Source organism: Triticum urartu, chromosome 6A, assembly GCF_056163025.1.
Source record: "Triticum urartu cultivar PI428250 chromosome 6A, HENAU_Tu73, whole genome shotgun sequence".
Taxonomy (NCBI): Eukaryota; Viridiplantae; Streptophyta; class Magnoliopsida; order Poales; family Poaceae; genus Triticum; species Triticum urartu.
Window position 1 is genome coordinate 55,917,349 of NC_141878.1, and position 72,089 is coordinate 55,989,437.

A 72,089-nucleotide genomic window follows, 5' to 3' on the forward strand; every position below is an offset into this window, starting at 1 on the left:
ACTGGAAGCGGAACTGCCCCAAGTATTTGGCGGATAAGAAGGATGGAAAGGTGAACAAAGGTATATGTGATATACATGTTATTGATGTGTACCTTACTAATGCTCGCAGTAGCACCTGGGTATTTGATACTGGTTGCTAATATTTGCAACTCGAAACAGGGGCTAAAGATTAAGCGAAGATTGGCTAAGGACGAGGTGACGATGCGTGTGGGAAACGGTTCCAAAGTCGATGTGATCACGGTCGGCACGCTACCTCTACACCTACCTTCGGGATTAATATTAGACCTAAATAATTGTTATTTGGTGCCAGCGTTGAGCATGAACATTATATCTGGATCTTGTTTAATGCGAGACGGTTATTCATTTAAATCAGAGAATAATGGTTGTTCTATTTATATGAGTAATATCTTTTATGGTCATGCACCCTTGCGGAGTGGTCTATTCTTATTGAATCTCGATAGTAGTAATACACATATTCATAGTGTTGAAGCCAAAAGATGCAGAGTTGATAATGATAGTGCAACTTATTTGTGGCACTGCCGTTTAGGTCATATCGGTGTAAAACGCATGAAGAAACTCCATACTGATGGGCTTATGGAACCACTTGATTGTGAATCACTTGGTACTTGCGAACCGTGCCTCATGGGCAAGATGACTAAAACACCGTTCTCCGGTAATATGGAGAGAGCAACAGATTTGTTGGAAATCATACATACAGATGTATGTGGTCCGATGAATATTGAGGCTCGTGGCGGATATCGTTATTTTCTCACCTTCACAGATGATTTAAGCAGATACGGGTATATCTACTTAATGAAACATAAGTCTGAAACATTTGAAAAGTTCAAAGAATTTCAGAGTGAAGTTGAAAATCATCGTAACAAGAAAATAAAGTTTCTACGATCTGATCGTGGAGGAGAATATTTGAGTTACGAGTTTGGTGTACATTTGAAAAATTGTGGAATAGTTTCGCAACTCACGCCACCCGGAACACCACAGCGTAATGGTGTGTCCGAACGTCGTAATCGTACTTTACTAGATATGGTGCGATCTATGATGTCTCTTACTGATTTACCGCTATCGTTTTGGGGATACGCTCTAGAGACGACCGCATTCACGTTAAATAGGGCACCATCAAAATCCGTTGAGACGATGCCTTATGAACTGTGGTTTGGCAAGAAACCAAAGTTGTCGTTTCTGAAAGTTTGGGGCTGCGATGCTTATGTGAAAAAGCTTCAACCTGATAAGCTTGAACCCAAATCGGAGAAATGTGTCTTCATAGGATATCCAAAGGAAACTATTGGATACACCTTCTATCACAGATCCGAAGGCAAGACTTTTGTTGCTAAATTCGGAAACTTTCTAGAGAAGGAGTTTCTCTCGAAAGAAGTGAGTGGGAGGAAAGTAGAACTTGACGAGGTAACTGTACCTGCTCCCTTATTGGAAAGTAGTACATCACAGAAAACTGTTTCAGTGACACATACACCAGTCAGTGAGGAAGCTAATGATGATGATCATGAAACTTCAGATCAAGATACTACTGAACCTCGTAGATCAACCAGAGTGAGATCCGCGCCAGAGTGGTACGGTAATCCAGTTCTGGAAGTCATGCTACTAGATCATGATGAACCTACGAACTATGAAGAAGCGATGGTGAGCCCAGATTCCGCAAAATGGCTTGAAGCCATGAAATCTGAGATGGGATCCATGTATGAGAACAAAGTATGGACTTTGGTTGACTTGCCCGATGATCGGCAAGCAATTGAGAATAAATGGATCTTCAAGAAGAAGACTGACGCTGACGGTAATATTACTGTCTACAAAGCTCGACTTGTCGCAAAAGGTTTTCGACAAGTTCAAGGGGTTGACTACGATGAGACCTTCTCACCCGTAGCGATGCTTAAGTCAGTCCGAATCATGTTAGCAATTGCCGCATTTTATGATTATGAAATTTGGCAAATGGATGTCAAAACTGCATTCCTGAATGGATTTCTGGAAGAAGAGTTGTATATGATGCAACCGGAAGGTTTTGTCGATCCAAAGGGACCTAACAAAGTGTGCAAGATCCAGCGATCCATTTATGGACTGGTGCAAGCCTCTCGGAGTTGGAATAAACGTTTTGATAGTGTGATCAAAGCATTTGGTTTTATACAGACTTTCGGAGAAGCCTGTATTTACAAGAAAGTGAGTGGGAGCTCTGTAGCATTTCTGATATTATATGTGGATGACATATTACTGATTGGAAATGATATAGAATATCTGGATAGCATAAAGGGATACTTGAATAAGAGTTTTTCAATGAAAGACCTCGGTGAAGCTGCTTACATATTAGGCATAAAGATCTATAGAGATAGATCAAGACGCTTAATTGGATTTTCACAAAGCACATACCTTGACAAAATTTTGAAAAAGTTCAAAATGGATCAAGCAAAGAAAGGGTTCTTGCCTGTGTTACAAGGTGTGAAGTTGAGTCAGACTCAATGCCCGACCACTGCAGAAGATAGAGAGAAAATGAAAGATGTTCCCTATGCTTCAGCCATAGGCTCTATCATGTATGCAATGTTGTGTACCAGACCTGATGTGTGCCTTGCTATAAGTTTAGCAGGGAGGTACCAAAGTAATCCAGGAGTGGATCACTGGACAGCGGTCAATAACATCCTGAAGTACCTGAAAAGGACTAAGGATATGTTTCTCGTATATGGAGGTGACAAAGAGCTCATTGTAAACGGTTACGTTGATGCAAGCTTTGACACTGATCCGGACGATTCTAAATCGCAAACCGGATACGTGTTTACATTAAACGGTGGAGCTGTCAGTTGGTGCAGTTCTAAACAAAGCGTCGTAGAGGGATCTACATGTGAAGCGGAGTACATAGATGCTTCGGAAGCAGCAAATGAAGGAGTCTGGATGAAGGAGTTCATATCCGATCTAGGTGTCATACCTAGTGCATTGGGTCCAATGAAAATCTTTTGTGACAATACTGGTGCAATTGCCTTGGCAAAGGAATCCAGATTTCACAAGAGAACCAAGCACATCAAGAGACGCTTCAATTCTATCCGGGATCTAGTCCAGGTGGGAGACATAGAGATTTGCAAGATACATACGGATCTGAATGTTGCAGACCCGTTGACTAAGCCTCTTCCACGAGCAAAACATGATCAGCACCAAGACTCCATGGGTGTTAGAATCATTACTGTGTAATCTAGATTATTGACTCTAGTGCAAGTGGGAGACTGAAGGAAATATGCCCTAGAGGCAATAATAAAGTCATTATTTATTTCCTTATATCATGATAAATGTTTATTATTCATGCTAGAATTGTATTAACCGGAAACATAATACATGTGTGAATACATAGACAAATAGAGTGTCACTAGTATGCCTCTACTTGACTAGCTCGTTAATCAAAGATGGTTATGTTTCCTAACCATGAACAAAGAGTTGTTATTTGATTAACGAGGTCACATCATTAGTTGAATGATCTGATTGACATGACCCATTCCATTAGCTTAGCACCCGATCGTTTAGTATGTTGCTATTGCTTTCTTCATGACTTATACATGTTCCTATGACTATGAGATTATGCAACTCCCGTTTGCCGGAGGAACACTTTGTGTGCTACCAAACGTCACAACGTAAATGGGTGATTATAAAGGAGCTCTACAGGTGTCTCCAAAGGTAGATGTTGGGTTGGCGTATTTCGAGATTAGGATTTGTCACTCCGATCGTCGGAGAGGTATCTCTGGGCCCTCTCGGTAATGCACATCACATAAGCCTTGCAAGCATTACAACTAAAATGTTAGTTGTGAGATGATGTATTACGGAACGAGTAAAGAGACTTGCCGGTAACGAGATTGAACTAGGTATTGGATACCGACGATCGAATCTCGGGCAAGTAACATACCGATGACAAAGGGAACAACGTATGTTGTTATGCGGTCTGACCGATAAAGATCTTCGTAGAATATGTAGGAGCCAATATGGGCATCCAGGTCCCGATATTGGTTATTGACCGGAGATTTGTCTCAGTCATGTCTACATTGTTCTCGAACCGTAGGGTCCGCACGCTTAACGTTACGATGACAGTTATTATGAGTTTATGCATGTTGATGTACCGAAGTTAGTTCGGAGTCCCGGATGTGATCACGGACATGACGAGGAGTCTCGAAATGGTCGAGACATAAAGATTGATATATTGGAAGCCTATGTTTGGATATCGGAAGTGTTCCGGTTGAAATCGGGATTTTACCGGAGTACCGGGAGGTTACCAGAACCCCCCGGGAGCTATATGGGCCTTAGTGGGCTTTAGTGGAAAGGAGAAAGGGGCAGCCCAAGGTGGGCCGCGTGCCTCCCCCCTCCCCTAGTCCTATTAGGACAAGGAGAGGTGGCCGGCCCCCTCTCTCTCTTCCCCCCTCAAGGAATCCTATTCCAACTAGGATTGGGGGGGGAGTCCTACTCCCGGTAGTTGTAGGACTCCTCCTGCGCCCACCTCCTGGCCGGCCGCACCCCTCCCCTTGGCTCCTTTATATACGGAGGCAGGGGGCACCCTAGAACACACAAGTTGATCCTCGTGATCGTTCCTTAGCCGTGTGCGGTGCCCCCTGCCACCATATTCCACCTCGATCATATCGTTGTAGTGCTTAGGCGAAGCCCTGCGTCGGTAGAACATCATCATCGTCATCACGCCGTCGTGCTGACGGACTCATCCCCGAAGCTTTGCTGGATCGGAGCCCGGGGAGCGTCATCGAGTTGTACGTGTGCTAAGAACTCAGAGGTGCCGGAGTAACGGTGCTTGGATCGGTCGGATCGGGAAGAAGACATACGACTACTTCCTCTACGTTGTGTCAATGCTTCCATTGCGATCTACAAGGGTACGTAGATCATACTCTCCCCTCTCGTTGCTATGCATCACCATGATCTTGCGTGTGCGTAGGAATTTTTTTGAAATTACTACGAAACCCAACACGAACTGCCCTGGTGAAGGTGCCTCTAGATTTGGCGTAGGCGGGGAGAACATCATCAAGAACTTTCTTAACATTTGTGTAGTCTATCTTGGAGTTACGGTTCGGGTCTAAATACGTGGCCATGGAATATTTCGGGCTTAAGAGGATGAGTGTGCAATGTGTGTCACTGCACAGAACACGGAATGTTAGAAAAAAAAGAACGATCGAAATCTAAGAAATCATATGTTACGGGGCGGTTAAGGGATGACTTACTCAGGAAAGTAAGCCACAAGGAAGTTATCCTTATCTGGGTTTGCCAGAATGACGCCTTCGAGGTGTGAACTCGCAACTTGGCGGTCCCCAGCGCTACTCAAGTGCTTGGCACGCATGTAGAAGGGGTCGACTATCACGATGTCCGGGGTCTTGTCTCTAATGATCCGCATCTCCATACTCAGCGAAAACAGCCGAACGAAGGTGTAGTGCAGCGGATGAAGGTTAAACATAGCAAATATGTCATCAAACCGCAGGACGATCGTACCCCCGATGTCGCCATCCACAAAGCCCTTGCCCTCTGGCACCTTGTCCACGAAAACCGGGTATGCCACATCCTTCTCTCTGAGACGCCGCTTCTCCAAATAAAGAACAGTGTCGTGCAGACTCCGCATAGCACCGGTTGCAGCATTCAGCATATTTGGCGGTAGCATCGCCCTACCCGCCACATGCACCCTCCTCGAGATATCCTTAGGTGAAGGTGGCCCGTCCTGAGCACGGATCGAACTCGGTGCCGGCTGGCTCGCACCGGCGCCCTTGTTAGTCTTTCGTTTCCGTCCCTTCTTCTTGATCTCCTGTAATGGGACCGAGTTCTACTCACAGACCGCCTTCTTGAGCGTGTTGGGGCTGATAATATTTCGCACCTTAGCTATCTGAGGCTCGGTGAAGGCGGGAGCTGGAGGCGTGTCTTGAGAACTGAACGCCAGACGACGCCTGTTGCAATTGGATTTCTCCACCGTACCAGCTAGATCGCGGTCGTCTTGGTTGGGTTCTTGAGAAAGAGGCCCGCAGAACTCGTCGGCGTACCCATGTTCGGCAAAGTACTTATCAACTTTGGTAAATGTACCGTCGTCGTTGTCGTCGCCGTCCGGATCCTGTGCCATAGGGCTGTCCGGATTCTGTGCCATAGGGATGTCCGGCAGGTCCGGTAGCGTTGTGGCGTTCTTGCCATGGCTTGGTGCCGGCACGACTGGCAGTCTTGTCTGTGGGGTGGTGTCCCCCGCCCCCAAACGAATCTGGCTCTTCGTCCAAAGCAGGGGCTAGTTTACGCAGGTGCTGAGGGTCATCTCATCTTCTTCGTCGGCCCCAGCGGGTCGAATCGGAGGTAACAGCTCGTCGCAGCCTGGCAGCACCTGAACCACTTCAACCCTATACATTGTGGATGGCATCGGATTACCATGGAACATGGGGTTGCCCGGTTGAACGATTCTTCCCTTGGCGACATCGACCAACTTGGCGCCCACGAAGTGCAGAAGAGTGCAAGGAACATCGGCGGTGCCCTGCGAAAACATGTACAGGGCGTCAGGGATGCCCAGTCAAAGGCAAGGAGATGAAGTCATCGGCCGAGAGGCTTAGTTACCGTGATGCCGTCGAGCTCGGCTAATGTCGAGGCACCGCCAACGGCGGGCGTGCAACTGACGGAGGGGGTGCTTGCTGGCGAGGTGCCGGCCGGCGTACACCCGGGTGCATTAAGCTCCAATGCCCGTGCCGGCGCCGGAGACACGAATACCGCCTCCGCCGGAGACACCAATGGCGCCGCCGCCGGAGACACCAATGGAGCCGCCTACGCACTGTGCGAGTTGCTGGCCGTGAAGCTGGGAACCGGGGGAGGCCCCTGTTGGCTGCCCGCAATCCACGTCATCAGCCCATGAATCAACGTAGGCACCATGGCGTTGAGCGTCGTTCCAAGTTGTTGTTGCACTTGCTCTTGGACAAGCTCCGGAATCCGTGCCACTTGTGCCTTGAGTTCTTCAACCTCGCGCATCTGGCTTTCCGAGCTGGTCTTTTTCTCCTTCCGCACACCAGCGGTATAGTATGACCCCCATTTTGTGGACAAGCCTTTGCCGGCCACACGACCAACTGACGTCGGCTTAGTGAGCTTATCCTTGTTTTTCATTACGTTCAATGCCCTATTTAAAGGGGTGTCGAAAGGGGAGCTCTTAGACGACCCGGCGCTACTGCTTTCAGTGTCCCGCGAAAGGAACGTGAACCATTTAGAAATATTGGGGATTAATTAGAGTGCAACCATATGGAGCTAATTACGCGGGGGTGTATTCCTTACCAGAAGAAGCTCAAGCGCCCTGGTCTTCGGATCCGTGGTAAGCTCCTTTGTTATCGGGTCCTCCTTGTACCGGGCCCTGACATAGTTCCTAGTCTGCTTGTCACCGCTGTATTTCTCGAAGCGGGGCGGTAGGCCTTGCTCGGCATGCTCCGCGTCCTCCTTGTCCCATATAGGCTCTGCCACTCTGTAACCGCCGGGACCGAGTTTGTGTTCCCCTAAGTTCAACTCCCGCATTTCTTTCCCCCACTGACTTGATTCAGAGGTTGCACTGCTCTCGCACTTGATCTTGAACTCCTTGTACTCATCTTCGCTCATCAAAGGATATTTCGCCTTGATCTTCTCATAACTATCACCTTTATCAATCATTCTCTTCACCGCGCTTTTCCAAGTAGACAGGGTCGTGCTCATCTTCGTGAGGGCGGCACTGTTCACTTTATTCCCTGAGAGGCATGTGTTTTCAAATTCGGCAGGGAACTTGTATCGTTCGTGCAGCTTCGTGAAGAGGAGGTTGCACAAATTCCCTCGGTCCTTATGCCTAAGGTTCTCGGTGTTGATCGAGACGGTGCTCCGGAGAATGCACCCGAGATGAACCGAGTACCCCTTGACTATATGTTTGGGCTCCGTTGGATTCCCGTCGGAGTCCACTTGAGTGAATTCCTCCTTGACGGTGCGGAGCGCATTCGGGCGCCGGTCCTTCCTTTGCTTCTTCGGTTGGCTGCCATCTGTGTGTGCGCCGCCATCATCAGTGGTGGCATCCTCAGCGGCACCATCAGTGGTGTCATCCCCGACGCCACTAGGGGTTGTGTAATCAGGATCGGTGTCTTCCGCGGCATCCTCATAGCTGTGAGGTTGTTCCTCCATCTCCTGGGACAGCTCCCAGAATTGCTTGCCGCCTGAACCACCGGCCTCATCGTTGTGGACCATGTTTCGCTCTAAATAGGAAAAAAGTTTGGTCAAAAAGTTGGTTATTGTCAAGGAACAAGATCATGGTCTCATCATTTAGGGTTTGTCGACACCGAGGCATCCTAAAAGCCTAAGCTTTCATCATTTAGGGTTTGTCGATGCCGAGGCACCCTAAAAGCCTAAGCATACATCATTTAGGTTCTCATCGACACCGAGGCATCCGGGGCAGCCAAGTTAAGTTTTCATCATTTAGGGTTTATCGATGCCGAGGCACCCTAGGTTGGGCCTAATCACTTGGCTCTGTTGCCACCTATGGTTTAATACAACAAGAATAAAGGGGCAGTTGATCCTACTTAATTAAGTACTAAGATACCCCGGCCCATGCATTAGTAGCATGTACCTCATATGTCCGATTTTTAGCAAAGTCATGCTAAAATTCACAGAAAATTTCAGCATGACCTTTGCTGAAAATAGGACATATGGAGTACCCGAATTTGCCGGAACGGAAGTTAATCGACATTCCGGCAAACTCAAGGGCCTCTCGGCGTACCTGCAAAATCATCACGACACGAAGGGCCTCTCAAGGGCCTCAAGCAGCAGCGGCCCTTCACGAGCGAACTCAATGAGTGTGAACCAACAGAGTGTGGGTCACCACAGATTCTGTAGTCAAAAACCTTCAGGACAGAGTGAAAATAGTTACAATATGCTTGCAAGTAATTTTTCTGTAACTAAGGCACAATATGCTTGCAAGTAAATCACAATATGCTTGCAAGTAATTTTTCTGTAACAGTCTTGCCCCTATTTGAAGGACAAGCAAATAGATACAATGGGTAGCTTTGGCACAATCCTAAGGCACAATCCTCTGACTAATTCATCACTGTAGGCCGGCATGAAACACACTCCTCCAAAAAAGCCTAAAATTCCAATATTATTGCATGTAAAAAAGCCTAAAATCCACTAGTATTGCCTCTAAGAAAGCCTTAAAAGTCCACTATTATTGACAATCAAAATATGATCTGAACTGTAAGGAGTTAACTGAAAAATGAGTGTTAACTGCAGTTTTCCAGTACAGATCATAACTGAAGTTATTCATAGAATATAGTGACATCAAATGCAGTTAATTAGTCTTAATTGAATCTTAGTAAGGTTCATTCTGAAGTCAAAAGTCCCCAAACAGCGAAAGGGAACAAACAAAAAAATGTTCGGGAAATTCCAAAAGAGTCTAAAGGTATGGGTTGGTTTTTGGTTCCAATTTGAAAACCCAAAATTTCATCAACACATTAATTATAATTTGTTTATGCAAATACTTCTCTCAGGCAGCCACACACATCTTTCTTCATCCAATTTTTTCCTACAGCATAATTGAACATCTGAAACTTACCAGCTCAACTTGAGAAAAAAATGGATAGGAAGGGACATTTGTGCTTTTTGCCATCTAATCTAATCTACCTCTGCTTGATTAACTATTGTTTTGGTTTTCACTTTGTGCCAGCCCATTAGATTAGTTGGTAAAGTACATGCTTCATCTTACATTCCCTACCTGTGTGTACATGCATTTGCAGGCTTTCAGGCCCTGACTAATTAACTACATTGCTGATCAGAGACCCTGCTGTTTACTGGGAGGTGGCAGTACTACTGTGCTAGTGTGCTAGTACTGGTTTTTATTCTTTGGAACCTTCTACTTATGAAGCTCTCTCAAGTAAAGATTTTCAACTAGTAGTACATTTTTGTATGGTGCAAAAGTCCAGCAGCACTAGAACTAAACTGATTGATCTATACATGTTGTAGGAGGAGCTATATCATTTTCTCCATGGGGAATTTTGTGTAGGTACTTAGACAGCCACACACATCACCAAATTTCAACAGGAGGCGGATACAGACTTACTAACCAGAATTTAGCTAGCAGTGCAGTAACTTGCAAGTGTTAATAGCTATAAACACTGAAATATGCATTTCTATCCATAAGCTGTCAAATATCATCAGAAGATAACAGACACGGTCGAGGGGAGGGAGGGATGGAATGGGGAGGAAGGGTGGAGAGGGAGGAAGGAGGAAGGAGGAGAGGTACCTGGGCGGGCGCGGCCGGTCGCCGGAGGGGTTGGGGTTGGTGGCGGCGGCGTCGAAGGGATGGCTCGATTGGTCGTCGGGGAGGCCTCCTGGGCGCCTCGGTTGGTCGTGGGGAGGTCGGCGGCCGCGGTCGTCGTCCTGCACCCCGTGCCCGGACTGAGGTAGAGGCGGCGCAGGGCAGGGGCCGACGCGGGGAGGCTGTCAGTGACGGCGAGGTCGCGGAGGCGTCGGCTATGGCAGAGCTGCAGTGGTGGGGGGCGCGGGGGCGGCGACAACGTGGGGCGGGGCAGCGCGCGGGGGGGGGGGGGACTTGATCTGGCGAGAGGGAGGGACGAAGGGGTCAGGTTAGGTAGAGCTAGGGGGGAAGATTACTAATGGCGCACCCCCAAGCGGTGCGCCATTAGAATGTTTTTTCTAGATAGCAATGGCGCATCCCAGAGCGGTGCGCCATTAGAATGTTTTTTTATATAGTAATGGCGCACCCCCGAGCGGTGCGCCATTAGATTGTTTTTTTAGATAGCAATGGCGCACTACACGAGCGGTGCGCCATTACTATGTTTATTATTATTATTTTTTGTTGCTATTTTTAAATATTTTTTTATAAAAACAGTAATAATTTTTTTTATGAATATGAAAAAATATCATCAAATGGGGTTGCTCGGCGGCGGTGGAGCGGGCCGGGGAGGGTGCGGTGGGTCGGTGGCGACGGTGGAGCGGGGAAGGGTGCGGTGGGTCGTCGGCGGTGGTGGAGCTAGCGGGGGAGGGTGCGAGGGGTGTTTGGCGGCGGTGGAGCGGGCCGGGGAGGGTGCGGTGGGTCGGCGGCGGCGGTGGAGCGGAGGAGGGTGCGGTGGGTCGTCGGCGGCGGTGGAGCTAGTGGGGGAGGGTGCGGGGGGGATCGAGATCGAGATGAAGGGGGGTAGCGATCGAGATTTAAAAATATTCATCAAATTTGAAAAAATATTCATGAATTCGAAAAGTGCCCATGAAATTTAAAAATATTCATGAGTTCAAAAAATGCCCATGTAATACAATCGAGAAATGAAGACTACGATTTAAATACAATCGATCTTAGTTAGCTAGCTATCTGTTCACAATCTTCTTGCCCTTCTTTTTTGCAAATGGAGTTCTTCTGTGGAACGGACATCCTTTAGGTAGGGTGGTCCTGCTTCTTCTTGTGGTGTATGCTGCTACTTCATCGTCGTCGTCATGTTCGATCTTCGGGTCGCCGTACTTGTCGAAGTCTTGCTCATTGGCTACTCCATCCATTCCGATGATCTTCCTTTTGCCTCTCCTCATGACAACACGACTAGACTTTGACGGGTCGGTAATGAAGAAGCATTGGTCCACTTGGGAAGCCAGTACCCATGGCTCATTTTTCGCGGTGACGTTTGCGCCCGCGGTCTTGGATTTGGCTTCGGGTATAACCATGGTGGTGAAATACCGGTCTTCTTTTAGGACGCTCTTGGCCCATCTGACACGGAACATCGGGACCTTCTCTCCAGTGTAGCTCAGCTCCCAGATCTCCTCGATCCTTCCGTAGTATCTGTCCTTGTCGTTACCGGTGTAGGATTCCATCGTTACCCCAGAGTTCTGATAACCATCGCTCTTCATGTCCTTGTCCTCGGTGTAGAATGTGTAGCCGTTGATATCGTACGCCTCATAGGTCATCAGGTTGTACTCGGCGCCCTGTGACAAGGCGAATATGAGTTGTTCTTCCGCCGAAGAATCTTCATGTAAAGGGTACGACAGAAGCTTCTGCTTGAACCAACGCGTGAAACATGAGTTGTGCTCTTTGAGTATATCTCCGTCTGTCCTCTGTTGGCCTCGGTCATTGTACGTCTTCTCAATAAAGGTTTTGTGCTCTACCACCCAAGGATCGACCACGTCTATGTGTTGTAGCGCGACTAGGTTTGCTCTTTCAAAGTCGGCGAGTCGACCCTCGAAGTCGACATGCATTTCGCGGCGACCCTCACGGTGACCCCATCCAGCGAGCCTGCCGAGGTGCCTGTTGACGGGCAGACCAACGGGGTTCTCGATGCCTAGATAATTCGTGCAGTAGGAGATGCACTCTTCGGTCAGAAAGCCCCTGGCTATACTTCCCTCTGGACGTGACATGTTGCGAACGTATCCTTTGATGACACCATTCATCCTTTTGAACGGCATCATGCTGTGCAGGAATGTCGGCCCGAGTTGGATGATATCCTCCACGATATGGACCAGCAGATGCACCATAAAGTCGAAGAATGCGGGCGGGAAGTACATCTCAAGCTCGCATAGTATCACCACGATCTCTTCCTGTAGCCTTCTGAGTTGCCTCACGCCAATCGACTTCCGAGAGATGACGTCGAAAAAGTTGCATAGGCCAAATAGCGTTTCACGGACGTGCGCGTCCATGATCCCACGGATTGCAACTGGAAGTATCTGCGTCATCAGCACGTGACAGTCGTGAGACTTCATCCCGCTGAACTTCTGCTTCGCTGGGTCTAGGTATCTGCTTATCTTCCCCGCGTAACCATAAGGAAGTTTTACTCCTAGGAGGCAGGTGAAAAACTGCTCGATCTCCTCCTGACTTAGAGTGAAGCACGCGGGAGGGTAGTCATTTCCGGTCTTCTTGGCCTTTTTGCCTTTGCGACGACTTTCTGTGTCCTGCTTCGCCTCATCATCATCATCATCATCATCATTAGCATGAAGCTCCTGCCTTATGCCCATTGATTTCAAGTCTGCCCTTGCTTTCGGCCCATCTTTGGTCCTCTCTGGCATGTTGAGCAGGGTACCAAGCAGACTCTCGCACACGTTCTTCGTGATATGCATGACATCAAGGCTGTGAGGCACACGGTGGATCTTCCAGTACGGCAAGTCCCAGAAAACAGACCTCATTTTCCATACCTACAGCAGTGGCTCTGGCGCCTTTCGCTTCTTTCCCGGCTCTAGCGCCTTTTGCTTCTTTCCCGGCAGTGGGCAGTCTTTCCAATTTTTCAACAGCTCATCTATTTCCTCGCCGCTCCTCGTACACGGGCGTTTTCGGGGTTCGGTTTCACCATCGAACAGATCCTTGCGTTTCCTCCACGGGTCATCGTCGCGAAGCCACCTTCGATGTCCCATGAACATGGTTTTCGAAGACCCGGGATCTCTATCTAGCTGGCGATACATTGTGTCATCCATGCACCTTACGCATCCAGAAAATCCTTGGACTACCTGCCCCGCGAGATATCCGTGACCGAGATAGTCGTGCACCGTCGTGAGCAGTGCGGCTCTCATAGGGAAATATTCTTTCTCTGCGGCGTCCCACGTATTGGCTGGCGTTTTCCACAACGTGTCTAGCTCCTCCTTCAGCAGCCCCAGATACAGATTGATGTCGTTCCCTGGTTGTTTCGACCCTTCAATTAGCATACTCATGTGAATGTACTTCCTCTTCATGCACAACCAGGGGGGAAGGTTGTACATCCACACAAACACAGGCCAGGTGCTATGTGTGCTTCTCTGGCTGCCAAACGGATTGACTCCATCGGTGCTCGTGCCCAGCACGATGTTCCTTGGATCCTTCCCAAATTCTGGGTATTCGAAATTCAACGCTTGCCACTGGCTCGCATCCTTAGGGTGACTCAGCATCTTGTCTTTTTATTTATCTCCGGATCATTTCTGTCATCTTCCCGCTTCTTCTCCTCCCTATCCGCGTGCCAACACAGGAGCTTTGCTACCTTAGGGTCCGCGAAATACCGCTGCAGACGAGGAGTGATCGGAAAGTACCACACCGATTTTCGAGGAGCTTTCTTCCTCTTCTTGTATCGAGTGACGCCGCACACCGGACATATGGTAGACTCCGCGTGCTCGTCCCGATAAATGATACAATTGTTCATGCACACATGGTATTTCACGTGCGGTAAATCCAGAGGACACACGATTTTCTTCGCCTCCTCGAAACTGGTCGGGCACTTGTTCCCCTTGGGAAGACGTTCGTGCCAGAATGACATGTTCTCGTCGAAGCATGCGTCGGTCATTTTGTGTTTTACCTTCATCTCCAGAGCCATGAGCGTTACTTTCAGGCGGGTATCCTCGGGCCTACATCCTTCATACAATGGAGTAACCGCGTCTATCTCCAGTTGATCCAGCTTGGCTTTCTCTCGGGCGGCAGCTCTTGCGTTATCCGTCTGCTTGAGAAGCAGCTCTTGAATATGAGGGTCCTGCACCCAGCCTCCATCGTCGTCTGCTCCGGCATCTTCATCTTCATGATCATGCCCTTCGTCTTGACCTTCCTCATCATCATGTACGACATCTTCTACATGATGACTGTGTACAGCATCACCGTCGTGATCATGTCCTGGAGATTCTTCGTCTTCTCGCCCGCCCTCGCCGCGGTGGTACTTGTCTTGTTGCCCTTCCTCATTTCTTGCCCGGCCCCCATGGACGACTTCATAGTCATCTTCATCACCTTGCCACCGATAGCCATCCATGAAACCACGCAAGAGCAGGTGGTCCCGCACCTGCCCGGAATCCGGGTCCGCAATAAGGCTCTTCAGCTTGCATCTTCAACACGGACATCTTATCTCCGTCTCGTTCTTTTGAAGCATCTCGGCCTTCGCGGAGCTCAAAAATCTATGCACGATGCCTTCAGTCATCGTGCGGACCATGGTCGCCTGCGGGGTAGAGCAAAACGATATTTCAGAACCAAGAAAAAATTTGGCATGACCTTCCCTAAAAATAGGACAAAAAAGAATGCATAGTGGCAAAATTCTCGCCGAAACAGAAATGGATCAAAACATTCCGGCAAAATATTGGCAACTATCGCATTTCAAATACCGGTACCTTCAAACACAAACATATATGCAACACCACAAACATACATAGATCTAGCTAGGCCACAAAAAGTGCATGTGCATGTTGTTGGAGTGAGCTAGGGAGAAAAAAAGTAGATCTACATCATGAAGATAGCTTTCCCCTTACTTACCTATCAAAAAAAATGTAATTTCACCACTTAATTTTGATGAATCTATGGTGGAAATGAGGTGAGGAGGAGGAGATGGCCGAAAGCTTGGAGAAGGAGGTGGAGGGAATGAAGTGAGGAAAGTGAGTGGGTAGGTATGGGGCTGTCCAAAATATCATATTGGGGTCCCAGGTTACTAATGGCGCACCACCTGCAGGTGCGCCATTAGTGGTGCACCGGGTAATAGTGCGCCATTACTAGTTTAAACTAATAATGGCGCACTGTGAAACGATGCGCCATTAGTAGTTTTGCAAAAAAAAGAATAATTCTTTTTACAGTAATGGCGCACTGTCTGCTTGGTGCGCCATTAATACTTAGAACTAGTAATGGCGCACTTCGACCTGATGCGCCATTAGTATGTATGGAAAAATGGAAATAATAATAATTTAATACTAGTGGCGCACCCTGTTTCTGGTGCGCCATTAGTGTCTTCCATACTAATGACGGATCACCAACCGGTGCATCATTAGTATATAGTAGTGGCGCACTGCTCCCATGGTGCGCCATTAGTATCAATCCTATCTATAGCCCTTTTCCTAGTAGTGGCAAGTTGTCCTCCTTGTTGTAAGCCGGCGTGGTTGCGAGAGACGACCACGGCGTTGTAAGCCGGCGGAGGAGTCCGTTGAGTAACGACGACCACCTATGCCAAAAGATGTTGGTGTGCCTCCATCTCCGCGGTATAATATCACTTTTTGTCATAAATAATTGCTCTGCATAAACAATATTGCAGACCAAGGCAAAGATAAACTTGTTTTTTAACAAAAACAACATGTGCTAATAAAATAAACTTAGATGGATATCACCTATTTTGTTCGGATGATGGATGATCCATTCAACGTGACAGGGGTGGCTCAGGCAGACTAGCGACTCATAGTTCCGACGGCTCAGGTAGACCGGCGACTTAATATAACCCCGGCGGCTCAAAGCGGCAAGGGTGGCTCAACGTGGCTCCGGCAGGTTGATGTAGATTAAGCTACACGGGCGGCGACTTGCGCACACCTGTTCCATCAGTAATCGAGCGCAGACGCCGGTGCGTGATGGTGCTGACGTACACTTCATAGGCACAATATGGCACCACCTTTGCTGCACATAAAAAATATACAGACCAAAATAATTGTTTTTTGATGAAAACAATATGTTTAATAAATAAACTTAAACGGATAGATATCACCTGGTTTATCCGCACAATGGATGATCTGGATGAAGCGCCGGGTAGCTCGATAGGGCGGCTCTTCAGCGACGATTCTCCGCGAGTCGGCCACGGACGGCGACTTAGGCGGACGTAGGGGCTGTGGCAACCAAGCGAGTGAGGTCGGGGCACAACGGCCTTTAGCAGGAGCAAAACTGGCAAGGCGCGGTGCGGCCCGAGGAAGAAACGAGTCAACCCGAAGGCAAACGGCGGCTCGCAGGAGAAGCAGTCTGCAGCTTGCAGCAAGTCGGGGGTCCATGATGGCGGTTTAGAGATGAAAACCGGCGGGAGTGGCAACTCGCAGCGAGGCAGCGTTGCAGCCAGGACAACTTGAGGCGGCGGTAGCGAATCAAGGCAGCGCGCGGAGTAAAGCAGAGGCGTGAGCCGGGGCAGCTGCGTGCGGAGTGGAGAAGAGGCGGCAAAGTGCGGCTGAGGCCTTAGCGAGTTGGAGAGGTGCCGGTTCAACAGGGCCACTTGGACGGGCGGCCGTCAGAGACGCACCAGCTATGGCGGCTCAGAGATGAAAACGGAAGCCGAGCCTAAGTCCGCGGCCTCGTCCAAGCTTGACGTTGACTTGTCAAATCGATCAGCCGTTGGAATCATGTATGTTTACGTAAGGCAAATCATGCTATTTTCCTTACGTGACCAGCACTTGGATTTGTTGAAGCCGGCTGGGTTTAGATTGTTGTATATGTTGAAGGAAATAACATGTAGATGCTCCGAATAGTACGCCTAAGCAGATTTCAACAGAAACTGACGGTCTCAGCGACTTGGTGATTGGACGGCTTGATGGATTGCTGCCAGCTCACGCTCAAAACTTTTATTGATCGGATTTCTTCGAATCGTACGAAGACTGGTGTCGGCGGCTTAGGGTCAACCCTATTTTTCTTCTTCGACTTCAATCTCGCGGATTGTAAAATCTTTATCTAAATTTTTTTTTGCAAAACTCCTCTTGATGTTTTTGTCAGTATGCACAGCCAATAATCCACCATGGAATCTCTTGGTTTTAGATAAAACTGTACTTGGCGAATCCCTGATCTTTAAGCGAATCGGCAGATTCATCGAGCCGCTCTCTTAATAAGTCGCCGCAAAAACTTGATCCCTGTTGGTTTCGGCGGCTCAAAAAATTTCTTCAGATGAACCTCAAGACGACGGCGGCAGGCGGCTTGCAACTCTAATTTCTCTTTCACATATCATAAATCTTGAGGCTGATCTTTTCAAACCGGTTCTTCTTCATCCGGAAAATTGCAAACTTCTCGAAACCCTAGAAAAGATCCCTCCAAGAACTCAGCACCACCGTGCGCGTCAACTGTCGTGGAATTGTCACGGCAGATGTCCTAGTGTAAGGACTTAGTCGCGAGGCCAACACATCTATGTGGTAGCTTGAAGGGGTTGAGCGGAATCGAGAGACACAACACACAAGACGAGGATTTAGACAGCTTCGGGCCCCGGTAAACATCATCCAGTAATAACCCTACGTGCTGTTTGTGGCTAGGTCTCATTATGATCATGAGGGAGTCGCCGTAAGCCGGCTCTCTCTTTGTGTCTAGCCCTAGATATTGTTTCTTGTTGCTTGTCCCTCTTTGGGGAGCCCTGCCCCTCCTTATATAAGTTAGAGGGGCGGGTTACATGTGGAGTCCTAGTAGGACTAGGATTAGTCTATCTTCTCTTACAAGTTGATTACAAGTCCGGGTCTTGCTTCCTCGTAAAGGAGATATTCCTCACGCCTTTCCTCTTAAGACGGCCTACCATAACGTAGCCGGCCTTCTGGGCCTTGAGCCTCTTGGGCCCCCGGGTCTTGTCGCTCCTTTGATCCGCTTGCCAGGTCACCCATAAGTCGCCAGGCTCGGGCGGGTCACTTAGTGAGTCGTCCAGTCAGGGCGGGTCATTAATGAGTCGCCAAGTCCGGCCGGGTTATACATCTGGCCGGGTCATACCGCGGGGTATATCCCCGACATAGACAATACTCTCCCCTCTCGTTGCTATGCATCACCATGATCTTGCGTGTGTGTAGGAATTTTTTTGAAATTACTACGTTACCCAACACTATCATGTATGCAATGTTGTGTACCAGACCTGATATATGTCTTGCTATAAGTTTAGCAGGGAGGTACCAAAGTAATCCAGGAGTGGATCACTGGACAGCGGTCAAGAACATCCTGAAATACCTGAAAAGGACTAAAGATATGTTTCTCGTATATGGAGGTGACAAAGAGCTCATCGTAAATGGTTACGTTGATGCAAGCTTTGACACTGATCCGGACGATTCTAAATCACAAACCGGATACGTGTTTACATTAAACGGTGGAGCTGTTAGTTGGTGCAGTTCTAAACAAAGCCTTGTGGCGAGATCTACATGTGAAGCGGAGTACATAACTGCTTCGGAAGCAGCAAACGAAGGAGTCTGGATGAAGGAGTTCATATCCGATCTAGGTGTCATACCTACTGCATCGGGTCCAATGAAAAACTTTTGTGACAATACTGGTGCAATTGCCTTGGCAAAGGAATCCAGATTTCACAAGAGAACCAAGCACATCAAGAGACGCTTCAATTCCATCCGGGATCTAGTCCAGGTGGGAGACATAGAGATTTGCAAGATACATACGGATCTGAATGTAGCAGACCCGTTGACTAAGCCTCTTCCACGAGCAAAACATGATCAGCACCGAAGCTCCATGGGTGTTAGAATCATTACTGTATAATCTAGATTATTGACTCTAGTGCAAGTGGGAGACTGAAGGAAATATGCCCTAGAGGCAATAATAAAGTTATTATTTATTTCCTTACATCATGATAAATGTTTATTATTCATGCTAGAATTGTATTATCTGGAAACATAATACTTGTGTGAATACATAGACAAACTAAACGTCACTAGTGTGCCTCTACTTGACTAGCTCATTAATCGAAGATGGTTATGTTTCCTAACCATAGACATGTGTTGTCATTTGATTAACAGGATCACATCATTAGGAGAATGATGTGATTGACATGACCCATTCCATTAGCTTAGCACCCGATCGTTTAGTGTGTTGCTATTGCTTTCTTCATGACTTATACATGTTCCTATGACTATGAGATTATGCGACTCCTGTTTGCCGGAGGAACACTTTGTGTGCTACCAAACGTCACAACGTAACTGGGTGATTATAAAGGAGCTCTACAGGTGTCTCCAAAGGTACATGTTGGGTTGGCGTATTTCGAGATTAGGATTTGTCACTCCGATTGTCGGAGAGGTATCTCTGGGCCCTCTCGGTAATGCACATCACATAAGCCTTGCAAGCATTGCAACTAATGAGTTAGTTGCGAGATGATGTATTACGAAACGAGTAAAGAGACTTGCCGGTAACGAGACTGAACTAGGTATTGAGATACCGACGACCGAATCTCGGGCAAGTAACATACCGATGACAAAGGGAACAACGTATGTTGTTATGCGATCTGACCGATAAAAGATCTTCGTAGAATATGTAGGAGCCAATATGAGCATCCAGGTTCCGCTATTGGTTATTGGCCGGAGACATGTCTCGGTCATGTCTACATTGTTCTCGAACCCGTAGGGTCCGCACGCTTAACGTTACGATGACAGTTTCATTATGAGTTTATATATTTTGATGTACCGAAGTTTGTTCGGAGTCCCGGATGTGATCACGGACATGACGAGGAGTCTCGAAATGATCGAGACATAAAGATTGATGTATTGGAAGCCTATGTTTGGACATCGGAAGTGTTCCGGGTGAAATCGGCATTTTACCGGAGTACCGGGAGGTTACCGGAACCCCCCGGTAACCTAATGGGCCTTAATGGGCCTAGTGGAGGAAGAGGAGAGGAGGCCTAGAGGCTGCCGCGCGCCCCTCCCCCCAAGTTCGAATTGGACAAGGAGGGGGGGGTGGCGCCCCCCCTTTCCTTTCTTCCCTCTCCTCCTTTCCCCAAGTCCTAATCCAACTAGGGAAAGTAGGAGTAGGACTCCTCTGGCGCGCCTCCTCCTAGGGCCGGCTGCACCCCCCTTGCTCCTTTATATACGGGGGCAGGGGGGCACCTCTTGACACACAAGTTGATCTTCAAGATCGTTCTCTTAGCCGTGTGCGGTGCCCCCCTCCACCATAGTCCTCGATAATATTGTAGTGGTGCTTAGGCGAAGCCCTACGACAGTAGAACATCAAGATCGTCACCACGTCGTCGTGCTGACGGAACTCTTTCCCGACACTTTGCTGGATCGGAGTTCGGGGATCGTCATCGAGCTGAACGTGTGCTAGAACTCGGAGGTGCCGTAGTTTCGGTGCTTGATTGGTCGGGCCGTGAAGACGTACGACTACATCAACCGCGTTGTCATAACGCTTTCGCTGTCGGTCTACGAGGGTACGTAGACAACACTCTCCCCTCTCGTTGCTATGCATCACCATGATCTTGCGTGTGCGTAGGAAATTTTTTGAAATTACTACGTTCCCCAACAATAATTTGTCGGTGCAATGGAAATAAAGTACATTTCTTCACAAGAGAAAAAAGCATAACAAGAAGCACATACACTAAAACAAATTCATTGGATGTGACCAACATTTTACAAACCTTTTTTTTCAAGCAACCGGCAGGAGCGCTGCATACTCATTAAGATAGAAGAGAGCACCAATTCTTTACAAGAGGCGACATGTTTTTAAGGGGAACGCGTCAAAACCCCAAGCCAAACAGAAAAAAGGAACTATGCCGGGCAAGGCCATGGCCATGTGCTCCAAAGGCTAGCTCGCGCTGTTGAATAACCTCGAGGGCTAGATTTGCCACTTCGATGTAGCTAGGCTTGCCTCGTTCCATTGAAGATACTTTGGTTTCTCTCTTCCCATGCATTCCAAATCACATAAAGCAAGCGCCTACTTAGCCGTCATGCATCGGTTTTCAATGCCCCTCAACATTGCATCCCACCAGGTATCCTCTTTTTACGATTCCTTTTGCAACATAAACACCTAAAAGACGATGAATCGTCTTGAAGAGACTAATCATGGACAAGTTCCTCGCCTTAGAAAGCTAGCTCCTCGTCGGTGCTATGGCAGACAGAGAATACATGGGGTCGTCGGACATTGGACGACATCAGAACGTCATAGGCATGTGCGGGAAATAAAGAAGCATGACTTCAATCTAGCAGAGCAAAATGTCTGTAAAATAGATATTGTTAAGTGTATATGTGGATTGCCCAACCCTTTCCATACGGTATGTTGTTGTTGCTCTGCCTATTGCCGCTACGCGTGCTTGCGTTCTGTTGTAACCTATTACCTTCATGGAGAATGTGCGAAGTAGGGAGCCTTACTGATTTTTTTTGGTTTTGCTTTGTAACCTATTACCTTCATGGATTTTTATTTGAATTTATTTCATATTAGCTTAACAGAGCTCTGGAGGCTCAAGGTAGTGGTGTAGGATAATTAGGTTTAAGGGTGGGGGTTATAGAATTGGGACCAACTTCTTAAGAATGTAAGCTATGGTCTACAACTGTGTTTATATAAAAGAAACAACATCCAGTGCATGTTAGAATAACTTGTCTATCTATGTATGTGAGTGTGTGTCATTCTACTATAGTAATGTTAATTTATTTTCCAAAATCATATAAGTCATGTTGGAGCCCAAGATAAGGGTGATAATTTTTTTGAGGATGATAAAAGGTGATGACTGATTGATATTGAACTATAAGAATATATACACTTGAATAGGGTAGTTAACTAGTATATACTCCGATTCATATTAATTTTCACGGCTTTACTATAACTTTATATTAAAGTTATATTAAGGTTGTGACAATTAATATGGATTGGAGGGAGTATTATAAAAGAAATTTAGTTTTTAGGGGGTATCTATATCTATATCTATATACCTATACCTACTAATAAAGCAATGTGCGTTTCTCTAATTTTATCATTCGTTCATCACAGAAAAGATTTTGTTCTATCCGAGGTGGTACTAAATTTTTGTGCATCCATTTGTTAGAAAAGAAAAACAGCTTTGTCCCGAATTTTGTACATGGGCCACGCACACTGCGGCCCAGCAAACCAAGCCCATTGGTTTCCTGCCCATGCATCTAAGAAACATTATTTACCGCATGGGGCTGCAAATAGTCAGAATGTCGCACATGGCGCTAAAGATTGGGCCGGCCCGTTTTCATTTTTCCCCTATTCTGTTTCTATCTCTCTTTTCCTTTTTTCTTTTTTATCCTTTTTTATTTTTTGTTTCCAAATTTATTTTTGGTTTTTCCTTTTTTCAGCAATTCTATTTTTTTACTTTTTCATAATTCCATTTTTGGTTTAAATTTTCGTAAAATCAGCAGAATTTCAAATTTTATTCCCATTTTGAAATATGTTTGAAACATTATTTTTTTTCTTCCCGTTCCAAATTTTTTTGAAACTAAAAAAATGTTCGCATTTTTAAAAAATGTTTTTGTTTTCCAAAATTGTTTGAGATTTTCAAAATAAATTGTATTCTAGAAAATGATATAAATTCGAAAAATATTATTGTTTATTGAAATGTTCACAAATTTAAAGTATTGTTTGTGTTTGAAAAACATGTTTTAAAAAACCGTTTTCAATGTTCAAAACATCTTTCCATGTTCACAATTTTTTCACAAATTCAAAAAAATGTTTTCTTAAAAAGAGGTTCATGTTTTCAAAAAATGTTTGTGAATTTCAAAAACACCATTTCAAGTTTTGTTCGTCTTTTCCAAATTTAATGAAATTTTCAAAAAAATATGCTCGCATTTCTTGGAAAAAGGATCAGGGTTCAAAAACTGTTCAACTTTCGAAGAGTATTCAGAATTTCATGATTATTATTGAATAGCTCAAAAAATAATAGAAATGAAAAACATATTTTGAATGTTAAGCTAAATTATGTTCTTAAACATTCGTGTTGGCCATGTTTTAGCAGGAGCTGTTTGTTCGAATGGCTATCAGCATGTGGGCTAGATATTGAGGTCACGAGTCTATCCTTCAACTCAGCGGTTGTTTTCGATTTTTATTCGTGTCTTACAAACGCACGTCATTTTGGTAACTGCTAGTGGCCTAATCCAAACGCGAACTATTGTGCATCCGACATGCCATTTGACGATAAAATAAAATATGTTGGTTGACTATAATTAAAAAAAAATTGCAGGCACATGCCAATAAAAGAGGATATGCTAATTTGGCTCTGATTAAAAAAATAGGCAAGTAAGCGCTAAAATAATTAAAGAGAATAAACCCTGGTAAAGCAGAGACTACCTGGTTATGTGCTGATTATGGCAATGAAATGAGATTCACTAAATTAGTAATCCATCCGGTTACGCCATCGTAGGAGAGAGTGGTCGAAACAACTATGCCCCGAAGGTCACCGTGTAGCCACAAAATGAGGAGGCAACCATAACCTAGACACGGAGGCGGACCTGGAGGAAAAAATGGCACGAGTTCAGTGGTGGCCGCCACACCGACCAACCCCGCCAGTATCAGGATCTCGTGGGCCAAACATGACCCGTGAGAACACCGCAACTCCTCGCTATGTCGCCCCACCGCTGCGGAGACCGTTTTGATGGACACATCAGTTACCTCTCCCGATGCTACTCGCAACAAAAAATACCTCTCCCATTGCAACGCACAGACATATGTGCTAGTATAAATAAAAGAATATAAAAGAAATTAGTGATGATTTCAATCTCTCCGGCGTGTGTTCGTGTGTGGGCTTCAATCTTTGCGGGGAAAGGAATAGAACGTCACTTTGGGCCTCCAGTCATGGCCTTATGGGCTCTGAGTAGCAGCGCCGCGTGATATCCGCGTCGTCTCGTGAGCCGAGCGTCGCTTTGGACCTGCGCTTGACTCACCGCACACCACCCCGCACCGCACGACCTGCGTGAGCAAGGAGGGCGAGATGGCGACGGCCAGCTTCCCCGGCTCGCCGGAGGCGGCGGCGGCGGTGCTGGAGAACGACGACCTGGTCTCCGAGATCCTCCTCCGCCTCCCCCCGCAGCCGTCCTCCCTCCCGCGCGCCTCCCGCGTCTGCAGGCGCTGGCGCCGCCTCCTCTCCGACCCCGCCTTCCGCCGCCGCTTCCGCATTCACCACCGCCGCGGCACCCCTCCGCTCCTCGGCCTCTTCGGCTCGAGCCGGGGCGTCATCACCTTCCACCCTGCCCTGGTCGCCCCCGACCACCTCCCCATCGGCCACTTCTCCCTCGAGCTCAACGACGACTACATGACCCTCGGATGGCGCCACGGCCTCGCGCTCTTCTACCTCCCGGACCCGCGCCAGGTCGTCGTCTGGGACCCCCTCGCCGGCGCCCAGCACCGCCTCGACATTCCCGAGGGGTTCGTGTTCGACCCGTCGGAGGACCCAGTCAACGGGGCGGTGCTTCGCGCCGCCGGAGACATCGACCACTTCCAGGTGGTCCTGGTAACCAGCGACGGGGGACGACCAGCACTTGCCTGCGTTTACTCGTCGGAGACTGGGTTATGGGGTGATTTCATCTCCGCGCAGCTCCAATCCGCGACCATGGTCCATTGGGGCGAGCCCTCTGTGCTGGCTGGGGGTTGCATTTACTGGTTGATTTCTGTGACGAGTATCCTCGAGTTTGATTTGGATGCGCAGAGCCTAGCTGTGATATTGGTGCCACCGGACATGCTTACCGGCACCAGTCACCAGTCCACGGTTATGCGAGCACAGGGTGGTGGGATGGGTTTCCTCCACGTGGCAGACTTCACTGCCCAATTATGGAGGAGGGAGACAGACGACTGTGATGGTTCATGGATGCTTGGAGCAACTGTTGAATTGAACAGGTTACTTCCCCCTGGTTCAGATAACGAAGCCCTGCGTATGATAGGTTATGCCGAGGAAAACAATGTGGCGTTCTTCTGGACAGTTGTTGGTGTCTTCATGTTCAACCTTCAGTCATTGGAGCCCACGAGACTTTCTGGGATCGGCATCTCTGGTTATGGTTATCATCCATTCGAAACCGTCTATACTCCAGGTACTAGCATGCCTTTTCACTGTGGTTATAACAAAATTGAGTTATTCCTTTCATAATTGGCTGATTAAATGTTGCTTATGTCCTTTTGTGTTAAGCTGGCCATTTTAGGTAGCAGTAACATCACTTGTTTCTTTTGCTGCTTCATGACCTCTTCAACATATCTCTTCCCTATCTACAAATGTTGTTTGTAATATTGTTATTTTTTCATCGAACTTCGAACTATCTGCTTCAAGTCAGAGCTATGCAAGGAAGAACAAAAACAATATGAACCTAGGCATACCGTAAGAGGGAATTACTCGGCGGCTATGAAGCTGTGAAATTATCAAATGGACAATCTATTCTGTTGATGTCGTTGATTGACCCCACATCCGTTAAACATGATACATAGATGATATGAAATGGCATACAATTAATACCAAGATTGGTAATTCTTTGTATAATAAATGAACTGAATTACATAATTGCCTGCCTACTGAAATATGCAAGAGAGTGTTAGCAGATAGCTAGAGTGCAGTTTTTCTCTTTTCAAGATGAGATGCATAGTAGTTTGAAGTTTAGACAACTATATATGAATAACTAGCTTGAACAAACTAAAAATGTCAAATATGTAGCTCAACTGGTACTTGGAGGATCAAAAGCTAGTTATATTTCTTCCGTTCGATATTGTTGTCTCTGGTGATCTTGCTAATAATAGTAAATTGTTAATAACGACTTAGTTTTTAATGTATGAAATAATTGCTCATTTTGTCACTTGTAGGAGAGTCCTGTTGCATGTGAGACAGGTCCATCTGTACCAGGGAAAGTTAATAAATAAAGTTCAGTTCATCTTTTCAGGCTATTCTTTTGAATCTAAATAGTCATGACCACTTCTGTTGGTGCGAATTATTTTGTGTATTTGGTATGGAGTGGAATGAGAATAATATAATTATGGACAACTTCCCTTCGTTTGTGATCAGATAATAGTCCAAGTCTGCATGTTCTTTACTTCTATGATATAATGAGTATCTACTGTTTTGAGAATATTCTTTGAATTTGACAGAAGGTGTGGTTCTGTTGTCAATTCAGTTTTTTTTATCAAAACTATTTTGTTTCTCAAATTACAGCTGCAAGTTGATCCAAGTATCTTGTTTGTGTATCCTCGTATCTATTTGGCCTTTTCTTTTGTAATGCCATTGGTCGTTTGACTTCTTATGCATGTATAACAGGCATTGGTGGTGGACAAGCATTGAACAAGAGGCGCTCATGGTGGAAACGATGGAGACAGCACATAAGAGGATTATTCAGTTGCGCTCGTGGTGGAAACGATGGAGACAACACATAAGAGGATTATTCTGTTAGATGTATTGGTCGAGCAAGGTAAGCTTAATATCTGCATGCAAGTTGAGGTATCTGAACTGTTATTTTACGAAAATGTCTCATTCTCAAGTACCAAATTTCAAGAGAGCACTCTATGATTCTCTCTACAACCCTTTGCTCAACTATTGCGCACCTAGCAGTCTCCTATCATGCTTCCATGAATCGCTGTCTCCTGGATATTTTCTCCAGGCTCTACTTCATTGCCTTCTCATAGATGATGTGTCTGCCATGTTAAGTTGTGGCAGAATGAAATTCTTCCTGTGTCCCGCACTTACTGAAAAACTTGAAAACTCTTTCTTCATTGGTGGTTCTTGTAAGTGGGTGCTGGTAGATTGTCCAGTTGCGCTCTATTTGAGTGACAATTAGGATGTGAGTGAGCGTTATCTGGTCACCGGAGTGAAATCGGCTAGTATAACGAGTATCTTCATGTTCCCTTGGTGCAAATATCTGAATGGATCAAATAATATCCTTTGTACTGAAATTTCTTTTGTGGTAAATAAAAGTTCGATGGACCATATGTTTGCATCCTTATCATCTTCTTTCATACATTCACACTTCCTCTAGGTTTTTTTAATATATTATAAATACATCTGTATAGGCAATAGATGTTCATGAAAAAAATGCCTAATGTGCTATATATACAGCTTGAGTGAAGATCTAAAAAGATCAATTGCCATATCTGCTGGCAAACTGATTATTACTGTTTGAAGTACAACAAAGGAAATTCGGCATTGCTAAGTACTAATTCATGTACTACTGCCTGCTAGCATTATTATTCATTCCCCCCCCTGAAATTGGCTTGGTGATTTTAAATTTAGTATAACTGAGTCTAGCTAAACAAATCTTGAGTAGAGAAACACCTAATAAGCTATATCTGCAACATGACTTTGAACAACACTGAAACTCGAACAGCTGATAGATCAGTAAGCCTTTTTTCCCACTGGCATTAGTGAACATCTGTGGATGAACAATGTTGGTAGCCAAGAATTTGCTAGCCAACATTTTGGCATGCCAAAATATTGCAACACCCAAGATTTGCCTGTTTTTGGCAAATTTTGTGAGATGGTCAAAGTAAGTTGGTGGCCAACCAATTGGTAGCCAAATTTTTGTCTTGCCAAAATGTTGGCTGGTCAATTTTAGGTAATCAACCAATCATGCTCTAGGACAATCAAATTTTGATTGTGCCCTTGGTTGGCCTATGCTTGTATTGATCATGTTATGTTATAATTGGTTAGTGTTTTCTCTCTCCTTTTTTGCTATAGTTCGATTAGCATGATTATTAGCTAATTCAAGTTGTACTATTTTCACGACACACTCCTAGTTGTATATACCAACAAAGCTGTTTGATCTATACAAGTATTTTGGCTCCTCCTCTGTTCTCTGTGTCTAGGTGCATATACCCACAAAGCCGGTAACATATGTTTGGTTACCTCCTTGTTCTCTGAATTACTCGCTGCCTGTTTGTTGGAGCTGGAAGTGAAAACCTTAGTTTTATATTTTGCACCTAGTATGAAAGCTTATGTAGTTGTATCTCAGAAATATTTTGTGTGGATGATTTCACATATGTAATCATGCCTCGGCTACATGGTTCTAATCATCTTTCACCTTACCACACCTTTTCAGGTTGGCGGCATGATGCTTCGTGTGCGATAACCACTTCGTATCTGGTGAAATCTCATTTGGTCGCGTTACTACATAAATATGGTTGCCAGACATATTGCTGTGCCTATGGAAGTGATAGACGTATTACACGAACATGTGTGTTCTTATGACACTGCTCGTCAGGTTTTTCCTATGTACTGTATCTGGAGGATAGGTTGAATTGCGAATGTGTATGCGGATATCTGTGGACGGCAGAGGGAATGTATCATGATGTCTTTTCGGGAGGGGAATACGGTGATTAGTTACTGGTAAGCAAGGACTAAATTCCTTTGCCCATGGTTTTACCTGCCCCGCATGGCGACATGCGCGGCAGCACAGCTTCGCCCTCCCTGCGCCGATTGCGTGTTGTATCAGGCCAGGAGATTTTAATTTGGCGCCGGGTATCTGCTTATATATGTTCCGAGCTCAGTATATAGAAATCGCAGTAGTTTTGATGTCTGAATTGCATCAATAGTCTCACCTAGGAATTCCGAAGAAGCTCCTCCACCGTGTCCAGCTCGGACCCCCGGCGCTTCTCCATTGTCTGCTTCTCTCTGAAGAAGGAAGAAGCAGAGGATGTGGGAGCGTCCTCCGTGCCAAGTTCAGAATCGGGCATCCCTCCATTGTGTGCTTCCGAAGAAGCAGGCATCTCTCTCTTTCTCTCTGATGAAGAAGAAAGAAGAAGAATCCGAGGATGTGGAAACACCTTCCGTGTCAAACTCAACAAAGCCAGGCAATGCTCCATTGTGTGCTTCAGAAACCGATAGTAGCTCTCTGAAGAAAGAAGAGACCACCAATATATTTGTTTGATGCATTCTCTGTGTCCAGCTTAACAGACCCTGCAACTTCTGCATTGTTTGCTTCAGAAACAGATAGCAGTTCGCCGGAGACGGAAAGCATTCGACGACTCCACCGGAGCATCCTCCGCCGCAAGCTCGGTCCTTGGCAGCCACCACTACAGCTTGTGCTTCAGAAACAGATATGAGCCCTTGAAGAGAGAAACTGTCAATGTACTATCTGACCCTGAGAGTGAAGTTTTAGCTTCAGCTTCAGCTCCAACTCCTCAAGCGGCATCAACAGCAGCCTCGCCGTCACTCCAGCAATGGATGGCCGACATCCTGCAGAGGCCCGCCGCATGACAATGTAAAGGTTAAATAAATATTGATGTCGCTAATGCAGGGGCAGCCAAAGCTTTGGTTCTCCGAAATGGCTTGGTGTTGGCGGATCATATGAGCTGCACTGCAGTAAGGTTGAGGTTGAGTCCGACTGTCAACCAGTAATAATTGAAGCGATCTCAGTACTTTGGTGCTGACGCTGTGGTTGATGCTGAATGTCTGCAACTAGCGGTGAATTTTCGCAAATAATCTTCCTTCTATTTATGTAATCGTAGTGCTAATCATGTCACTGATACACAAGCAAAGGCTACTTTCAGTTCTAGAACATCAGCTTATTGGGATTCAGATCCCCAGACTTCATTTCATCACAACTTGTAAATGTTATTGCTATTATATGATGAATAGAGTCCTATATGTTGTACAACATTATTTATTTACTACTATCGAGAAAGACCACGGATTGACTATTATTTTTATTTATGTCTTTGGATCAATATTCCGTATAGCAGGTTTTGCAGGCACTCGAGAAAATGAAGAACAAAACGTAATATAGGAATAGTTTCCCAAATTTCTATTGCTATTTAATTAAAGGTTTTTTTACCACTGGATGTGAATGCTTGCTGCGAGTTACTCATGAGAGCCATCATCATCACGTACAAAAACAAGGTGAAAATTCCCATACACAGTTAGTTGCTCAAACTAAAAATAGATAAACTATACATCCTGCCTAAAGTAAATACTGTTTCACATTGGACAAGATACACCGGCCCATTTGCACATTTTGAAACAACGACATCACATCTACGAGTGAGTAAAGTTGCCGCACGACAAACTCACAAATTAAACAGTTTGTTGTTGTTTTACCTGATCTCAAGCATTCATCAGAAAGCAAGAACCTGAACTTGTGTGCGTTCTTGACCAAATAGGAAGGCAGATGCATGGCAGGCAATGTTAGCTTTCTCCAATCAAATGCAAGATACACAAAAAAAAATTGATTTTCCAAATTGCTTGCACATACCTACTTTAGAAGAAAGTCACAAGAAACACTCAGGTTTAAATTAATAAAGCCCGACAACGGAAAATAACAAAGTAACATAGTCTTACGAGGCAAACCGAAATAACAACGATACAAATTGTGCAGAGTACCGAGACAAGGCTCCGACAGAAGCTGAGCACAAATAGGTAATAGATAAGTAAGGCAAGATAAATGAAGCTGGCGATGATTAGGGCATCTGATTTGCACATACATAATCATCTTTGTTTCCAGGAAACTAATCAACTAGGTATCTAGGATCCAACTATGGCGGTGACTAGTTCTGTGGTGGCCTTGCCAAGGCTGAACTTGGTCGCCCCGGTGCGATTCACCTTCGACTTCATGTCGGTGACGATGGGTTCCTGCCGAGCGGCAATGTGGTGTCTGCGACGAATCTTGGCGGCGGAGTCCTTGACCCTCTTGGCACGCCCAGACTGCTTGCGCAGCTCGTACTCGCCCATGTAGGTGAAGTAGGATTCCTCCTCAAGTTGAGCTTCCAGTTCTAGCTTGTTCCTATATAGCTTCTCGTCTAAAAGAAGAGATTCTAATTCGTTTCCAGGAAACGCGCTTACCCAGCAAGGCGTGTATGGAAAAGATACGCATGTCTCTCCATATGGTGTTCCATACGCTTGACATGTCCATGAACTGCCCAAGTCCTGGAATTTTGAGTTGATCTAGTCATAGGCCAGTCCTCTTGTTGATGTATTCAAGAAGACAACCTCTTTATAAGGATGAAATCCAAGGAAACCATAAGATATGTGCTCTTCATTTTCAATGACATATACAGCCTCTTCAACGACGTCTTCAATGTCAAGAACGTTATCCTCTGAGTTCCAGTCATAGTCAGGGTACTCCTTACAAAGGTTAACCTGTTGTAAGATCCATTGTTTGCCCAGCTGTTGAGCATAGACGGTCTTAAGACGTGTATCATGTTTTAACACCCATTCTATTCGACCGCACGATTCACTGAGATACCAAACCTGAAGTCGTTTCGAACCATCAAGTATTGCACAATACACCCCTTGCGATGATCTCCCGAGACGGTGGTTGGAATATACTATCAATCCACCGGCACCTGGTAGTTTAATTACTCTGTACGAGTGATCTGACAAGGACATTCTGCAAACACAAACAAATCAGATAAAGTAGATTAATATAAACATGGGTGAATCATGGTGGTATATACAATTTGTTGAAGCAAACTACGATACGTACCTCGTAAGATAGCCATGTTGGCAATGGATGTAGAGTGCGCTTTGCCAGTATACGGCATGATAGAGAGATGGATCATACCGCCAATCCAACTGCATGTCGGCGATGATCCCGGCAGCTTCCCCTTCCCGAAGGAAGGTTGTCGTATCCCATCGTTGAGTCACCGACGAGAACACATCAATGAGGTATGACGCGGGAGGCCACTCCAATTCGAGCAACGGGTTGTCATCGTCGTCGTCAGATTCTCCGTTGGATGGCAGTCGCCATGGCACGCGTGGGATCAGAAAGACCTGGTAGTGCGGCGACACAGCGGGCTCGAACGCGAGGTGGGCGGTGTGGTCGAATCCTGTCATGAGCGGCGGGGGGCGTTTGGGCAAACGCGCCCACCGCCGGGTGGCCGGGTTGACGACATACTCGCGCGGGCACGCCAGTGCACGGTAGCTCGACTCGCGGCAAAGCAAAAGGCCGCTGCAGTGGTCCTTAACCTTGACGCCCATGTCGCAGTGGTCCTTGACCTCGACGCCCATGCAAGGCAGGAAGTCGAACCCTCCGTCGATCGCCGGGCCCGACGACGGGCGGGAGAAAAACTCCGAGAAGTACTGCCCCGAGAAGTTGATGAAGATGCCGCGCACCGAGCGCGAAAGCAGGCTGCCGCGCAGGCGGTCGTCGACGGCGTCGCGCCACGCCTTGCAGACCCGCCGGGCCTCGGCCAGGATGTGCGGGGGGAGACGCCGGAGGACCTCCGCGAGCGCGTCGTCCGGTAGTGCGACCGTCTCCGATGCCATCGTCGATCGATCTCGGTTTGAGATCGCGCACACGGCGCTGTGTTTTGGCGCTGCAGGTCGTTGTCACACTCCTGGATCCAGATCTAGATTGGAATTGGGGGCTAGAGAATGAACAGAAAAAGCTGGGATTTGGGGTTTAGAGTGTATGAAGACAATTAATACTACTCGCGCTGTCTCACGCTGTAGACCACCCTACTCTCTCACACTGTACTTATACATCGGCTGAGAGAAACTCACGCCCGACCTGGTCACACCTAACATAGACGCACGATCCCCACGATTCTAGCCCATAGGCTTCGGCGTCCGGTAGCATTGGCTGTCAATGTGGTCGAAATATATTTGGAACTGTTTGAAACTACGTGTTATAACACGTACTTATGCAGGTAATATAACACTGTAATAGAAACATTTAACTCATGCCCCTTTGTCTTAAAAAAGTAGTTTTAGATTTATCTAGATACAGATGTATCTGGACACGCTTGGCTAAGCTAGCTTGCCATACAAGTTTTCTTCTCCACTAAGCAAGCTTACCCTACAATCAAGTTTCACTAGTAAGAAACCTTGTCATGCAAGTTTGCTTCACTACCAAGGAAACTTGTGATGCAAGTTCCTTCTACTCCAAGGTATCTTGTAGATAAGCTTTGAGAGATGAAGTAACTTGGTGACCAAGGAGTGTAGCAAATTTATGAAGCAAGATTTCTTATGGGCTAAGGAATGGATGGCTATATATACTCTCCTTTTGGGAGAGTTCGGTAAATAAATAAAAACACAAGGGTGTCGAGTAGCTCACTTGATCTTATACATAAATCCACCAAAGGGTAATGACCAAGAGCTCCGAAGTTTGTCTCCCTGCAACTTTTGTTCACTGGTCTGCTAATCATGATCGTGCAAATGAGTTCTTCTGTGTTATTGAATGTCGTGATTGGCAAGTGTGATCAAGCGACTCCGGTGTCAGCCCCAAAATTTCACAACTGGAACGAGGCGTGAACCACGAATAATGTATAACTCAGACAATAGATTGTATATAGACATGTTCTCCAATGCCATCGGCCCATGATGAATTTCAACAATCACGGTGCCATGGCCCAGGGGTGCCACAGGACACCGTAACTCAATCCATCAGGCCGGCACAGGGCCCCCGTGCTAATATTGGGTCCCAGACTCTAGCCTGGCTTATGGGCTCTCCAAGAAGAAGGAAATCGACATTTGTGTCGTGCAAGTCAAGGAGACCGGACCGACATTGGACTCCTCCAATCGCCATAGATCACTTATGACTCTATAAACCTAATCATGTTGTTGATAGCCAAGCAAAGGCTACTTTGAGTTCTAGAACATTAGCTTTCCGGGGTTCAGAATCCCGAACTTTATTTCATCACAACTTGTAAATGACATTGTTATTATACAATCAATAAGGGGCATCTCCAATAGGAACCCACAAATTTTTCCCCGCATCCGTCTGCAGAAAGGGAGAGACCAGCCCGTGGACACGGATGCGGGAGGACGATATCCAACGCTAGCCGCATACATTGGGTCTACAATTCAAACCAACCTTACGAAATTCGATTAAACCGGATGAATTTCATTCAAGTCCGCATATATTTTAAATAAAACGGTCAATATTTCAACCGTTTAAGTTAAAAACTAGAAAAAACATAAACCTTATACCGGACGACCACCTTGTACGCATGGCCGCCCTGTCCTGCCGCACCGCTGTCTCCGTCGGTGCCGTCGTCATCCTCGTGGTCCCTCTAGCGGCGGAATGGCACCGGAGGGCCGTGGCAGCCTTGTCCGGCGGCTGGCTACCGCTCGCGAAGGAGACACTCTGCCTCCTGCTGCGCTATGCAGAGTGCCACCACGACCACTGCCAACGTGGCCTTCGAAGCCCTGGCGGCGGCCTTGCCGCGACCAGCTTTCGCGGAGCAGTCGCTAAGCGACCTCTCCTCACTGATCTTGGCGAGCTCGCCGTCAAGGCAGCGGCGACGCCTGGCTGCCGTCTTTGTGGTGGTCACGGGGCGGTCGAGCGCCCACATGGCGGCGAGGTCTGGGTCGTTATGGACGCAGTCCGGCGCCACATCGCTCTTGGCGAACGCGGGGCGGCGACTGGCATTGCACCGATCGTACCACTCCTGCTGCTGAGCCGCGCGCTCCACCTCAGACATGACACCCCTCGAGCCCGAGGGACCGCCGAGGTAGTGGAGGAGGCGGCCCCACGCCTTCTCGAGTGCGGGCGGCAGCTCCTCCTTAACGGCGAGGCGGTGGCATCACGCAGGCAAGAACGACGCGTTGATGCAGCCGTACCGGCTGTGTGGCGGCAACGCAGTTCCTCGATAACCCGGCATTCGATCTGGAAACCACGGTGGTGCGGGGGAAAGGCCAGCTCCTCCTTCACGCGGCGTCTGATCTGGACGTTGCGGTTGTGCCGGGGCAAGACCGGCTCCTCCTTCACTGGCAGGAGCGTGGACGCCGGCTCAGGCTTGACGTGGTGGCGTGGCGGGGACGGCGGCTCATCCTTGATGCACGCCTGCGACAGCCCCATGTAACGGAGCGACTGCTCCGTCATTATCTCGATCTGATGGACAGAATCTACGTCTGTGAGAGTGGCCTCCTTGAGGAGTCGGGGCGGCTGCTGCGGCGACACCTGGGGGTGGCCACCTGTAGATCAGGAAACAAAGGAACAAGAAGTTGGGTTTCTTGCATAAAACTACCTTTTGCTGCATCCATGTCCCAAAACCAATCAAGAAATATGGATTCTACCTCCTCCATATCATGATTTAGTTCAACACAGATCACCAAAAGCTTCGCATGACAAGCAAAAATGATGATCATATCCGCAAGTGGGTAGAATCTCATGGAGAAGCGGATTATAAACTTAGAGATGACTTCTTTCGCATCCAGATGGACATTGCAACGATCATCATGAAAGAAGTCGTCGATGAGAAGGGGATGTTTCACCACGGCCCTATATCGCGAGCTAACATCCGAACTCGCATGGGCATGCAACGTCAGGACCTCACGCCGTTCAAGAAGCTAGGGTCCATCCTCGATGATATGGAAGGATGGAACTTCTAGTGATTTACCATGCCGATGATGATGGTATGTGTTGGTTGAACTTGTATACTTTCTGTAGCGATGAAACTTTGTTGTCCACGGTTCCTACCGAACTTGCGTAACGCTACTTTGTTAGTTTGGGTACGATGACCTGCGTACCTCTAGTTAATTAATTTACGTACCATATGTTGCATCTAGTTGCTAACCCTTTCTTTTTCATGCTGCTCTAGTATATTTTGTTGCATATGATTGTACATTCTCTTAATGAATATGCATCTCTAACAGGTACCTAGATTCTTGATGGCGAAGAAGCAGTGCTATCTCGTGTACAAAGGGAAGATTCCGGGAGTGTACGACGAGTGGCCTGAGTGTCAGGCGCAAGTGGATGGGGTCTCGGGCACCAGCCATAAAGACTTCAAAAGCAGACAAGAAGAAGAAGCTAGTTACTTGAGGTTCACGCTAGCACGAGAGAGGTCTCATAACCGCCGCCTCATGTACTGCATAGTTCCGCTCTCACTCATAGTGATAGCTCTTCTCGCGTATATCATTGTTTAGATGGACGACCATGTAGTTGCAAGTATTCGAGACTTGTATCGCTATTTTCGAGATGATGACGAGAGACCACATTGTGTTGGATGATGATTATGATGATGACATGATTTGATGAGACTATTTGTATGTATATGCTATGATTACATTTGTATGTGTATGATATGCTAGAGAGTATTGTATAAAGCCCTAAACAAAATTCAGCAGCAAAAAATATGGAGCAGAAAAAAAAGTTAAAAACTAATAATAGTAGCGCGGGGTATAGCTTTAACAGCAGCGAGTTCTTAGCAGTAGCGCTCTTTGTTCAAGGGCGCTACAGCTATTAGCAGTAGCGCGTGTTGGAGACCGACGCTGGTGCTATCCCCAGATAGCAGTAGCGTGGGTCAAACCATGCAACTGATAAGCGTTAGCTATAGCGTCGTATCAGTAGCGCGGCCACCCGCGCTACTGCTAAGCATTTAACCCACACTACTACTAGGCGTTGGGACTAGAAAGCATGGTGCAAGAGGCATTACTGATTAACTTATCAAGCTTTGCAATATTGGAACGTCTTCTATGTCTAAAACCAGTACCAATGAAGGGCCTGAATCATGTGGATGTTCAAGTTGTCTTTGCTATTGGGTGTTGGTATTTATGGTGGCCTAGGAGACAAACAACTCATGCAGAAAGGGTGTGGTCGGCTAGTTGCTGGCCGATTTCTGTACTAGCGATTGCAGCAAATGCATCTAATACAAGGATCCACACATCCGATCCGAAGCCTAGATGGTCTAAACCACACCCTGGATTTCTGAAACTTAATGTAGACGCGCCCTTTTATGTGGATTCAGGAACGACATCAACTGCAGCAGTTCTTCTACGAGATGATCACAGATCGGTTGTTCCAGCCAATTGTTGTTTTTACACATATGCTGCGGATGTATCAACTATGGAGGCACTTGCAATGAAAGATGGACTTCATCTTGCGAATTCCCTTGGAATAAACAGGTTGTAGGACGAGTCCGATTCCATGGAAGTGATAAATTTCTGTACAGGCCAATACCAATAGTGGGATCCCGCGGCGGTTATATATGCGGATTGTGTGGATATGGCTATTCAGATTGGTAGTGTTGAATTTTCGTATTGTCCCAGAGAAGCAAATATTTCTTGCCCATGAGCTAGCTAAGTTTAGTTTTCATAATACTATATCCTGTACTTGGGACGATGATCCCCTAGTTGCTTACTAGTATATCTTGCAAACGATGTAAGTGTTGATTTTAATCAATAAAGTTAGCTACAATGGCCTTTTCAAAACAAAACAAAAAGAACCGAACGTAATACAGGAAGAGTTCCCCAAATTTCTATTGCCGTTTAGTTAAACTTTTTTTCAATCACTGGATGTGAATGCTCGTGCCGAGTTACTCATGAGAGCCAAACGCGTGTAACTAGAAAGCTCGAACACCCCCTCTCCCACCTGTCGCCCTCCTCTAGTGACACGGGGGGGGGGGGGGGGGGGGGACCCTAGCCGCCGCCGCTTGCAGGTACCGTCGCCGCCCCCCAACGCATAGCCGCCGCCGGAGGGCTGACCGGCGAAGTCGTGCCAGACCCCAGGAAGGCGGCGACGGGGCAGATCTGGCCCCTTAGGTGCTCCTCCCCACCCCCTCATCACAACCTCGACCCCCTTGCCCCCACGCCAGCACCTCTGTTGTTTCGGCGGGCTTGCAGGTGTCGCACGACTAGCTCCTGATCCACATCGCCGGCCTGCCCTCCTCACGCATCCTTTTCCTTGCGGCTGACTCCTTTCGCCCCCCCATTTGGACGCACGTGGCAGCAGCTCCCCACAATGGCTACTCGTCATCGGCTGGCCTGGGCTAACACACTGCGGTGCCCTCCATGGCCATGCCCCGCTCACCAGCTTCTATTGTCGTTTAGTTAAACTTTTTTCAACCACTGGATGTGAGTGCTCGCACTCAGTTACTCATGAGATCCAAACACATGTAACTAGATAGCTTGAACACCCCCATCCGTCGTCCCTCCTCCGGCGACATGGAGGGAACCCTAGCTGTTGTTGCTTCCAGGCACCGTCGCCGCCCTCCACCGCAGCGAAGTCGCCCAGGACCCCAGGAAAGCGGCGGCGGGGCGGATCTGGCCCCTCCCGTGCTCATTCCACCTACCCCCTGCATCATGACCCCGCCTCCCTTGCCCCCCAACCCACGCTAGTTGCCTCTACTTTTCTGACGGGGTCACAAGTGCCGCGCGACCAACTCCCGTATGCACTTCGCCGGCCTGCCCCCCTTGTGGGTCTGCGAGCTCCTCCTCGAGTGTCGTCCTCCTTGCGTCTGACTCCTTTTGGCCCCCCTTTGGATGCTCATGGTAGCGGCTCCTCACGATGGCTGCTCGTCATCGGCTGGCCTAGGCCGACGCGTTGTGGTGCCCTTCCTGGCCCCCACCCCACCCACCCACCCTGCCCCCTGAGTTAAAGTGATGGCAAAGCCATGGCTTTCGTGGAGGTCCCCTGGTTTCCCAGTGGCGACTTCCTTTGCATGCGCTGGCCTGGTTGTGTATCGGGCACGGGCTCTCCCTGACGGCTCTATTCCTCTCATGAGTGCGCTCCGGTTACGACCCTTGGCCATGGACTTGCGTCCCTCTCCTGTGTTCTGGCTTGTGTCTATGCTGGCGCGACTCTGGACACGACGTGTGTCGAGAGCTGCGTCTCCTTCCATCTCTTGGGCTTGCCGGAGTCCCGGTGGTTTGGCTCCAGCGGCCCATATATGCGCACCTCTCTGGATCTTGACCTGTCCACGTAGGTGGTCACCATTGCATCCCCTCGACACCGCATCCCCCTCCGCCTCGCCGCCCAGCCCGCTTACCTTTGTGCCTTGCAATTCCTCCTGTTGGGTCTGTACTCGCTCTTTGAATGACATCTGATGCCCCTGCAATTGGAGGTTTCAACCGGTGTCTGATGACCCACAAGTATAGGGGATCTATCGTAGTCCTTTTGATAAGTAAGAGTGTGGAACCCAATGAGGAGCAGAAGGAAATGATAAGCGGTTTCCAGCAAGGTATTCTCTTCAAGTACTGAAATAAGTGGTAACAGATAGTTTTGTGATAGGATAATTTGTAATGAGCAACAAGTAACAAAAGTAAATAAGATGCAGCAAGGTGGCCCAATCCTTTTGTAGAAAAGGACAAGCCTGGACAAACTCTTATATGATGTAAAGCGCTCCCGAGGACACATGGGAATATCGTCAAGCTAGTTTTCATCACGCTCATATGATTCACGTTCGGTACTTTGATAATTTGGTATGTGGGTGGACCGGTGCTTGGGTGCTGCCATTACTTGGACAAGCATCCCACTTATGTTTAACCTCTATTGCAAGCATCCGCAAATACAACAAAAGTATTAAGGTAAACCTAACCATAGCATGAAACATATGGATCCAAATCAGCCCCTTACGAAGCAACGCATAAACTAGGGTTTAAGCTTCTGTCACTCTAGCAACCCATCATCTACTTATTACTTCGCAACACCTTCCTCTAGGCCCAAACAATGGTGAAGTGTCATGTAGTCGACGTTCACATAACACCACTAGAGGAGAGACAACATACATCTCATCAAAATATCGAACGAATACCAAATTCACATGACTACTAATAGCAAGACTTCTCCCATGTCCTCAGGAACAAAAGTAACTACTCACAAAGCATAAACATGTTCATAATCAGAGGGTTATTAATGTGCATATAGGATCTGAACATATGATCTTCCACCAATTAAACCAACTAGCATCAACTACAAGGAGTAATTAACACTACTAGCAACCTACTAGCACCAATCCCGGACTTGGAGACAAGAATTGGATACAAGAGATGAACTGGGGTTTTGAGATGAGATGGTGCTAATGAAGATGTTGATGGAGAGTGCCCTTTCCCGATGAGAGGAGCGTTGGTGATGACGATGGTGATGATTTCCCCCTCCGAGAGGGAAGTTTCCCCGGCAGAACAGCCCCGCCAGAACCCTAGATTGGCTCTGCCAAGGATCCGCCTCGTGGCGGCGGAGTTTCGTCCGAGAAGATGGCTTATAATTATTTTCCCATCGAAAGAGTCCATATAGCAGAAGATGGTCACTGGAGGGCCACCAGGGGGCCCACGAGGTAGGGGGGCGTGCCCAGGGGGTAGGGTGCGCCCCCCACCCTCATGGGCAGGGTGTGGCCCCCCTGGTGAAGTTCTTGCGCTCAATGTTTTTTATATATTTGGAAAACATCATCCATGAAGTTTCAGGACTTTTGCAGCTGTGCAGAATAGGTCTCTAATATTTGCTCCTTTTCCAGCCAGAATCCCAGCTGTCGGCATTCTCCCTCTTTATGTAAACCTTGTAAAATAAGAGAGAATAGGCATAAGTATTGTGACATAATGTGTAATAACAGCCCATAATGCAATAAATATTGATATAAAAGAATGATGCAAAATGGACGTATCAACTCCCCCAAGCTTTTCCTCGCTTGTCCTCAAGCGAAAAGACGAAATCGAAAAATATGTCCACATGTTTAGAGATGAAGGTGTCAATAAAAATAAAATACAGACATGAGGGCATCATGATCATTCTTAGAGCGGCAACTTATATAATTCTTGTCATATGATATCTTATGCTAGAGTAATAATTCAATCACAATATCAAGTATGAATCGTAAACTTCATTGAAAACTAACAAACTGTAATCTCAGTCATTGAAGCAATTGCAATTTATCATAACATAGGGAAGAGTCAATGTATAAGAGCTTTTCAGCAAGTTCACATACTCAACTATCATATAGTCTTTCACAATTGCTGACACTCACGCAATACTTATGGGTATGGATCTTAATGGGACACAGAAAGATAGGGCCTTACAGTTTTGCCTCCCAACGTTTTACCTCAAGGGTAATGTCAACAATAATATTTCATGAAAACCCACATCCAATTAGCCATATATACCAGGATCTTTCCAACATATCGTGCTTGCCAAAGGATAAAATGTAAAAAGGAAGGGTGAAGATCACCTTGACTCTTTTGCAGTATAGGAGATAAAAGTAAAAGATAGGCCCTTCGCAGATGGAAGTAGAGGTTGTCATGCGCTTTTATGGTTGGATGCACAAAATCCTGATGTGAAAGAACGTCACTTTATATTGCCACTTGTGATATGGACCTTTATTATGCAGTCTGTCGCTTTTATTACTTCCATATCACACGATTGTATAAAGCTTATTTCTTCCACACCAATCAATCATACATATTTAGAGAGCAATTTTTATTGCTTGCACCGATGACAACTTACTTGACGGATCTTACTCAATCCATAGGTAGGTATGGTGGACTCTCATGGAAAAACTGGTTTAAGGGTATTTGGAAGCACAAGTAGTATCTCTACTTGGTGCAATGAATTTGGCTAGCGTGAGGGAGAAAGGCAAGCTCAACATGTTGGAGGATCCAAGACAATATAATTTATCTTAGATGTAAGAAAACATAACCCATTACGTTGTCTTCCTTGTCCAATGTCAACTCTTTAGCATGTCATATTTTAATGAGTGCTCACAATCATAAAATATGTCCAAGATAGTATATTTATATGTGAAGACCTCTCTTTATTTATTACTTCTTATTAATTGCAACGATGACCAAAACTATGTTTGTCAACCCTCAATATATTTTATTCATCATACTCTTTCTATGTGAGCTCATTACTCTCCATAAGAGTCACATTATCTCTTTGTTTCTTTTTATTTCTCTCTCTTTTCTTTTATTCACTTAGGATCATGGCAAAAATAATCAAGCCCTTGACTCAACACTAATCTTTATTATATAGCTCACGGACTCGATTACATATAAGGATAATAAAGCAAAACTCACAACTAGATCATACTAAGAACTTTTATTCTACTAGATCAAGATATTACCAAAACGATCGAACTAAGAAAAACGGTAAAGATAAAGGTGATGGTGATACGATACCGGGGCACTCCCCCAAGCTTGGCAGTTGCCAAGTGGAGTGCCCATACCAGATACTCAATTCTTTTTTGTTGGTGGAGACGGTGGTGATTTTGTTGATGGCGTAGGCTTGTCGTCCTTCTTCCAAGGCATAGGCTCACCATCATAGAAGGATGACCGAGTCTTCGGGATCCTCAAATCTGCAGCCAAACTCATCCTTTTGAATCTATATTCATACTCACAGTTTTGGTTTTACAGTTCATAGATCTGAGCTTGGAGGTGCTCGATTTTCTCGTGAAGCTTGAAGATGGTCTCCCCGATGTTGTCGGCATCCAGCTTGTGTTTGTTGGTGAACTCTGCGATCATCATGTAGTTGGAGTTGAGTCCACGCTCCACCATCCCTTGACACTTGAAAACTTGTTGCTCCATTGCTTCGAGCCTCGTCTCCACGCTTCTGTTCCCCTTCAGTCCCTCAGCATCACGGATGTGCAACAACCCATCACGCATCTCAATGGTTTGAGGGTGTCGCTGCACCTCCACGAGGTAAGGGTTGATGACCTTCTCGAAGAACTTGTCCTTGGGAGCACTTGGAGATGTCATGATAATCTAAATCTGTCAGGAAAACAGCTCGAAACAAAGACAGGAGATTTTTGCGTGATACGGTAGTCAAAACCCCCAGGAGGTTATATAATGAATTTTTACCGACCAAAATACGTATCCTGTAAGAAACGGAGTCCGGAGAGCACACGAGATGCCCACGAGGTAGGGGGCGCGCCCAGGGGGGTAGGGCGCGCCCTCCACCCTCGTGGGTTCCTCGTGCCCTTTCCGGACTGCTGCTTATTTTTCTATTTTTCTAAATATTCCAAAATGGAGAAATATTGTCTTAAAAACTGTTTTGGAGTCGGTTTACTTACCGTACCACATACCTATTCCTTTTCGAAGTCTGAAATGTTCCGGAAAGTGTCCTTTATGTATTCCTCTGGGGTTACGGTTTCAATAACATTGGTTTCAACATTTATGGGATTACCTGAGATATAGTGTTTGATTCTTTGACCATTCACCACCTTCGGATTTGTGCCTTCGAAGTTGTTGATTTTTATGGCACCGGAACGGTAGACCTCCTCGATGACGTAAGGACCCTCCCATTTAGAGAGAAGTTTTCCTGCAAAAATCCTTGAATGAGAGTTGTATAGCAATACATAATCACCTATGTTAAACTCACACTTTTGTATTCTTTTATCATGCCACCTTTTAACTTTTTCTTTCAACAACTTGGCATTTTCGTAGGCCCGGGTTCTCCATTCATCAAGTGAGCTAATATCAAATAATCTCTTCTCACCGGCAAGTTTAAAATCATAATTAAATTTTTTAATAGCCCAATAAGCCTTGTGTTCTAGTTCGAGAGGTAAGTGACATGCTTTTCCATAGACCATTTTATACGGAGACATACCCATAGGATTTTTATATGCAGTTCTATAGGCCCATAATGCATCATCAAGTTTCTTGGACCAATTCTTTCTGGACCTATTAACAGTCTTTTGCAAAATTAATTTGAGTTCTCTATTACTCAATTCTACTTGACCACTAGACTGAGGGTGATAAGGAAATGCAATTCTATGATTAACATCATATTTAGCAAGCATTTTACGGAAAGCACCATGAATAAAATGTGAACCACCATCAGTCATTAAATATGTAGGGACTCCAAACCTTGGAAAGATAACTTCTTTAAGAATTTTAATAGAAGTGTTATGATCAACACTACTAGTTAGAATAGCTTCTACCCACTTAGTAACGTAATCAACAACAACTAAAATATGTGTATAACCATTAGAGGAAGGAAAAGGTCCCATATAGTCAAAGCCCCAAACATCAAATGGTTCAATAACAAGTGAATAATTCATAGGCATTTCTTGACGTCTACTAATATTACCAATTCTTTGACATTCATCACAAGATAAGACAAACTTACGGGCATCCTTGAAGAGGGTAGGCCAATAAAAACCAGATTGCAGTACCTTATGTGCAGTTCTATCTACAGCATGGTGTCCTCCATAAGCTTCAGAGTGACACTTGCGTAGGATCTGTTCCTGTTCGTGCTCAGGTACACAACGTCTGATAACACCATCTACTCCTTCTTTATAAAGATGTGGGTCATCCCAAAAGTAATGCCTCAAATCATAGAAGAACTTTTTCTTTTGCTGATATGTGAAACTAGGTGGTATAAACTTAGCAACAATGTAATTAGCATAATCAGCATACCATGGAGCAGTACAAGAACCATTTATGACATTTAATTGCTCATCAGGAAAGCTATCATCAATAGGTAGTGGGTCATCAAGCACATTTTCTAACCTAGACAAGTTGTCTGCAACGGGGTTCTCAGCTCCTTTTCTATCAACAATATGCAAATCAAATTCTTGTGGCAAGAGAAGCCATCTAATAAGTCTAGGTTTAGCAACTTTATTTTCCATAATATATTTAATAGCAGCATGATCAGTGTGAATAGTTACTTTAGAATCAACAATATAAGGTCTAAACTTATCACAGGCAAATACAACTACTAAGAATTCTTTTTCAGTAGTAGCATAATTTCTTTCAGCATTGTCTAGAGTTTTACTAGCATATTGAATAACATTTAGTTTCTTATCAACTCTTTGTCCTAGAATAGCACCTACAGCATAATCACTAGCATCACACATAATTTCAAAGGGTAAATTCCAATCAGGTAGCTAAACAATAGGTGCAGAGATCAATGCTTTCTTAAGTATTTCAAATGCTTCTACACAATCATCATCAAAGACAAATGGTATATCTTTTTGTAATAAATTAGTCAGAGGCCGAGATTTTTGAGAAGTGCTTAATGAACCTCCTATAAAAACCGGCATGACCAAGGAAACTTCTTATACCTTTGATGTCCTTGGGACATGGCATCTTTTCAATAGCATCAACCTTGGCTTTATCAACTTCAATACCTCTTTCAGAAATTTTATGCCCCAAGACAATACCTTCATTAACCATAAAGTGGCACTTTTCCCAATTCAAGACAAGATTAGTTTCTTCACATCTCTGCAAAACTCGATCAAGGTTGCTCAAGCAATCATCACAAGAAGATCCATCAACAGAAAAGTCGTCCATGAAAACCTCACAAATCTTTTCACAAAAGTCAGAGAATATAGCCATCATGCATCTTTGAAAGGTAGCAGGTGCATTACATAAACCAAAAGGCATACGTCTATAAGAAAAAGTACCAAAAGGGCATGTAAAAGTAGTCTTTGATTGATCTTTGGCTGACACAGGTATTTGAGAGAAACCAGAATAACCATCTAGAAAGCAAAACTGTGTATGTTTGGATAATCTTTCTAGAATTTGATCGATAAAAGGTAAGGGGTAATGATCCTTTTTAGTAGCCTTATTTAATTTGCGGAAACCAATTACCATCTTATAACATGTAATAATTCTTTGAGGAATCAATTCATCTTTATCATTAGGAACAACAGTAATACCTCCCTTCTTAGGGACACAATGGACAGGGATGTAACGCCCCGAGACCGTTGCGCCAGGTGTCCTCCAGTTCTTCGCTGTTGTTGCCTTCTCATTTGTTTGCGTGTCATGCATTTCATATCATGTCATCATGTGCAGCGCATTTGCACACGTGTTCATCTCATGCATCCGAGAATTTTCCTCGTTGTCCGTTTTGCATTCCGGCACCCCTATATCATCCGGCGCCCCCCTTTTGCCTCTTTTCGTGTGCGCGTGTTAAACATTCTCGGATTGGACCGAGATTTGCCAAGCGGCCTTGGTTCACTACCGGTAGACCGCCTGTCAACTTTCGTGCCATTTGGAGTTCGTTTGATACTCCAATGGTTAACCGAGGAACCGTAAAGGCCTCGTGTGTGTTGCAGCCCAACAGCCCTTCAAAGTGGCCCAAAACCCATCCAAACCCCCTCCATCCTCTCAGTCGTTCGATCATGATCGCGTGACCGAAAACTGCACCTTATTTGGACACTCCTAGCTCCCTCTACCTATATATGTGTCCTCTTCCCCGAAATTTTTGCGGATGAAACCCTAGATCCATCTTCCCCGCGCCGCCGGACATGTCCGCCCGGCGGCCAGACACGTCCACCGTCGCCCTGCCCAATCTGGTGCTGCCACTTGTCGCCGCCGCCTCCCACCACCGCGCGGCCCGCGGGGCCCAGATCCGGCCAGCGCGAGCCCGCCGCGGAGCTCGTTCGCCGCCGCCCACTCTGCCCTAGCGCCGCCGCCCGCACCCGCGCACCTCCGCCGCCGGCCGTCGCCCGCCTTGCGCCGCCGTCGCCTCACCGCCACGCGCCGGCGTCCTGGCTGCTCCTTCGCGGCCCGGATCCCGGTGCCTCCTCGCGCCCACTCGCTGCTGAAGCACCTCGCCGCACCACCGCACCCTTGCGCCGCCGCCACCAGTCCTTGCCGCCTCGCCTCGCTCACCGCCAACGCCGGTGAGCTCCGGCGACTTCGCCGCCATGTCGCGTCGCTGCTCCTCTCGCCGGCCGCCGGCCGCCGCGCCGGAGACCGTCGCTCCGCCGCACTCCACGACCCCGCCGCCTCGGATCCGCGTCTCCGGCAAGTACTCCGGCGCCCTCTCCCTCCATCTCCGGCGATCTCCGCGAGCTCTGGCCACTTCTCCGGCGAGATCCGGGCTCGAGTGGATCAGATCCAGCAGGAGACGAAGCAAACGACATCCCTCCATCCCGGAACCACTCCATCCCGTTGACTTTTCTCGAAGGTCTATTTTTCTCTAAGTCCGCAAATCCGTGACATTTTCTAGCTCTGTTCAACATGCCATATCTCCTCATCCGTAGCTCCGTTTTGCATGGATGTTATATCAAAATGTTCATCAGGATGTCCTCCTCATTTTGTTCCATTGCACCATTCTTGTTTGAGTCCATCTTGATGCATAATTGATGTTGCAAGAGTGCTATAGAATGTTAGATCCTGATTCTTATCAGTTTATGAGCATTTGTCATTTTTGCCATGATTAATGTGTGCCTCCTATGAACTTCAGCCCTACATGTGTTTTGGGCTATGCCATGCCATCTTTATAGGGGTGTATGCCAAGTATTTTTGTGAACAATGTGGTGACTAGAACAAGCATGCAAAGTAGCTCTCGTAATATTGCTGTTTTCAGGATCTTAGGATTTTCACCAAGTCTTTGTCTGCTGTTATTTTTATGCCATGTATTCATGTGGCTACAAAGTGATCCATGCTTCTTTTGAGTATATTCAGTAAGGATGATTTGGGTATAGGTTATGCTCTATCCATTCATGCCCCTATTTGCATTTATGGAGTGCTGTAGCATGACTCAATCTTGCTCTACTTTTGCTATAAAATGTTCCTGGCAGATTGTTTACGTGTTAATCAATTTTTCCAAGGTTGTTGTAGTTGATCCATGCATGCTATGAGATTGTTCTTGCCATGGTTAGCTTCTAGATCATGTCCTCTTGCTGGTAGTATGCTTAGTTTGTCATGCAATGTCTTATGTTGAGTGCATCGATCTCGCAAACATGCCTTCATAACTCTGTTTATGCCATGTCCAGTTTTCTACTAAGTCTGAATCTGTTAACGAAACTTGCTATGTTTACATGGGGGCCATAATATCTTCTGATCATTTTTGGCTTATGGTCAGTAAGGGTCTTTTGTTATATGCTTTGAGTATATTTATGCCATGCCTTGTATTGCTATGTTATGTCCCTGTAGCATGTTGTTATCTTTCTCTAAACATTGCTTCCTGATGTTAAATCCTATCATGTTAGTATTTTCACTAACTATGTGATCCTGTTATCTTTTGCCCTTTTGCCATGCTTGTTTGAACCTGCTCTTGTGTGATTTAGCCGTAGCTCAGTGTTCATCTTTTGTCAAGCATCTTGAGTAGATCACTGCCATGTGCTTTGTTGCTATGTTGGAGTGCGGTAGCTTAGTTCCTTGTTGCATTCTAGATGGCATCGTGTTGTTAATCGCAGATTGTGCCATTCTTGTTTTTCTTGCCATTTGCAAACCGTGCATCCGATTCCGGTGATCTTTATATCGATTTCGACCGAAATCAACTCATCTTTCCAGCGGTGCACTTGGTTTTACATGTTGAGGCCTGGTTCAATCTTTTCCTTCCGGAGCACGCATATGCATTGCATATAACATTCCACATATCATGCCATGTTTTGCATCATGTTGCTTGTGCATTGCACCGTGGTTGATTGTCGTTTCCTTTGCTTGTGTTCTTGCCTTGGGTAGAGACGGGAGACGAGTTCGTGATCGAGGAACCCGTTGAGTACGTTTACGTCAACTCGGAGAACTTTGCAGGCAAGATGACCATACCCTCGAAATCACTTCTATCTTTGCTTGCTAGTTGTTCGCTCTTTTGCTATGCCACGGTACCTACCACTTGCTATATCATGCCTCTCATATTGCCATGTCAAGCCTCTAACCCACCTTTCCTAGCAAACCGTTATTTGGCTATGTTACCGCTTTGCTCAGCCCCTCTTATAGCGTTGTTAGTTGCAGGTGAAGATGAAGTTTGTTCCATGTTGGAACATGGATTTTGTTGGGGATATCACAATATCTCTTATTTAATTAATGCATCTATATACTTGGTAAAGGGTGGAAGGCTCGGCCTTATGCCTGGTGTTTTGTTCCACTCTTGCCGCCCTTGTTTCTGTCATACCGGTGTTATGTTCCTTGATTTTGCGTTCCTTACGTGGTTGGGTTATAATGGGAACGCCTTGACAGTTTGCCTTGAATAAAACTCCTCCAGAAAGGCCCAACCTTGGTTTTACCATTTGCCACCTAAGCCTTTTTCCCTTGGGTTCTGCAGACTCAAGGGTCATCTTTATTTTAAACCCCGGGCCAGTGCTTCTCTAAGTGTTGGTCCAACCTGAGCGATGTCCGGCGCCCCCTGGGCAACCAGGGTCTATGCCAACCCGATGTCTGGCTCATCCGGTGTGCCCTGAGAATGAGATATGTGCAGCTCCTATCGGGATTTTTTGGCACATCTGGGCGGCTTTGCTGGTCTTGTTTTACCATTGTCGAAATGTCTTGTAGCCGGGATTCCGAGTCTGATCAGGTCTTCCTGGGAGAAGGAATATCCTTCGTTGACCATGAGAGCTTGTGATGGGCTAAGTTGGGACACCCCTGCAGGGTTATGAACTTTTGAAAGCCATGCCCGCGGTTATGTGCAGATGGGAATTTGTTAATGTCCGGTTGTAGAGAACTTGACACTTAACTTAAATTAAAATGCATCAACCGCGTGTGTAGCCGTGATGGTCTCTTCTCGGCGGAGTCCGGGAAGTGAACACGGTTCTTGGGTTATGTTTGACGTAAGTAGTTTCAGGATCACTTCTTGATCACTTCTAGTTCACGACCGTGCTTTGCTTCTCTTCTGGATCTCATTTGCGTAAGTTAGCCACCATATATGCTAGTGTTTGCCGTAGCTCCACCTCACTACCTTTTCCTACCCATAAGCTTAAATAGTCTTGATCACGAGGGTGTGAGATTGCTGAGTCCCCATGACTCATAGGTTACTTCCAACACCAGTTTGCGGGTGCCGTTGATATCGTGCAGGTGACGCAACCCAGCTCAAGGAGGAGCTCCATGAAGATCTTGTTCGTTGTGTTGTATCATTTCCAGTTGATTAGTAGTGGAGCCCAGTCGGGGCGATCGGGGATCTAGCATTAGGGGTGGTCTTCTTTTATTTTGGTTCCGTAGTCGGACCATGATTGTATTCTGGATGTTGTAGTGCTATATTATGTATTGTGTGAAGTGGCGATTGTAAGCCAACTCTTTATCTCTTTCTTATTCAGTACATGGGATGTGTAAAGATTACCCCTCTTGCGACATGCCTACAATGCAGTTATGCCTCTAAGTCATGTTCCGACACGTGGGAGATATAGCCGCATCGTGGGTGTTACAAGTTGGTATCAGAGCCTTCCCCGACTTAGGAGCCCCCTGCTTGATCGAATCGCTGGCGTTGTTGAGTCTAGAAAAAAGTTTTGAGTCTTATAGGATTATATATATTGGAAAGTAGGATTCTTTTTACTCCGCAGTCCCTTCGTCGCTCTGGTGAGGCTTCCTGACGTACAGTTTTGACTCTTCTCTTCTCAAATTTTCACTAAAAAAATTTAGGATCACGTGGGTATCTTGGAATCGTTCCGATGGTGTTGTCACGAGAACATTGTTCTTGGTGCCTCCTGACATTTAGGGGTTGTGGCAGTGTCCCGGGGAGTTGAGCTCCGAGGTGTTGTCATCACAATTTTATCGTTGCAGTTCTGGAATACCTGAGTTTCGCCGACATCAAAAATCTCTTTTATGCAGTTTTTGGTGAGATAACCTCAATGCCACCCAGTACTGGGGCGGGAGTTCAGGAGTATTGCCATAACTTGTATAACAGATGCTTTTCGAAGGTTGAGGTAAATGATTTCTGAAGGTTTCTTGGTTATGTGTTGAAGGATGGATACAGCTGGATGTAGGCTTTGTTAGTTTTGGGTGAGATATTATGCTTCCCCTGTATCCCCAACACCTGATTGCATAACCAGAAAGTTTCGGGAGTTTATAAGTGGGAATTTAAGTAGCTCGTAGGATATCTTTCCAACAGACACATGATACGATATGGGATCTATCATATGTTTGTTTCGGCTTATTCTGCAAGCCGATCCTTTGTTTTGTTTTGAGTTGTGGTATTCGAGTTGCTTCAATGTCAAGTGTTGATTCCATACCTTTCCTAAGTGGTGTTCTCATGTTCCTATGTGAATACTAATCCTTCATGATAATCGAGATTGTCATGTCAATCCTTTTCAACCGGCATGTTTCTCTTCAAGTGGATCCGATCATTTCAACATCCGCAAGATCAATTCTAAGTTTCTCAACGGTGTTTGTTTCATCCGTCCCAAGTTGCCTTTGTTTTCCCGCCCTCCCACCCTTTTTTCTTCGATGACTAAGATTTCTTAATCAAGTATCCAGCTTATTGATGTGAAGTCTCTCCATTCTTTTCTGTCAATATTCTTATCCGGTGATTCTCACGAAGATTCTAATGCAGCTTCAAGTTCATCATTCTTTGTTCTTTTCCTTCTCCGGTGGTTCCAACTCAAGCCTTTCAGGGTTGATCGTATTCTTTTTCTCGTTTCAAATGTTTTCTCATGCCGGTGCACCTCTTAATCATCCACCTCTAGCTATCCATTTGTTTCGGAGCACTGAAGATATCTCGAAGATTCGTGTTTCCACTCTGCTTTCGTTCAAGCTCTTTCGAGGATGTTATCTCATTCAATCCTTTTAATTCAACCGGTGCAATCTCTCTTTTCAAGCATTCGTTCAATGGTGTATCTGTTGAGTGGGCCCTAACCCACAGGTTTTTTCCCCAGGATCTTACCTGACTCTTCCAATCTTCCCGGTGTTACTCTCAAATTCTTTTCCAAGTTTGACGTAAGAATGAGTTATCATCAGTCAGTTGGTTTCTTCAAGATATTTCTAATTCTTATCACCATTGGCTCAACCTTTCTATTCTTCATTCTGGAGTGCCTCAACAATTCATGGTGGTGTTTCTCGTTGTCATTCTTGAATTTTTGAAGACCGAAGAAGAGTTTTTCCTCAAAATCTTATCCGTTCTCTCAAAGATTCGTGATTCTAGCGTGTTGCCATCCTCTCATAATTGTTTTTGATTGTGAGAATTCTTTTTACCAATCCGGAGCAATTCAGGAGTCTTTTCAGTGTGATCATCCGGAGCCCATCATCTCAGAATTATTCATTCTCAGCTTTCAGCTCTCGGTCTCCAAATCATACTGGTGCATCAAACAAATATTCTCTAATCAAGCATATTCATTCATGTGCTAATTCTTCCTGGTGTTCGCTATCTTTTCCTTGATAGTTTTTAATTCTTACGATGGTTCTTCCAAGATTCTTCTTCCTTCGTTTATCATATCAATTTATTCGTTGTTTCAATTCTACCGGTGGATCGTTGTAGACCTTTCTCAAGTTGGCGTGATATCTATCTTAATCCTTTCTACGAGAATAAGTAGTATACCAAATCCGTTGCTTGTCATCAATTTAAATTGATGAAGGATAAGCATAATGTAATTCTTATTCTTGTTTCATCCAAGCGACTAATTCTTTATTTCGGAGGCTCATCAATTCTCGGTTTCATTTGTTTCACCTTTTCTTTTCCCGGAGTTCCATGCTCTCTCAATTATATCGTTGCGAAGATCCATCTAAAGCATCACAAGACTTCACCTGGTGTTTTCAACTTCTCTTTCTTTCTATCATCCTTGTTTACCGGAGTTCTTCATGGAGGTTCTACATGATGGTTCACCAAGGATTTAATCCCTTCTCGAAGTGTTCATCGGGTTTCTTTCCAAAGGAGCTCAAGCATTCTTCATCGTGCATTCCGTAGTCCAATTCTTTCTACCGTATCATTTGAGGTGGTATTATGTCATTCTTAATAATTTGTGTCCATGTTTCATGATTCACATGTTGTTAAGAATGAGGTATTTTAAGTCCATCAATCTCTTCATTGGAGTTATCTTGGGTTATATTTCACCTAAAGTTTTCCCTAAGGGTCGTTGCTATTTATGGTGCTTATAAATGATCCAAGTTCTTCATTTATCCTCCCGGTGAAATAAGTTTCTTGTCTCCTTGTTCTTATCAATCCAATCTATTGTTTTCCGTTAGCGGCAAGTTATCAACTCATAATTTTGAGAGGTTGCTCTCTTCACCCATCATCCCATTTTTGTCAAGTTCATGTTCAATTCCTTCCATTTACAGCTGGAGTGCTGCCCAAATTATATCATTCTTACACCTTCTCTCTCTTGTTTTAACCGGAGTGGTTTCAACATCTATCTTGCCACTTAACCTCTAGATTCTCGTCGTATCCCATGTTCCTCTTATCTATCGGAGTGTTTTCAACTTCTTGCGTCTTTGTTGGCTTCCTTCTTTCAATTTGTTTAACCTTTCAAGGTTCTTTGGTTTCACTCGTTTGTCAAAGAAGCAACTTAGTTTTACCTCTTATCTTCCTCTTCCTTTTCCCTCTGGTGCCATCCTAGATCTCGGGACGAGATCCTCTCGTAGTGGTGGAGTGTTGTAACGCCCTGAGACCGTTGCGCCAGATGTCCTCCAGTTATTCCTTATTGTTGCCTTGTCATTTGTTTGCGTGTCATGCATTTCATATCATGTCATCATGTGCATCGCATTTGCATACATGTTCGTCTCATGCATCCGAGCATTTTCCCCGTTGTCCGTTTTGCATTCCGGCACTCCTATGTCATCCGGCGCCCCCTTTTTGCCTCTTTTCGTGTGCGGGTGTTAAACGTTCCCGGATTGGACCGAGATTTTCCAAGCGGCCTTGGTTCACTACCGGTAGACCGCCTGTCAAGTTTCGTGCCATTTGGAGTTCGTTTGACACTCCAACGGTTAACCGAGGAACCATAAAGGCCTCGTGTGTGTTGCAGCCCAACAACCCTTCAAAGTGGCCCAAAACCCATCTAGACCCCCTCCATCCTCTCGGTCGTTCGATCACGATCGCGTGGCCGAAAACCACACCTCATTTGGAAACTCCTAGCTCCCTCTACCTATATATGTGTCCTCTTCCCTGAGATTTTTGCGGATGAAACCCTAGATCCATCTTCCCCGCGCCGCCGGACATGTCCACCCGGCGGCTGGACACGTCCACCGTCGCCCTGCCCAATCCGGTGCCGCCACTTGTCACCGCCGCCTCCCACCACCGCGCGGCCCGCGGGGCCCAGATTCGCCCCGCGCGAGCCCGCCGCGGAGCCCGTTCGCCGCCGCCCGCACCCACTCGTCTCCGCCGCCGGCCGCCGCGCGCCCCCGCCTCGCCCACCGTTCGCCGCCGTCGCCTCACCGCCGCGCGCCGGCGTCCTCGCTGCTCCTCCGCCGCCCGGCTCCCGGCGCCTCCTAGCGCCCGCTTGCCGCCGAAGCACCTTGGTGCACCACCGCACCCTTGCGCCGCCGCCACCGGTCCTCGCCGCCTCGCCTCGCTCGCCGCCAACGCCGGTGAGCTCCGGCGACCTCGCCGCCATGTCGCGTCGCTGCTCCTCTCGCCGGCCGCCGCCCGCCGCGCCGGAGACCGTCGCTCCGCCGCACTCCGCGACCCCACCGCCTCGGATCCGCGTCTCCGGCAAGTACTCCGGCGCCCTCTCCCTCCATCTCCGGCGATCTCCTTGAGCTCCGGCGAGATCCGGGCTGGAGTGGATCAGATCCACCGGGAGAGGAAGCAAACGGCATCCCTCCGTCCCGGAACCACTCCATCCCGTTGACTTTTCTCAGAGGTCTATTTTTCTCTAAGTCCCTAGATGTATGACATTTTCTAGCTCTGTTCAACATGCCATATCTCCTCATCCGCAACTCCATTTTGCATGGATGTTATATCAAAATGTTCATCAGGATGTCCTCCTCATTTTGTTCCATTGCACCATTCTTGTTTGAGTCCATCTTGATGCATAATTGATGTTGCAAGAGTGCTATAGAATGTTAGATCCTGATTCTTATCAGTTTATGAGCATTTGTCATTTTTGCCATGATTAATGTGTGCCTCCTATGAACTTCAGCCCTACATGTGTTTTGGGCTATGCCATGCCATCTTTACAGGGGTGTATGCCAAGTATTTTTGTGAACAATATGGTGACTAGAACAAGCATGCAAAGTAGCTCTCGTAATATTGCTGTTTTCAGGATCTTAGGATTTTCACCAAGTCTTTGTCTGCTGTTATTTTTATGCCATGTATTCATGTGGCTACAAAGTGATCCATGCTTCTTTTGAGTATATTCAGTAAGGATGATTTTGGTATATGGTTATGCTCTATCCATCCATGCCCCTGTTTGCATTTATGGAGTGTCGTAGCATGACTCAATCTTGCTCTACTTTTGCTATAAAATGTTCCTGGGAGATTGTTTACGTGTTAATCAATTTTCCAAGGTTGTTGTAGTTGATCCATGCATGCTATGAGATTGTTCTTGCCATGGTTAGCTTCTTGATCATGTCCTCTTGCTGGTAGTATGCTTAGTTTGTCATGCAATGTCTTATGTTGAGTGCATCGAGCTCGCAAACATGCCTTCATAACTCTGTTTATGCCATGTCCAGTTTTCTGCTAAGTCTGAATCTGTTAACGAAACTTGCTATATTTACATGGGTGCCATAATATCTTGTGATCATTTTTGGCTTATGGTCAGTAAGGGTCTTTTGTTATATGCTTTGAGTAGATTTATGCCATGACTTGTATTGCTATGTTATGTCCCTGTAGCATGTTGTTATCTTGCTCTAAACATTGCTTCCCGTGGAGGCTGGAGGAGGTCGACGGTGGAGATGAACAGCATCCCGTGGAGTCCCGTTTTGCGGTGCGCCACGCCCCTCCCAATGAACATGACCCCCATTTCAACCGTAGCGCTCCAACACAAGTCCGTTTCGTCCGTTTTGCGGTACGCCACACCCCTCCCGATCAATAGGACCCCCGTTTCGTCCGTAGGAGGTCCGTTTCGTCCGTTTTGCGGTATGCCAGACCCCTCCCGATGAAAAGGATCCCGTTTCGAATGTGGCCGGTCGAACACAAGGCCGTTTCGTCCGTTCTGTGGTACGCCAGGCCTCGTTTCCATCGCCTGTTCCGTCCAATCCCTCCCGATGAACACGACCACGCATTCCGTTCTGACCCAGCCGGTTGGCTCCCATGCATTCCGTTGCCTCCCAATGAACACGGCGCATTCCGTTGCCTCCCCATGAACACGACGACCACGTTGTTTCTCCGTTCCGACCCAGCCATGTCAACGAGCCCTCGCCGTACGTATGCGCGAGTAGGCATTCGAGACCCCGCCCGTATGTACACATACGTGGTCGTATTTTCTTTCTTGCACCCTGGCCGCTGTACGTACGTGTACATGCTACGTGCGCGCCTCTACTACGACACGTGCATGCCTCTACATCCACCAGTATATATGTACATACACGTTCGTGACCAGAATGACAACGCTGCGTACGCTTCGACCAGGTGGGTCCCGACTATCAGGCACTTCCTTGTGTGCGAAGATGTAGCTGCTGGGTCCCAGCAGTTAGGGGGCGAATCGTTTTTTTGCCCGGATGCACTTTCTTGCATGCAAAGATGTAGCTGGTGGGTCCCAGCAGTCAGGGGGGCGAATCGTTTTTTTGCCCCGATGCACTTCCTTGCATGCGAAGATGTAGCTGGTGGGTCCCAGCAGTCAGGGGAAAACATTTTTTTCATGAAATACGGTGGCCCGTCCGGTGGGTCCCCGCTGTCAGGTGGAGAATCATTATTTTGCACGTAATAAGGAGGCACTTCCTTGCTGCGGCCGTGGACCCAGCTGTCAGCCTCTCCACGTACAGTCAACGTCCGATGGAAGTCATTCCTTGACCACGTTGACCACGCCGCGCCGAGAGCACCACGGCAGTGGACGACGGCGAGGACTAGGAAGGGGACGACTCGGAGCCGGGGAAGATGCAGCAGTGGATGCCCACGCTAAGAGGAGTATGAGGGTTCACAGGTTCGGCTGCGGTGTGAGGCTGCTGTCGCCGCAGAATAACAGGGGGTGTGGGTGAGTAGAGGGATGGCCTGGCCAGCGGTGGGAGTAGTAGGGGGCGGTGAGGCCTCCGCGGCATCACAGCGGCCACGGGAGGCAGGAGCACGCGGCACGACCGGCGCTGGTTTGGGCGGCTGGTGCAAGAAGACCAGAGGTTGAAGAAGCACTACGACCGTTGGATGAACATCGTACGGTAACAAGAGCTAGAATCGTTCATATTGACTAAGTTGACAATGCCATCCGTCCCCGTCAACTTGGTAGGCCCACAAGTCAGCCTCCCACTATGCTGGGTTCCAACTGGCAGGGGGAATATTCATTTTTGTGTGCGTAATAAGGAGGCACTTCCTTGCGTGCGAAGATAGCTGGTGGGTCCGACATGTCAGCTGGGGGCAGGTTATTTTCGCGAAATACAGAGGCCCTTCCGGTGGGTCCTAGATGTCAGGTGGAGGAATCATTTTTTGTGCGTAATAAGGAGGCATTTCCTTGTGTGCGGCTGTGGACCCAGCTATCAGCCTCTCCACGCACAGTCTACTTTCGATGGTGTCATTCGTTGACCACGTTGACCATGCCGCGCCGAGCGCATCCAAGGTGGTGGACGATGGCGAGGCCCCGGACATCAACGAGCCGGAGATGGGAAGACGCGGGAGTAGAGTCGCAGATGGAGAGGTGTACGAGGGTTAACTGGTTCTAGTGCGGTGTGGTTCGGCAGTCGGTGGAGAAGAACAGGAGGTGTGGAGGGGTGGAGGGATGGCCTGGCCAACGGTGGAGTAGCGCTTCATAGCGAAGCGTGCTAAGCAGAGCTGCTAGTAGCAGGAGGCAGGAGGTGGTCCCGGCAGCGCTGGAGGAAGAACACGAGAGATTGAAGATACAGCCATTAGCTGGGCTGGGTGAACAAATAATGTAGCGTCCATGCGGCCCATTTATTTTATTTCCTAAAAAATTACATGCCATTTGCACTTTCTCGAAATACATGATTTTACTGGGTTGATTCTAATTATAATGTTGGGTTGGGCCAGCAATGTTATCAAAAAAATAAAAAGGGGCTGAGCATTTTGTTATAAATATATTTAAATAATAAATGATATTATTACATTCGTCCTTAAATCTTACCAAGCTTTTGTACACAATCACTAGGATTTTCGTGCCAAAACAATCCAGGATTTTATTTGTTAAGAAATTATTTTTATAAGTTAATAAGATGTGGGATATTGTTTTCTTACATATGTAAGTATCTGTTAAATATATGATGACAATAAAAACAATACATAATAACATATAGAATATATTTTTTAGAAAAACATGGAGCATATGTAAGCATCTCCCCGGTTCCATTGCTGAGAACGAAACCACAACATATTCTGATACAGCAGCTCAAAGAGCAGTTCGAAAGAAAAGGTAGAAAAGCTACAAACTAGGGGGTGGATGAACAAGTTCTCTAAATAACACAAATCACCCGAGCGGTGCCAAAGGCAGAGCAGATAGAGCACTCATATGACACAAGGAGGGTCCAGCGAAGCCTTCATGGTCTTCAGCCGAGGGGCCGTGTCAGCCTGCGGCGACCAGTAAGCAAGCGAAGACACCGGGCTGGAAGGCGTAGCATGGTGGATGTCCCTCTTTTTCGGCGCCAGGTGCCCATCATCTTCATCGGAGATCTTGAGACGAGCCCACTGGTCCAGCCCCAGAGCAGGTCGAGCCTTGTTCAGCCACAAGTGATCGCCAACGGTTTCTGGAGGGATCTTGTTAGGGTTTCCACGAAGCTCATCAACTTGTCCTTGTCCGATCCGGAGGAGAGAATCGCCCAGTTCCTCACCATGTTCCTGATCAACCTCAAGACCTGCGGAATGGAAATCCAGGAGGTGTTACTGAAAATCATAGCATTTCTATATTTCTAGAGGCACCAAAGGATAGCTGAGCTAACAGTATTTTAAAAATGAGCACTTTTTGATAGCAATCCAGAATCTGGCGACAGATTCGAAGGATGAGCCAATCTGACTAGAGTAATATTCCTCAATGTGGGCCCAGAGATGTTTAGCAACTATACATTCAAAAAATAGGTAAGAACAAGACTCTTGTTCCAAGCAGTAAACACAATCAAGGGGTTTTATGATGTGTCTCTTCCTAAGGTTATCCCTAGTCATCAATTTGTTTTTGGAGAGAAGCCAGAGAAATGCATGAATTTTAGGAGGAACTCTCAATTTCCAGACAGCAGGGATAAACATGGGTTGAACCCCTCTAAAGTTGATAACATGATAGAGGGAGCTGGAGGAATACTTCCCCTTATTGTCCAGCTGCCAAATCAGGGCATCCGGCTCGGCAGTAAAGGTAATGCTTTTGGCAATTTCCTCCAACTGGAACCATTGTTCCATGAGACTATCACTAAAGTTCCTTCTAAAAGAGAGTTTTAGGCATTGACCGTCCCAAACTTCATTGACACTTTTGTTAAGCTCATTGCAGACAGAGTAAATAGGCCAAAATTGGACTGCTAGGGGGGATGTGCCAAACCAAGTATCTTCCCAGAACCTGGTTCTGCTCCCATCCCCTATGTTCCATCTGTAGCCAAATTTCACGGGATGCATAATAGATTTTAATCCTTTCTAGAATCTAGAGGTCTTAGGGTTGGAGGAAGGGACAAAAATATTAGGTTTATTTCCTAGGTATTTATGGGAAATAAGAAGCTTCCAGGGTTTCAGGTCTTCCTCATATAATCTTTTAATCCAAGACCCTAGAAGACAGATGTTAATTTCTTGGAGGTTAGGTATGTCTAGGCCTCCAAAATCTTTTTTCATAGAGACTAGGGCCCAATTAGCAAGGTGTAGCTTCCTATTTCCCTCAAAATCATTCCACAAGCAATGAGACATCTAAGAATTGATGAGGTGAAAGTGCGTTATATCGACTAGAGGGGGGGTGAATAGGCGATTTTTATGAAATTCTTCACTGAGGAATTTGCCGGTGAGGAAATTCCTTAGCAAAGAACTACTAGCAGTGGAATAAGTACTCAAAAGTAAACATGACAGAATACAAGCATGGTCATCATGATGAAATGAAGACAGACACAGAGTACAGGTAGCGTGAGCACAGGATAACACAGGATGAAGACAAACAGACTGAAGAAATTGAACTGAGGAAATTGAGAAAGTCTTCAGTCAGAGTCTTCAAACACAGATATGAACAAGTACACAACTAAATTATGAGGAAATGAAAGAGTTGAGCAAATGGAACCGGTGAGCTTGGTGAAGACAATGATTTCGTAGACCAGTTCCAACTGCTATCTCAGTTGTACGTCTGGTTGGAGCGGCTCAGTATTTAAACTCGAGGACACACAGTCCCGGACACTCAGTCCTGAACACGCAGCTCAGGACACCAAGTCCTCACCGTATTCTCCTTGAGCTAAGGTCACACAGACCTCACCCAATCACTCGTGGTAAGTCTTTAGGCGACTTCCAAACCTTCACAAACTTGGTCACTCGGCGATCCACAATTCCTCTTGGATGCTCTAGACCATGACGCCTAACCGTCTGGAAGAAGCACAGTCTTCAAAGGTAACAAGCGTCGGATCCACGCAGGATCAATCTCTTCAGTGTTGCTCAATCATTAGGGGTTTGTAGGTGTTTGGGTTTTGGGTTTTTCCTTACTTGATGATTTTCGCTCAAAGTCCTCAGAGGATGGATTGCTCTCAAATGACAAGTGTCAGTTTCTCTCGGAGCAGCCAACCAGCTAGTGGTTGTAGGGGGCGGCTATTTATAGCCTAGGGAGTAGCCCGACATGATAAGACATAAATTCCCTTCAATGATATGACCGTTAGGTGGATAGATATTTTGGGATAGTTGGCGCATAGCACAGCAACGGTCGGAATTTTGAGTAGCAAAATCCTCAGGGCTATCATGTTCCTCACTGTGTAGGAAATCCGCACTGGCGAATTCCTAACTCCTCAGCCAGGACAAATTCCTCAGAGACTAGAAGAACTTCGTCTCTGTCACTGAAGAAATTGACTAAACTGTATGAGATTTCCAATGGCTTCACTCGAAGGGATTGGTAGGTGTAGGATTTTGAGTTGAGCATCACATGGAAATTTTTCCTTAGTATTTCCTCGACCCCCTTTAACAGTACGGTGTTTCCTATGACTCAAGAAAGAGAAAATGAAACTAAGAAAACAAAAGTCTTCACGCTTCATGTTCCTCGAATGAATACCAAGTCTTCACGGTCACACCAATTTCTTCACTTTCAAAGTCTTCAGAAAGTCTTCAGAGATCCAAAGTCTTCAGTCGAAGAACTTCATTTTTAGGGGTCGACTTTCTCTGTAAATATCAAACTCCTCATAGACTTATAGACATGTGTACACTCACAAACGCATTAGTCCCTTAACCTATAAGTCTTCAATACACCAAAATCACTAAGGGGCACTAGATGCACTTACATGAGGTTCACTGCCCATTTAGGGAACTTGAAGAAGGAGAGGAGATACACTGGAATGCTAGCCAAACAAGCTTGTATGAGGATCAATCAACCTCTGTAAGAGAGAAGTTTGCCCCTCCACCCAGCAATCCTTTTAATAATTTTATCCAGAAGGGGTTGGATATCCTCTCTCCTCAGTTTATCATAGTGGAGAAGGATACCTAGGTACTTAATGGAGAAGTTACCTTTATTACAGACTAGAATAGAGAGGAAGTCAGCTAGCTCCTGATCATCCATGTTGATAGGGATGAGTTCATTTTTAGAGTAGTTGATTCTCATGCTCGAGACTTGTTCAAAACAGGTTAGAACAGTTTTCAGATTGCTAGCATGTGTGGAGTCATTGTCTAAGAAAAGGATGGTATCATCTGCATATTGAAGGCAGATGATGCCACCAGGGCAGACCTCAGGACAGAGCCCTGCAATCAGACTATGATCAGCAGCTTTGCTCAGCATTTTAGTAAGAACGTCCGCTACTAAATTAAACAAAAGCGGGGAGATGGGGTCACCTTGCCTAAGGCCTTTACCAGCAAGGAAAAAATCACTTTCACAGTTATTTAACTTGGACCCCAACAGACCCCTCATGAGTAAGTTGCTGGATCCAACTAGTCCATTTACCCCCAAAACCTCTAAGCTCCAGGAGTTTCATAAGGAAATCAAGGTCAACTTGATCGAAGGCTTTCTCATAATCCAATTTAAGGACAAGTCCTTTATCACCTCCTGAGTGGACTGAATGAAGAACTTCATGAGCAGTAACAACACTCTCTAAAATGTATCTCCCTTTCAGAAATGCAGATTGATTGCTAGCAATCAAGCTCTGCAGGACTTTAGAGAGCCTAGTGGTGAGGACTTTAGAGAAAATCTTAAAACTACAGTTAATCAGGCTGATAGGCCTGAATTTCTTCATAGAGGTGGCCTCAGGCTCTTTAGGAATAAGAGAGAGCATAGCAAAGTTGAGCCTGTATATGTCCAAGTCTCCTCTATGAAAGACTTGGAAAAGATCTAAGAGATCATTTTTCACCAAGTCCCAAAAATGCTGGTAAAACAAGAAGGGAATCCCATCAGGACCAGGAGCCCCATTAGGATAAGAGCTAAAAATGGCTTCCTTCACCTCTGTCTCTGAAAAGGGGGCTTCTAGCAGCTCATTTTCAGTAGGAGAGACTTTTTCAGAAGCAAAGAAAAATTGTTTTGTAGAGAGAACCCAGAAGGGTTTTCTTTCTTAAACAGGTCTTTGTAGAAGTCACTAGCCACTTTCAGCATCTCATCTACCTCAGTAACAGGGCCATTAGGGCCATCACGGGAGTGAATGAGGGTTTTCCTCCTCCTCTGGTGAGCTACTGCATGGAAGTAAGCAGTATTTCTATCACCCTCCTTAATGTTCCTATCTCTAGACCTTTGTTTGGCTTTGATTTCTTCTTGAAGCCAAATTTTCCTGAGCTCTCCATGGACAAAGTTTAATCTATTAGTCTCAGCCTCAAAGAGGTCAATGGTTTCTGCCTTAATATCTAGAGAATCAAACTCAAGGAGGAGAAGCCTTTTGTATCTTCTAAGATTAGCTTCCTCATTAGAGTTCCACCCTTTGGTAGTTCTTCTAAATCTCCTGATTTTGATCTGCCAGTTATCTAGGGGGCAGTTACTCCCAGTAGGCTCATAACAGATTTTCCTGACTAGCTCAGTAAAATCTTCTCTAAGCAACCACCGCTTTTCAAATTTAAAACTATTGCTCTTTGGAGTTTGGTTAAGACCAGAGTCCCAGAGCAAAGGAGTGTGGTCACTACCACATCTGGGCAGAGCTCTACAACTAGAAAGGGGAAAGAAACTATCTAATTCTATGTCACAGAAAATTCTGTCAATGGTGGACATAATCAAGTCTATTTGATTATTGGCCCAGGTAAATTTCCTAGAATTTTTTTAATTTCAAGCAAGCTCCAGATCTCAATCCAGGCATTGAAGCAGTCACTCCATTTATGATTAATGGAACCATTGCTTTTATCTGCAGCATTCCTAACTAAATGAAAATCCCCTCCAATCAGGGTGGGAATGTGAGTATCTAGAAATAAGGTATGAAGTTCAGAAATAAAAGCTTCTTTGCCTTCCTCATAAGGAGAGCCATATAAACAGTGATAATCCTAAAGATTTGACCAATAGTTTTCAAATTAACTAAACAACTACAGAAAAGTCTAGGTGTGACCAAGCAACAGCCTAAAAATGCTTAAATCTATTCCCATCAGGATGCCTCCAACAGATCCTTTGGATGAAAGAACATGCCAGTCAAAATCTCTGTTGCTAATGAGAGATTTAAGAAAAGAAGAGGAAAAATCCTCTTTCCTAGTTTCCTGGAACCCAAGGATGGTAGCATGGGTTTTGTTAATGGTGTCAATAATAAGGGATTTCCTACCAGGAGCAGCAATACCTCTAATATTCCAGAACAGAGCATTCATGGAGAAATGTTGTTCCTAGGATGCTTGCCCCGTTCATGTCTACAAATAAGAGACTGATAACCCACAAGTATAGGGGATCGCAACAGTTTTCGAGGGTAGAGTATTCAACCCAAATTTATTGATTCGACACAAGGGGAGCCAAAGAATATTCTCAAGTATTAGCAGCTGAGTTGTCAATTCAACCACATCTGGAAACTTAATATCTGCAACAAATTATTTAGTAGCAAAGTAATATGATAGTGGTGGTAGCGGCAACAAAAGTAAAGACAGCAAAGGTAATGTTTTTGGTATTTTGTAGTGATTGTAACAGTAGCAACGGGAAAGAAAATAAGCGAGAACCAGTATATGGAAAACTCGTAGGCACCGGATCAGTGATGGATAATTATGCCGGATGCGGTTCATCATGTAACAGTCATAACATAGGGTGACACAGAACTAGCTCCAATTCATCAATGTAATGTAGGCATGTATTCCGTATATAGTCATACGTGCTTATGGAAAAGAACTTGCATGACATCTTTTGTCCTACCCTCCCGTGGCAGCGGGGTCCTATTGGAAACTAAGGGATATTAAGGCCTCCTTTTAATAGAGAACCGGAACAAAGCATTAGCACATAGTGAATACATGAACTCCTCAAACTATGGTCATCACCGGGAGTGGTCCCGGTTATTGTCACTTCGGGGTTGCCACATCATAACACATAGTAGGTGACTATAGACTTGCAAGATAGGATCAAGAACTCACATATATTCATGAAAACATAATAGGTTTAGATCTGAAATCATGGCACTCGGGCCCTAGTGACAAGCATTAAGCATAGCAAAGTCATATCAACATCAATCTCAGAACATAGTGGATACTCGGGATCAAACCCTAACAAAACTAACTCGATTACATGATAAATCTCATCCAACCCATCACCGTCCAGCAAGCCTACGATGGAATTACTCACGCACGGCGGTGAGCATCACGAAATTGGTGATGGAGGATGGTTGATGATGACGACGGCGACGAATCCCCCTCTCCGGAGCCCCGAACGGACTCCAGATCAGCCCTCCCGAGAGGTTTTAGGGCTTGGCGGCGGCTCCATATCGTAAAACGCGATGATTTCTTCTCTCTGGTTTTTTCTCTCCGAAAGCAAATATATAGAGTTGGAGTTGGCGTCAGAGGGCATCCAGGGGGCCCACAAGGTAGGGGGCGCGCCCTAGGGGGGCGACCCCCACCCTCGTGGATAGGGTGTGGGCCCCCTGGTCTTCATCTTTGGCGAGGATTTTTTATTATTTTTTCTAAGATGTTCCATGGAGTTCCAGGTCATTCCGAGAATATTTGTTTTCTGCACATAAAACAACATCATGGCAATTCTGTTGAAAACAGTGTCAGTCCGGGTTAGTTACATTCAAATCACACAAGTTAGAGTCCAAAACAAGGGCAAAAGTGTTTGGAAAAGTAGATACGACAGAGACGTATCAACTCCCGAAGCTTAAACCCTTGCTTTTCCTCAAGCAGTTCAGTTGACAAACTGAAAGAAAGAAAGAAAAACTTTTACAAACTCTATTTGCTCTTGTTGTTGTAACTATGTCAAGCCAGCATTCCAGTTTTCAGTATAGATCATAACTAACCACATTTGCAATAATTCTCAGGTCTCATAATTACTCATATCAATAGCATAATCAACTAGCAAGTCATAATAATAAATCTCGGATGACAACACTTTCTCAAAACAATCATAATATGATATAACAAGATGGTATCTCGCTAGCCCTTTCTGAGACCGCAAAACATAAATGCAGAGCACCTTTAAAGATCAAGGACTGACTAGACATTGTAATTCATGGTAAAAGAGATCCAATCATCGTCACATCCAGCATAGATTAATAGTGATGAATGCAAATGACAGCTGTGCTCTCAAGCTAGTGCTTTTTAATAAGAGGGTGATGACTCAAGATAAAAGTAAATGGATAGGCCCTTCGGAGAGGGAAGCAGGGATTTGTAGAGGTGCCAGAGCTCGGTTTTGCAATAGAGATAAGTTTTATTTTGAGTGGTATACTTTCATTGTCAACGTAGCAACTAAGAGATGGCGATATCTTCCATGCTAAACACATTATAGGCGGTTCCCAAACAGAATGGTAAATTTTATACTCCCCCTCCACCAACAAGCATCAATCAATGACTTGCTCGAAACGACGAGTGTCTCCAACATACATCAGGTCCTAGGGGGAGTTTTGTTTGCAATTAATTTTGATTTAGTTTGCATAAAGCATGGGACTGTGCATCCCGGTGACCAGCCATTTTCTCGTGAGTGAGGAGCGGAGTCCACTCCTCTTGAGAATAACCCGCCTAACACGGAAGATAAGGACAACCTTGGTTGATACATGAGCTATTCGAGCATACAAAACAGAATGTTTATTTGAAGGTTTAGAGTTTGGCACATACAAATTTACTTGGAACGGCAGGTAGATACCGCATATAGGAAGGTTGGTGGACTCATCTGGAATAACTTTGGGGTTTAAGGGATTGGATGCACAAGCAGTATTCCCGCTTAGTACAGGTGAAGGCTAGCAAAAGATTGGGAAGCGACCAACTAGAGAGCGACAACAGCCATGTACATGCATTAAAATTAATAAACATTGGATGCAAGCATGAGTAGGATATAATCCACCATGAACATAAATATCATGAAGGCTATGTTGATTTTGTTTCAACTACATGCGTGAACATGTGCAGAGTCAAGTCACTTAAATCATTCAAAGGAGGATACCACCCCATCATACCACATCATAATCATCGCAATAGCATGTTGGCACACAAGGTAAATCATTATAACTCATAGCTAATCAAGCATGGCACAAGCAACTATGATCTCTAATTGTCATTGCAAACATGTTTATTCATAATAAGCTGAATCAAGAACGAGGGACTCATCATATTTACAAAAACAAAAGAGGTCGAGTTCATACCAGCTTTTCTCATCTCAGTCAGCCCATCATATATCATCATAATTGCCTTTCACTTGCATGACCGAACGATGTGAATAATAATAAGAGTGCACGTGCACTGGACTAAGCTGGAATCTGCGAGCATTCAATAAACAGGAGAAGACAAGGCAATATGGGCTCTTGGTTAAATCAACAATAATGCATATAAGAGCCACTTCAACAATTTAATTATGGTCCTCTCCTACTGACCCCAAAGAAAAGAAAAGAAATAAAACTATTTACACAGGAAAGCTCCCAACAAGAAAAAGAAGAACGGGAAATATTTTTGGTTTTATTTTTAATTATTACTACTACAGCAGAAAAATAAATTACTACTAATTTTTTTTGGTTTTTCTTAAGGTTTAACAAACACAGAAGAAGAAAGCAGGAAAAAGAAAATAAACTAGCATGGATATTACAGTGAAAGAGTATGAGCACCGACATCTAGCAATGAGTGTGTGTGAACATAAATGTAATGTCTGTGAGAAATACGTACTCCCCCAAGCTTAGGCTTTTGGCCTAAGTTGGTCTATTGCCAGGGATAGCCTGGCGGATACCCGTAAGTGTAGCTGGGGTCGTACTGCGACGAAGAATAGTTGGGATCATACTGATGTGCAGTGGTTATCACTTGCTGAGCTGCAGCGTGGAGTCGAGCTGCCTCCGCTCTCCTCTCGTACTCTTCTGCCTCCTTTCTGGTAATAACATATCTTCTTTTTGTATTTGAATCAAAGAAGGAAGGAGCAGGGAGAGTAATACGGAAAACACGTCGTTTATCAAAAATTAAACGATATAAGAGAGGTGATTCAGGCCTCTCGACAAACTGGTTCGAAGCCATAGAGTTACAATCTAAATATGCAGGAGGCAACTCCGTATCACCCTCACGAATGTCTATCTCAAGAAAATGAGCTAAGCGGGTTGCATAAATTCCTCCAAAGAAATATCCATTATGTCTATTATGATGCAACCTACGAGCTACAATGGCTCCCATATGATAAGATTGGTCTCCTAACACAACACTCCTAAGAATGCTAAGATCAGGGACACACATGTGACGTGCTTCATCCTTAGCATTTATGCATCTACCGATGAAGAGAGCAAAATAATGTATAGCAGGAAAGTGAATGCTCTCTATGGTAGCCTGCGTTATATCTCTAGATTCCCCCACAGTTATACTAGCAAGAAAGTTCCTAAATTCAGATTTAGGGGGATCCCTAACACTGCTCCATGATGGAAGTTTGCAAGCAGAAGTGAAATCCTCTAAGTCCATGGTATAAGATTTGTCATAGAGATCAAACATGACTGAAGGAGAATTATGCGAAGATGAATACTCAAACCTCCTCACAAATGAACTTGTGAGATCATGATAATGGGGGCATTCGTTAGCCTCAAAATCATCAAGACCGGCATTGCGCAAATATGCTTTGAATTCTTCTTTAATTCCCGCACGGTCCATAAAATTTTCCGACGGCCATTCGCAAGGCCGTACTGGAGCGTCTCTTGGTGGATCCTCATCAGCATCGCGCATAGCAATCCTGGGTCCTTGCTTCTTAGAAGAACCACCTTGGAACATCTTCCTAAGCATATTGTTTTTCTCTGAAAAATTCTGAAATTTTTAGTAATTTCAAACAAAAGTGAACCAACTTCAATAAAACTGATAGCAACTACTCCTACAAGTGCCTAGAGCCTAAATCAAGCATTAGAACTACTTGGAACCATATAAATTTGACATGCAAGCTCAAGAACATGGTCACCTATGCAGCACAAATTTGCAAAGAATAAGGCACTAGAACAAAAACTAATTGGACCAATGGAGGAGTCACATACCAAGGAACAATCTCCCCAAGCAGTTTTGCGAGAGGTGCTTTGAGCAAGGAGATCAAAAATCACAGCAAAAGTGGCTGGAACTCGTGCTTGAGTTGGTTTTTCGGGTTTGTGTGAGACAGAGGAAGAAGATGGGTGTTGGGATAAGTGGAGGAGGGCCACCGTGGGCCCACGAGGCAGGGGGCGCGCCCTAGAGGGGGGGCGCCCACCACCCTCATGGCCAGGTGGCAACTCCTCCCGTGGTAATTTTTGCACAGTAAATCCTCAAATATTCCCAAAAAAATCATATTAAATTGGCATGTCATTCTGAGGACTTTTATTTTCGGGATATTTTTATATTGCACGGTAAGTCAGGAAACTGACAGAAAAATACTATTTTTACTTTATTTCTACTAATTAACAAAAAATATAGAGAGGGTACAGAAGGTTGTGCTTCTAGTTTCATCCATCTCATGCTCATCAAAAAGAATCCACTAACAAGGTTGATCAAGTCTTGTTAACAAACTCATTTCGATAATCATGAAACCGGAGAAATTTTGAATAACACTAAGTTACCTCAATGGGGATATGCACCTCCCCAATAATAAGTATATCATATTTCTTTTTGACAGTAGGAAGAGGAATTCAAAACCTCCAATTATAATCGATGTAATTTTTCCAATGGAGTTGATACTATGAACTTGAGGTTGTTTCCTCGGAAAGTGTACCGTATGATCATTACCATTAACATGAAAAGTGACATTGCCTTTGTTGCAATCAATAACAGCCCCTGCAGTATTAAGAAAAGGTCTTCCAAGAATAATAGACATACTATCATCCTCGGGAATATCAAGTATAACAAAGTCCGTTAAAATAGTAATGTTTGCAACCACAACAGGCACATCCTCACAAATACCGACAGGTATAGCAGTTGATTTATCAGCCATTTGCAAAGATATTTTGGTAGGTGTCAGCTTATTCAAGTCAAGTCTACGATATAAAGAGAGAGGCATAACACTAACACCGGCTCCAAGATCACATAAAGCAGTTTTAATATAATTTCTTTTAATGGAGCAATGTATAGTAGGTACTCCGGGGTCTCCAAGTTTCTTTGGTATTCCACCCTTAAAAGTATAATTAGCAAGCATGGTGGAAATCTCAGCTTCCGGTATCTTTCTTTTATTAGTAATGATATCCTTCATATATTTAGCATAAGGATTTGTTTTGAGCACATCAGTTAATCGCATACGCAAATAGATAGGCCTAATCATTTCAGCAAAGCGCTCAAAATCCTCATCATCCTTTTTCTTGGATGGTTTTGGAGGAAAAGGCATGGGTTTCTGAACCCAAGGTTCCCTTTCTTTACCATGTTTCCTAGCAACAAAGTCTCTTTTATCATAATGTTGATTCTTTGATTGTGGGTTATCAAGATCAACAGCAGGTTCAATTTCTACATCATTGTCATTACTAGGTTGAGCATCATCATGAACATCATCAATAATATTTTTATTAGGTTCATGTTCATTACCAGATTGTGGTTCAGCATCAGACATAGATATATCATTTGGATTATCAGGTGGTTCAGCAATAGGTTCACTAGAAGTTTGCACAGTTCTATCATTTTTCTTTTTCTTCTTTTTAGAAGAACTAGGAACATCAATATTATTTCTCTGAGAATCTTGCTCGATTCTCTTAGGGTGGCTGATACGTCTCCAACGTATCTATAATTTTTGATTGCTCCATGATATATTATCTACAGTTTTAGGCAATATTGGGCTTTATTTTCCACTTTTATATTATTTTTGGGACTAACCTATTAACCGGAGGCCCAGCCCAGATTTGCTGTTTTATGCCTATTTCAGTGTTTTGAAGAAAAGGAATATCAAACGGAGTCGAAACGGAACGAAATCAACTGGAGAAGTTATTTTTGGAACGAAAGCCACCAGATAGACTTGGACTCCATGTCAGGAGATACGGGAGGTGCTCACGAGGGTGGGGGCGCCCTCCCCCCTAGGGCGCGCCCCCTGCCTTGTGGGGCCCCCGTGGCTCCTCCGACGTACTTCCTGCACCCATATATATTGCCGTACCCTAAAACTTCCAGAACACACAATAGATCGGGAGTTCCGCCGCCAGAAGCCTCCGTAGCCACCGAAAACCAATCTAGACCCGTTCCGGCACCCTGCCGGAGGGGGCAATCCTTCTCTGGTGGCCATCTTCATCATCCCGGTGCTCTCCATGACAAGGAGGGAGTAGTTCTCCCTTGGGGTTGAGGGTATGTACCAGTAGCTATGTGTTTGATCTCTCTCTCTCTCTCTCGTGTTCTTGATTTGGCACGATCTTGATGTATCACGAGCTTTGCTATTATAGTTGGATCTTATGTTTCTCCTCCCCCTCTTCTCTCTTGTAATGAATCGAGTTTCCCCTTTGAAGTAATCTTATCGGATTGAGTCTTTAAAGATTTGATAACACTTGATGTATGTCTTGCTGTGGATATCTGTGGTGACAATGGGATATCACGTGATTCACTTGATGTATGTTTTGGTGACCAACTTGCGGGTTCCGCCCATGAACTTATGCATAGGGGTTGGCACACGTTTTCGTTGCGATTCTATGGTAGAACTTTGGGGCACTCTTTGAGGTCCTTTATGTTGGTTGAATAGATGAATCTGAGATTGTGTGATGCATATCGTATAATCATACCCACGGATACTTGAGGTGACATTGGAGTATCTAGGTGACATTAGGGTTTTGATTGATTTGTGTCTTAAGGTGTTATTCTAGTACGAACTCTAGGGCTGTTTGTGACACTTATAGGAATAGCCCAACGAATTGATTGGAAAGAATAACTTTGAGGTGGTTTTGTACCCTACCATAATCTCTTCGTTCGTTCTCCGCTATTAGTCACTTTGGAGTGACTCTTTGTTGCATGTCGAGGGATAGTTATGTGATCCAATTATGTTAGTATTGTTGAGGGAACTTACACTTGCAAAAGTATGAACCCTAGGCCTTATTTCCACGCATTGCAATACCGTTTATGCTCACTTTTATCATTAGTTACCTTGCTGTTTTTATGTTTTCAGATTCCAAATACCTTTATCTACTATCCATATACCGCTTCTTTCACCATCTCTTCGCCGAACTAGTGCACCTATACAATTTACCATTGTATTGGGTGTGTTGGGGACACAAGAGACTCTTTGTTATTTGGTTGCAGGGTTGCTTGAGAGAGACCATCTTCATCATACGCCTCCTATGGATTGATAAACCTTAGGTCATACACTTGAGGGAAATTTGCTACTGTCCTACAAACCTCTGCACTTGGAGGCCCAACAACGTCTACAAGAATAAGGTTGTGTAGTAGACATTGGTGGCCTTCAGGATACAAAGGTTCCTGAGTCATTCTACCAGTTCTAGTAGCCACTCTAACAGCATAATCATTTTTCTTACTATTCATTTCATCAAGCACTTCTTTTTGAGCCTTAAGTACTTGTTCTACTTGAGTGGTAACCATAGAAGCATGTTTGCTAACAAGTTTAAGTTCACCTTTAATATTAGCCATATAATCACCCAAGCGTCTAATCATATAAGCATTTTCTTTTAGTTGTCTATCACAATAAGCATTGAAGTCATCTTGCTTAAACATAAAGTTATCAAACTCATCCAAGCACTGACTAGCAATTTTAGTATGAGGGACTTCATCTTTATCATATCTATAGAGAGAATTTACCTTTACTACCTATGTCGGGATATCGGGATCAGGAGGTTCTTCAGTAAATAAAGAATTGAGATCATATGTTTCTTCAACAGGCGGTA

General features: G+C 45.5%; 1 protein-coding gene and 1 pseudogene across 2 annotated transcripts; one reads left to right on the forward strand and one right to left on the reverse strand.

Annotated features, from left to right (window-relative positions):
• The first annotated feature begins 24,203 nt into the window (after window positions 1-24,203).
• On the forward strand, window positions 24,204-28,625 carry LOC125517142 (uncharacterized). The gene is made up of 3 exons (XM_048682332.2): window positions 24,204-25,377; window positions 26,583-26,733; window positions 28,357-28,625. Exons 1-2 carry the CDS (start codon window positions 24,285-24,287, stop codon window positions 26,696-26,698), a joined length of 1,209 nt encoding a protein of 402 aa, XP_048538289.1. The 5' UTR covers window positions 24,204-24,284; the 3' UTR covers window positions 26,699-26,733; window positions 28,357-28,625.
• Window positions 28,626-30,523: 1,898 nt separating this feature from the next.
• LOC125514532 (uncharacterized) lies at window positions 30,524-32,894 on the reverse strand (annotated as a pseudogene). Its single transcript, XR_015609535.1, has 2 exons — window positions 31,738-32,894; window positions 30,524-31,641 (listed from the first exon to the last, which is right to left on the reverse strand). The product of XR_015609535.1 is annotated as an uncharacterized LOC125514532 (transcript).
• Window positions 32,895-72,089: the final 39,195 nt, after the last annotated feature.

What these genes read in the sequence shown, in the direction of transcription:
- LOC125517142 (XM_048682332.2), top strand. Translation starts at nt 24,285, where the DNA reads ATGGCGACGGCCAGCTTCCCCGGCTCGCCGGAGGCGGCGGCGGCGGTG. An exon ending in CGAAACCGTCTATACTCCAG is followed by an intron (nt 25,378 to 26,582) that starts GTACTAGCATGC and finishes CATGTATAACAG; the next exon opens with GCATTGGTGGTGGACAAGCA.